The following is a 72,089-nucleotide window of genomic DNA, read 5'->3' as shown; positions in this document are numbered from 1 at the left end:
GAGAAGACTTTTATGTGCAGCACAGGCCACTCCGGCCTTAGTCTGATAATAAATAAAATAAATAAATAAATGGTCCTGTAACGTAGTTAAGTTATATTCTTTAAATTTCCAACGAAGTTTATTAGTCATGACGCAAGAAATCTTCGTTTGGTTGAATATATATCTTCAATTAACACATACTTTGGGACTTGGCCCAGTTTATCCAGAACTTTGGTTACCAGGTAATCCGAATCGGTTCTCAGTAACATGTATCGAATAGCGGGTAAGTTCCTGCATCCGTAGCAATCAAAATCATCAGAATCGGTGGAAAACTGACAATGTTATGATCATTTTAAGTCCGTGGGTACCCGGGTACCCTGTCGGTAACGTAAGGGTGTTTTTTTGTCGGTAACAAAAGGGTTATAGTTTTAATTGATGTTTCAAAGTCAATAAAGGTCAACTTTTTTAAAGCCCCAAATTTAAAAAAAGTCGATGGTCCTAGACCAAAATGTACAAAGGGTGTAACAAAATTTCATTCCAGTTCTTTGTCTATGTAACTGGAAAAAATAAACTTTAGTTGTTAAGCCCTACTCAAACATTTTGGCATCTGCAAAGCTTTCATGTTTCAGAGAAGAGGCCAATGCCATCCTAAAGGCTGATTTACAGCTCGGAAAACGTGTCCTGGGGTTTGGTCTCCCATGTAATTTAAATGGGAGCGGGATTTGCGTTTGTGTTTGTATAAAGAAATCCGAACCAAAACCCAGAAGTGTAAACTCAAACACGGGCGCGGATACGCAAATTCTCGAACCCGAAGTAAAATCCTGAAGTGTAAACGCAATCACGGAAAATGTGATGAAATTGTTCAGGACAAAGACCGGAGCAAAATCCCATAACAAATCCCGCGAACACGACCTTAAGACTGTACATTAGAGGGTCTTGTTCGGGAAATCCCGGGAACAGGATGTTCGTTCAGGATGTTCTGAAAACTAGTGAACTGTGAAATCGCTCCATAAGAATAAAAGTACGTACATAATCAAAAATTATCTGGATCTGGTTCAATCGATATTCGACGCTCCCCAGCCTGTTGGGGTGATATCGGAGGCGCTGAAGGGTCGTGCCGTAATGTTGTTGACTAGACTTTTTGCTATCTGAACTGACTAGACAGCAAAACCCTTTCACTTCGAATTTGCACGATGCAATTCTAAAACGAGTAGATGAGCGTCGAGACATCAAGAGATGAGATGGCTTCAAAGTAAAGAAAGGTAATTTTCGAATTCTGCTGAGCTTTCGATCGCTTCCCGTCACCAGCTGATTAAGTTTGTTTAAGTTCCGATCCACACATCATTTTCTGAATCTGACGGGAACAAGGCTTCATCTCCATAGAAGAGTTGTAAGCTATGGACCAAAAATAGAGAAATGCGTCGTAGCTTGAATAATTTCATCAATAAGGAGCATGCTCTGTTTGAAGTAACTGATGAACTAGTATCGAGTCTGGAGAAGGTTTTCATGGCATTCAAGTCCATTAAAACCACTTCGATTGATATACCCAACCAGCGACTGTTAGATTTTCATACACTTCTGTATAGAACTTACCAAAACCTGTATAAGAACTGGGAATATGCAACATTGTTAAATTCTTATACAATATAAGATTACAAACAAAAATTGTAAGAAAAGCTTGCGAAATTGTAAGGTTCATATAATATTTATAAAAGAATCTAGCGTTTTCGCATATGCCCAGTTCTTATACAGGTTTTGGTAGGATCTTATACAGAATTGTTTGAAAATCTACCAATCACCGGTTGAGCGAGCGGGTGTTCTCTGATTTTAATTCTGAAATAATCAATAAGAATTATTTATTGTCGGATTCAAGCATCAACGTCTTAACATTTATTAAAACGTATTACAAGCAGCCCGGTGGCATCCCGATCTCACACAGTAGGTTTGTTTTACAGCCAACATTGCGCGACCGTATCCCACCGACAGTTTTGTATCCTAAAGAGAATCATATGTGATGTTAGTAAACAAAACACATACTATCATGAATTTTACACTGAGATGTTGCAAATACATATGCAAAAACAAAAAAAAACATGGCTGCAAAAACATGGCGTCATGCCGGATTGCAAGCGAGTAGACATGGGGCGTGTCGTTAGTAAATTGACCTGCTACATATTTTACCATTCTTAAAAATGTAATCTTATATATAAAAATGAAATGGTCTGTGTTCGTATCCGCATAACTCGAAAACGGTTGGATGGATTTTATTCATTTCCTCAGCAGTTATGTTCATTATAGTTTCCGACGGGTTTATATGATATTTCCTCATTGGGAAATCATTAGTGAAGTTGATTAAATCGTGAAAAGCCAAAATGAAGATTTGTATGAGAATTTAGCTGGGAAGTTTACAACGCGCATTTTCGCCTACTATGCAGGACAACGTCTGCCGGGTCGACTAGTAAATATATGAAATTGAAATTTGCATGTATATAACGAAAAATTTAATCCCGGATCCCAGGATTTTTTATAGTCCGGGAAACAAGACCCTCTACTGTACATCTATTCAATAAAGATAATAATAATAAACTTTAAGTTCTTCATTGCTTGTTACCTATCTCTATTAGTTTCCTCAATCTATTTTCAGTTCTTGAGATTAATTTTATCTTGGCCAGTGAATTATTATTGATTTGATTAATTGCTATTGCTACACATCCTGATTTTATTATGGCATCATATTTTATTATTTATGCCAGTCTTTCCTTTATTCTTATGTAGGTTTACGACCAAGCACTCATTAATCTAAGCACTTCTCCTGAACAGCATTACCATGTGATAAAATCAAGAAGTTAACAAGAGACGGGGGATCGCTCTTCCCTCATCGACCGGTTCACAAGGTCACGTGGGTCTCCCGTGACGGCTTTACAGAAAATCAAATCGACCACATCTGCATCAGCCGAAAATGGAAACGGAGCCTTCTTGATGTACGGAATAAACGTAGTGCCGATATCGCGTCTGATCATCACCTCCTCATCGGCGAAATACGCCTGCGCATTGCGCGGATTCGTCGGCAGGAGGAAAGAGTTGGACGACGATTCAACATACGCCGACTGGAAGATGCCACGGTGAAACGGTCCTTCGTTGAAGAACTGGAGACGCGTGCTGCAGATATTCCGGAAGGTGGCAGCGTGGAAGACCAATGGACCGCCATCAAGAATGCCTTCATCGCCACCAGCGAGAACAATCTGGGCGAACTACGCACCCAGAGAAAACAATGGATCACCGATGAGACCTGGAGGAAGATAGAGGAGCGAAGAGAAGCCAAAGCCGCGATAGAGCGATCAAAAACCAGAGGAGCCAAAGTTCTAGCCCGCCAACGATACGCGGCTCTTGAGAAGGAAGTAGAACGCTCATGTCGACGGGACAAGCGAGCGTGGGCAGACTCTCTGGCCGACGAAGGAGAGAGAGCCGCCGCAACCGGGGACATTCGCCTCCTCTACGATATCTCACGACGCTTAAGCGGGGCGAAGATGAATGCAACGATCCCTGTGAAAGACGCGAATGATCAGTTATTGACCGACCCAACTGACCAGCTGAAACGCTGGTCCGAGCACTTCGAACAACTTTTTCAAGTGCCAACCAGGCCATCACCACCTCGGCATGATCTGCCTAGGATCCGACGTATAACACGCATCAATACCGAAGCTCCATCACTGCTAGAGATTCAAACAGCCATCCAAAGCATGAAATCGAATAAAGCCCCAGGGGTCGACCGCATATCAGCCGAGATGCTCAAAGCTGACCCCATGACATCCGCTCAACTACTGCATCGTTTATTTCATAATATCTGGGACACCGCAACTTTCCCGGTCGACTGGATGCAAGGTATCTTAGTAAAGGTGCCCAAAAGGGTGACCTGACTGTATGCGATAACTGGCGAGGCATTATGTTGCTGTGTACCGTTCTCAAAGTTCTGTGCAAAATTATCCTAGCCCGGATTCAGGAGAAGATCGATGCGACTCTCCGGCGGCAGCAAGCCGGATTCCGTGCCGGAAGATCCTGTGTGGACCATATTGTCACGCTCCGCATCATTCTGGAGCAGGTCAACGAATTCCAAGAGTCCCTTTACTTGGTATTCATTGACTACGAAAAAGCTTTCGACCGTCTCAATCACGAGAATATGTGGGCGCCCTGAGACGCAAGGGGGTTCCTGAGAAAATCATCGGCCTCATCGAAGCACAGTACGAGGCCTTTTCGTGTAGAGTGCTGCACAATGGGGTCCTGTCCGACCCTATCCGGGTCGTAGCTGGCGTGAGGCAAGGATGTATCCTATCACCGTTACTGTTCCTCATCGTAATCGATGAGATTCTGGTAGGTGCGATTGACCGTGAACCAAACCGCGGGCTGTTATGGCAGCCTATAACCATGGAGCATCTAAACGACTTCGAATTGGCTGATGACGTTGCACTCCTCGCGCAACGGCGCTCTGATATGCAGAGTAAGCTCAACGACCTTGCCGAGCGCTCCTCTTCGGCAGGTTTAGTCATCAACGTCAACAAAACCAAATCGTTGGATGTAAACACGGCGACCCCTTCCAGTTTCACAGTAGCCGGGCAACCAGTGGAGAATGTTGAAAGCTTCCAATATCTTGGTAGCCAAATGGCGTCGGACGGCGGTACCAAGATCGACATAGGCGCACGGATCAAGAAAGCAAGGGCTGCCTTTGCGAGTTTAAGAAATATTTGGAAAAACCGGCAGATAAGTGAACGCACCAAAATTCGAATTTTCAACTCTAACGTGAAATCTGTGCTGTTATACGCTAGCGAAACATGGTGTGTATCAGTGGTGAACACTCAACGGCTGCAGGTGTTCATTAACAGATGCCTGCGGTATATAATTCACAACTGGATCTCAAACAATGAGCTCCATCGTCGTTGTCACCAGAGGCCGATAGCAACAGAAATTCGGGATCGGAAGTGGGGCTGGGTCGGCCACACTCTACGTAGGGGCGGAAACGAAATCTGTAAACAAGCATTAGACTGGAACCCAGCGGGACATCGCAGCAGAGGCAGACCCAGAGGCTCATGGCGGCGAAGCCTCAATAAAGAAATAAAAGAAGTCGACCGAAATCTAACCTGGCAACAGGTTAAAGCGATAGCCGGGCAACGCTCAGGATGGAGATCTTTCAAGTCGGCCCTTTGCACCACCGGAGTTGTACAGGATCCGTAAGTAAGTAACAAGAGATTGTTGAGATGCCTGCAATTGAACATAATTGGATACACTCGACTACGGTCGACATGTCTCCAGACAAAACTCGAGACGATTTCAAGAGAATATCGATCAAGCACCTTCTTCAGAAATCCACAAGCTGCAACTAAGTGCTAATTAGCTAATTACTCGGACTCTCGGAGATTTTCTTGGTCTTAGAAACCTTCCGCAGCCTAGGTGGTATGTTGCTTTCCATCATCACTACCGAGAACAGCTCTAGACTCGATTTACAAGAATTCTGGTTTCAATATCATTTTCATTATACTTTTGACAGTTCCTCAAATAGTTTTTCAAACGTTTCGTGAAAAAGCCTATGCATTTAAAATAGTAGATGATGTTTTTTTTTTCATATTTTACACTAGAATAATTATCAATTAGTGAAATGAATACTTGGTGACTTTTTTTCCCGATTTTTTGCATTTCCCGCATGGACTTTCGATTCTGGTATATAATAATGCTTTATCGGAACATCCTCGATTAACATTTGTTTCTTGAAACAGGAATATTTTTCCTGGAATAACATTTACAAAACCCTTTAGTTGTAAGTCCTACCAGCAACCAATTATTTCAGATGACGGTTTTGCTAAAAAGTAATAAAACGAACTTCAATCGAACACGAGTTTACAGAAACCGATCAAATGATTCAATTCGCCGGAACAGAACCATTTCCGGACAATAGAGAGGCTCGAATTAAATGGCGCAAAACGTTTATACTATTAAAATGAAAACTGCACTTCCGGTGCTTTGCAGTGCGCCCAACGGAAACAGCAATTTCCAATAGATTCAATTGATCGCCATAACAAGCTTATAAGTAAATTACATTCGCAAAACGTCCGTTTGGTGCACCTAATTCCGTGAAAACTTCTACATTATTCAGTGTGTGCAGTAAACGGCAATCAAACAGATAACAACATCGACAACAAATCAAAACATCCATTTCGCATTAAATCTAATAAAGGCAGGCATAGGAAACAGGAAAAAAAAGAAATCATAGGAAATGTGATACCAATCGTTCGCTTAGCATCATACAGCATGGAATCGGTGCCTAAACTGCGGCGCAAAAGGTGATTTCCGGTGAAAACGACAACAATCGACCGGCATCAATTCTGTATACCGTGTGCAGCAGAGAACCTCTAGTCGGTGGATAGATAATAGTTTTTGCAATTTTCCCATCGCAGTGCAGAAAACACAACAAGCCGACGACAGGGATTCGCTTTTTACTGTTTCCTATCAATGCATAAAACATAACCTCAACCGTTCGTTTGATCCTACTGGGTGACCTGGCTACAAAGTGCATCCATTTACCGCATCACGGTCGTGATTGAACCAAACGGCAGTTCCGGTTAAATTTTTTCCACCATTTTTTCCGGTGAAGTTAATTTAGTAGTCCTTGTTTGGGTTCTAACACAGTGGGCTTTTGTTTCCGATTGGCTTTGAGCTTTGTCAGACAATTCTTTTTGTGTGGATGGGGTTTTTTTCTGGTGTCTCGCAAATCATGGACTCCACATTGAATCAGGCAGGTTATCAAGGGCCTAATTCAAAACTTTTATCGTATTTGTTGAAATTTGGCGTGAGGTATGTGCACACTTAAGACGGATCATTGAGAGTACAGTACGTATTTGTGTTTTTTTTTTGTTTTGAACATCACATTTAGATTTCATCTTATCCAGTTTGCTTATCCTCTAATTATCTAGCTTATAATCTGGATGATTTGAGCAACAGTTATTTTATAACCTATTCTACCATTTGATGCTTATTTCAATTACCTATTACCTATATAGTGCAAGATTTTTACTAAAAAATTTGGCTATAGTTGTATTTGAGTCAATTTCTCTTAATTGTGAAACAGATAGTCAAAGATTATACAACTGCAGTGAATATCAATACATTGTTCTAATATTTTCTCTCTTATCTCCCTGTCTTCATCATCACATTTCCTATCATATATGGTACATCATTCCGTCTTTTCAGCCCTTTTCTCGTTGTCATGGTTTCTGCTACACAGTTGTACAAATCTATTTGTGATTTTTCCTTCAATTTAGTAGATTTTCAATAGTATCTACTTTTTCTAAATTGTTATACATGCCAAGGGTCGAAACTGACAGAAGTTCAATAACTGGTGTTGTTTTTTTAATGTCAAAGATATGATATCAAAGAAAACCTAACATACTAGGCTTTCCATTTTTGAGTTTTGACAATTCTTAGTTGATTCCCAAATAAATATGATCATAATAAAAATAATGTCATTATATATACAATAATTATAAAATAAATGTCATTTTTACTGAGATCTTGCTAACACATCGTCAATAAAACTAGACGGTATTCACCTCGGGAAAAGAAACAGTACACGATATGTGCCGACCAATCCATAATGGATAGCATGTAGGTCCAAACTATAACATCTAATGGATTCAGATCAAGAGAAATCAGAAACATTATGCTCTGTGTGGGCTTGAGTGCCGTCTTGCTGGAATGCACAATGAATGACGTAGATTTGAGCAACAGTTTCCACCATATCTTCCTTTATCGATTGACAGTTTTCTTCGCTCGCAAAATGCGCTAATAACAAAACTGAAGATGCACGCGCCCAAAAAAAAGTGTGTCCGAATATATTAATTCTTTGAAACGACCTCTCAACCATCAACATCGTTCAAACAAGCTTCAACATCTCGGTATGGTCTGCTTCAACAGTTTAGCGAGCTCCGAACATCGACCAAACAAATCCGATTCACTTCGGCTGACATAACAAGTGATAACATCACGAGCCTCCGCATTAATGAAATGGAGGAGAGGTTCTTTTGATCCAATTGTACCATAAATAGTTTTAAAAAAAGAAGTCCATGCCACCATAAGTGGCCTCCTACAATATCACTTACTATGATAGCAGGAGAAATGCAATACTTAGGGTTAATCTTCGTGGAAATATGTCACCATTCAGTATCTGAATCGATTCGACACATGATTCAGCACAAACACTTTTCAATAAGCTTGATGTTCAGTAAAGAGTTATGTATCTCACAGTAACCGTTCTACTCATAGACTTTGAACAAAGAACTTAGCGGGGAGCTTTGGAAGCTTCTCAGAAGCTTTGGGAGCTTTTAACAAACTTTGGATGCTTTGATAGCTTACCAGAAGGTTTGACAGCTTTTCAGAAACTTTAATAGTTCTTTGAGAGTTTCTCAGAAGCTTTGAGAGCTTTTCAGAAGATTGAGCTTCTCAGAAGCTTTGAGAGCTTTTCAGAAGCTTTGAGAGCTTCTCAAAAGCTTTGAGAGCTTCTCAGAAGCTTTGAGAGCTTCTCAGAAGCTTTGAGAGCTTCTCAGAAGCTATGAGAGCTTCTCAGAAGCTTTGAGAACTTTGAGAGCTTCTCAGAAGCTTTGAGAGTTTCTCAGAAGCTTTGAGAGCTTCTCAGAAGCTTTGAGGGCTTCTCAGAAGCTTTGAGAGCTTCTCAGAAGCTTTGAGAGCTTCTCAGAAGCTTTGAGAGCTTCTCAGAAGCTTTGAGAGCTTCTCAGAAGCTTTGAGAGCTTCTCAGAAGCTTTGAGAGCTTCTCAGAAGCTTTGAGAGCTTCTCAGAAGCTTTTGAGAGCTTCTCAGAAGCTTTGAGAGCTTCTCAGAAGCTTTGAGAGCTTCTCAGAAGCTTTGAGAGCTTCTCAGAAGCTTTGAGAGCTTCTCAGAAGCTTTGAGAGCTTCTCAGAAGCTTTGAGAGCTTCTCAGAAGCTTTGAGAGCTTCTCAGAAGCTTTGAGAGCTTCTCAGAAGCTTTGAGAGCTTCTCAGAAGCTTTGAGAGCTTCTCAGAAGCTTTTAGAGATTCTCAGAAGTTTTGAGTTCTCTGATATTTATGAAGATTCTTTCAGAAGCTTTCTGAAGCTACTCTCATAAGCTTTCTTAGAGGATTTTTGAAGCCTCCCTCAGCGCCTCTCCGAAGCTTCAGAAGTTTTCTAAAGCTTCTCTCTGAAGCTTTCTGAACCTTAATCCTCTTTCAAAAGCTTTCTGCATCATATCTCAGATGCTTTTCCCAGAAGTAATGTTCTCGCTTAACTTTTCAAAAGGACCTAAGTAACATTTTTTTCATGAATAAATTTGAGTACTGCAATCAAAAGCTTTCTTTATTGTTCTGTTGGTTGCGCTATTCAAATTAATTCATGAAAAAAATATTACTTAGGTCCTTTTGAAAAGTTAAGCGAGTTTTATGCTGTCAGTACCTTGCTGAAGCTACTATCAAAAGCTTGTTGATGTTTTCTGACGCTTCTTTCAAAAGCTATCTGAACTTTTGTTCAGAAGCTTTCTGTAGTATCAATCAGAAGCCTTCTAAAGCTTGTTTTTCAATCTATCTGAAGTCACACTCACAAGCTTTCTGAAACCTCTCGCGGAAGTTTTCTGAAGCTACTCAGAAGTTAATTGAAACTAAGGCAGAAATATTTCTGGAGCTTCTCGCAGAATGTTTCTGAAGCTACTCTCAAAGCCTTTCTGAAGCTTTCTCAAAAACTTGCTGAAACTTCCATAAGAAGCTTCCTGAAGCTTCTTTGATATATTTAATCTTAGTGTATCTGATTGTGGAAGCGATACATGTCCTAACTGTTTTCATTTGGTACACGCGAATAAGCTCCGATGGATCATCTTTCCATAAAGTTTGTTGATACCTACTTCACGGTTGTTCCGGATCTTCCGGAGAACCTTGGATAGCCACTTTGGTATATGCGAACGAATCACGACATCCATAGCTTGTTCTGAGTACAATTTATAAAAGATTGAAAAAAAATGCTCTTTCCTGAAATGAGTTTCATGAACTGATCACTTTTACGGATGTTCCGGATTTTTCGGAGTACGATAAAATAAAAGCTTTCGCGACGAAAGCCAGACTGGCGAATAACCATAAAATGTGATGAACATTTGGCATAATTTTGACCTGCAACAAAACAGTGGGTCATTTGGCATAATTTGGAACTGTGGAAGAGAAAGGGTTACCTATTTGATGTATTTTTTCACAAAGATAAAGCAAATCGATGATGTGTTCTTATAAATTTAGACTGATGGTTGTAAGTTGTATACCAGCCTTATTGCATCAGTTTCCTTGCCCCGCTCTATACAACACAAAGTCAATCGCATTCTCCTGACATCACTGTGTGACAAGAGTCGACCATCAGCATGATGATGCTGTCGACGTTGCCGGCCGGCGTTTTCCCGATCATCATTGTGTTGTGAAGTTCAGTGCAAACCAGACGTGTCCTTTGGCCAGCAGATGCATCGCATGTGTTTTACGGATTGAAATATTTGAGTATTCACAATGGTAGACATTTTACGAAAGGACAAACGTCTACTTAGAAACAAAGCAATCAATTATATCGTTGCTTGATGCGGGACAAACACCACGTTTCAAAGAAGGGAGTCACATTCATCATTGCCTTATTCCGAATCATCGCCTTCTCTAAAAGAGGGGATCAACTGCACCATTGCCTTATTCCGGGAAAACGCCGGATCACATCCACCATTTCCTAACTAAAGCAAATTTGACAGCTGATCAAATATGGGCGAAATGTCGCTTCTCCTTGCGGAATAATGGGACGGACTATTTTTCCTCAAGGAAAAGTGAGAGCTTCATTTACTTTACATAGCAGGAGTTCTTAGCGTACGCTTCCGTACTGCTCAAGGAATTTCAGTAGCGAAATCATTCCTTGACCATTCCGTGTCCTATCTCTTTGCACAATACTTATCAACAGCGTACTAGCCTTAAATAAGGCATCCATTGCATTTTTTCCGAGCAAACGCCTTTCTTTCAAAGAAGGGATCACATCCACTATTGCTTTAATCCTAGCAAGCGTCTACTTGGAAAGAAGGGATAACATCCACCATTGCCTTAACCCGGACAAACGCATCTCGATAGAGAGCATCATTTTTGAAGAAGAAAAAAACACATTTATTACTGAGAAAAATTATTGTCAGATTTTCTGGATATGATACACTGCGCGGCGTTTGTAATGTTCCCAAATGGGTACTTGCACAAAACTTCACGCGGCGAATGACTGTCGAAAGGTACGGCCGCGCCAAACGATACACCGCAATGCTATTCACCCATAAGAATCAAGTAAACGGGGTGCAGAAAGCGCGGCGGTACCTTTCATGAAGGGTTCGCCGCGTGCAATTTTGAGAAAATCAGGCAATATTTAAGCTATTTTAGTCGAATGTCTTCAACTGTCATAAGACTAGTTTAGTACTTTCCATTTAATTTCACCACGTTTTGTAATCTTTACAGAAACATATTTTGAACTCAACCGTGATGCTTATCTTGTTTTTCTCGGGGCAAACCGTGAATCCAATGGAGGGAAACGAAAGGATTTTGTCCTTTTAATGTTAACCGACCATTTCGGGGTTTTTCCAGCATCGATTAGTCAAGTAATTAATTTAGTGAAGAGTCACCGAAGACAAAAAAAATCAATTCAATTCAGTTCATTTTCCATAATTTAACAATTCCAGGGTAATAGTGTTCGCTAATTCAGTTATGAGATACCTTTCAACAATTTTGTTTTTCAGTTAGGTCAGTTGACTGATAGCACATGATAGGATCTACCTAATTAGGTAAGTATTTGATGGAAAATACATGAAAAAACCTTCGAGAATTACAAGATAATATGGGGGGCAGTATAAGGAAAGGTATAATTAATTATCATGTGATAGTGATACAACCAGTCCAAAATTTTGGAAGTATTCGATCGAACCAACCGTCGATGCACTCAACGTTCGCAATCCTGTGAACATCCTCGGTTGGGTGGAATGGTTCAAGATTCAGCGTCACCTTCAGTATTCTGTTCTGTTTGACATGTATTTTCTTCCTGTGAGCAGCACCACAGTCATACCGAGCAGGAAAAGCGTGGACCACATTGCTGGTTTATAAATCGTATAGTATAGTAGCAGCTTTGATTTTTTATCGAGATACGACCTTCGATTGACGAGTGAGTGTGTTTTGGTGTGGGTGACGAATCTTAGTTTTTGATCTAACGTCGAATCGAGGTACAGTACATCGGTGACCATGGAACTTGTTGTCCACACCCGTTGATTTGTCTGCGAGGAAGGGCTTTGTTTTATTGTGAAAAAGATTGATTGTGACTTTCCACCATTGCCCTTATATATTTTCCACTTTTTCTGATAGTCTTCAACTACAGTGTGGGGCCCAGAACAGCTTCTTGTGGGACTCTAAAAGGAACAGTTCCCTCGAAGCATTTTGTGAAAAATTGCCTCCTGTCAGACAGAGTAATAGGCAGGGTTTGCAGAAATCGCTCTCAATAGATAACGAACAACGATAAAAGAGAGACAAAAATTGTTCCGAATCATAACAAGCCATGATAACAAATTTATCAAACTTGTATACAAGTGCGGAAAAACAGAATCGGATAGGCAGCCCCCACAGAAAAATGGATTCTCGCTTTGTTTTCGCTACTTTCGTGTTGGTTACTGCACAGCTGTGTAGAACAAGTTGAAATGCATCATCAGAGCCAGTGCTCCCTGTATTTAGAGCTTTCTAAAAGAAATTTATCATGGGGTATACTGCCGTTCTACGCATAACTGTCCCATGTACATAGGAAATCCCAGCAAACATGGGACAAATATGCGTATGGCGGCAGTATAGCCTCCCGAATCAGTTCTCTATCAAGACAGCTTGCGAAAAAAGTTTCTCGCGGTATGCTATATATCGTATATGTATACAAAGATGATAAGTGAGAGACTTGTTCTTTCTCTTTAGCATTCAAGCCCTGGTCATAGGCTTTCTCCTCATTCAGAAGAACCATGCCCGAAGATTGCCCTAATGTAAAATTTGTTCGAACTTGTTTTACCAACCGGACCAATTGATGGGTTGACCCCTCTTGAACCTAAATTGTTCATCTAGAATAATTCCAGATGCTGATCGATACGGTTTAAGATAATGCGCCCAAGAAGTTTGCATATTCGGCAGCGCTATCAGTCTTCTATAGTGTGATCTGGAATTGTTACAGTCTGGTAATTGCGTTTGTGGACTTCGGGAATCGAGGCGGCTTCAGCGTCTACGAGACCAGTCGTCAGGAATTCTGTAAAAATCTCAAGAGGAACCCCGTGGTGGAATTCTGATTTGGCTATGCTCAGGAAGCAATTCTGAAGAAGTTGGAACAGACGCTATTCTGCAGGGACGGATTCTTTGTTGGCTCGGAAAGCTTACAAGAAGGATCTACGATCTGCTGAGCGATCCGGCTGGAAAAACCTTTGTACAAATGTTTCCTATTTGAGAGTAGCCAATAGATTGAATAGGCTGCGAAATGGTGAGTTGACATCCGGGAAGGGGCGCCTAACATAGCTCAGGTCCTCACAAGTTCCAATACTCACGCTTCCACGGGTCTTCCGATGACAATTGACCGCCAGCTAAGGGTTGCGTACTTAGCTGGTAGTGCAGCCTGGGCACTGTTGTCCTTCTGACATCAGCTAGAGTGAGAGGGTGCGTCCTGTGGGGTCTGCCTAGGATGTGGTGGGGTTTGACAGTGGGCTCTGTTGAACTCCTTTTAAAAGCTACATGTGTCCCCAAGCAGGCCCTATCAAAGCGACCGTGTCCCGCTCAAAGCGCACTAGCCTAGTCCTGGTGTTGGGTGGGACTTTAAACAAATTTGACCCGACTGACCGAGCGTCTGTTCACCAAGGAGGTGCGGCTCCAACAGCGTCTGTTCTGGCATCCAGCGGCTGAGTATGAAATGCTATTCCCCGGAAGCTATACCTAAGATGGCAGCCCCATCCCGGTGGATAGGGAACCTTGGGCCAACAACCTACTGTTCCCGAAACATCAATTTGTTCGAGAATCCGATAATGAAAGAAGACGGACTGATTTTACGGCGACGACTCTTAGCGCGAAACAACGGACACGAATAGGAACATGGAACGTTTTAGCCCTAGCCCAGCAGGGTAAATTGGCACAACTTGCCAATGAGGCACGCCGCATGAAGCTTGAGATCCTGGGACTAAGTGAAGTCCGTTGGCCAAACTTTGGAGAACACAGAACGCCGTCGGGACAAGTTCTGCTATACTCTGGTTTACGAGGTGAACACGCTCCCCGGCATCACGGAGTTGGCTTCCTACTAAGCACTCAGGCACACTCTGCGCTTATGAAGTGGGAACCTATAAGTGAAAGGACAATCGTTGCCAGATTTAGAACACGGGTCCGAAACCTTACTATAATCCAATGTTATGCGCCAACCGATGCTGCCGATCTGCAAGACAAAGAGAACTTCTACAGTCAACTCAATGCCGTCGTAGATAGAATTTCGAAGGGTGATATCAAGATCTGTTTGGGCGACTTCAATGCGAAGATCGGATCCGACAACTCGAACCATGAGCGCATTATGGGACGCCATGGTCTCGGAGAAATTAGCGAAAACGGAGAGCTGTTCGCAGAATTTTGTGGTAATAACGACATGGTGATCGGGGGATCGCTCTTCCCTCATCAACCGGTTCACAAGGTCACGTGGGTCTCCCGTGACGGCTTTACAGAAAATCAAATCGACCACATCTGCATCAGCCGAAAATGGAAACGGAGCCTTCTTGATGTACGGAATAAACGTAGTGCCGATATCGCGTCTGATCATCAACTCCTCATCGGCGAAATACGCCTGCGCATTGCGCGGATTCGTCGGCAGGAGGAAAAAATTGGACGACGATTCAACACACGCCGACTGGAAGATGTCACGGTGAAACGGTCCTTCGTTGAAGAACTGGAGACGCGTGCTGCAGATATTCCGGAAGGTGGCAGCGTGGAAGACCAATGGACCGCCATCAAGAATGCCTTCATCACCACCAGCGAGAACAATCTGGGCGAACTACGCACCCAGAGAAAACAATGGATCACCGATGGGACCTGGAGAAAGATAGAAGAGCGAAGAGAAGCCAAAGCCGCGATAGAACGATCGAAAACCAGAGGAGCCAAAGTCTTAGCCCGTCAACGATACTCGGCTCTTGAGAAGGAAGTAAAACGCTCATGTCGACGGAACAAGCGAGCGTGGGCAGACTCTCTGGCCGACGAAGGAGAGAGAGCCGCCGTAACCGGGGACATTCGCCTCCTCTACGACATCTCACGACGCTTAAGCGGGGCGAAGATGAATGCAACGATGCCTGTGAAAGACGCGAATGATCAGTTATTGACCGACCCAACTGACCAGCTGGAACGCTGGTTCGAGCACTTCGAACAACTTTTTCAAGTGCCAGCCAGGCCATCACCACCTCGGCATGATCTGCCTAGGATCCGACGTATAACACGCGTCAATACCGAAGCTCCATCACTGCTAGAGATTCAAACAGCCATCCAAAGCATGAAATCGAATAAAGCCCCAGGGGTCGACCGCATATCAGCCGAGATGCTCAAAGCTGACCCCATGACATCCGCTCAACTACTGCATCGTTTATTTCGTAATATCTGGGACACCGCGACTTTCCCGGTCGACTGGATGCAAGGTATCTTAGTGAAGGTGCCCAAAAAGGGTGACCTGACTGTATGCGATAACTGGCGAGGCATTATGTTGCTGTGTACCGTTCTCAAAGTTCTGTGCAAAATTATCCTAGCCCGGATTCAGGAGAAGATCGATGCGACTCTCCGGCGGCAGCAAGCCGGATTCCGTGCCGGAAGATCCTGTGTGGACCATATTGTCACGCTCCGCATCATTCTGGAGCAGGTCAACGAATTCCAAGAGTCCCTTTACTTGGTTTTCATTGACTACGAAAAAGCTTTCGACCGTCTCAATCACGAGAATATGTGGGGCGCCCTGAGACGCAAGGGAGTTCCTGAGAAAATCATCGGCCTCATCGAGGCACAGTACGAGGCCTTCTCGTGTAGAGTGCTGCACAATGGGGTCTTGTCCGACCCTAACCGGGTCGTAGCTGGTGTGAGGCAAGGATGTATTCTATCACCGTTAAGCCCCAAACGCAATACAACGGAACGGCGACGGAAGCGGAAAATCTGACAGAAAATATATGGGCTAACTGTCAAATTTGCCGTTTCCGTCGCCGTTCCGTTGTATTGCGTTTGGGGCTTTACTGTTCCTCATCGTAATCGACGAGATTCTGGTAGATGCGATTGACCGTGAACCAAACCGCGGGCTGTTATGGCAGCCTATAACCATGGGGCACCTAAATGACTTCGATTTGGCTGATGACGTTGCACTCCTCGCCCAACGGCGCTCTGATATGCAGAGTAAGCTCAACGATCTTGCCGAGCGCTTCTCTTCGGCAGGTTTAGTCATCAACGTCAACAAAACCAAATCGTTGGATGTAAACACGGTGACTCCTTTCAGTTTCACAGTAGCCGGGCAACCAGTGGAGAATGTTGAAAGCTTCCAATATCTTGGTAGCCAAATGGCGTCAGATGGCGGTACCAAGATCGACATAGGCGCACGGATAAAGAAAGCAAGGGCTGCCTTTGCGAGTTTAAGAAATATCTGGAAAAACAGGCAGATAAGTGCACGCACCAAAATACGAATTTTCAACTCTAACGTGAAATCTGTGCTGTTATACGCTAGCGAAACATGGTGTGTATCAGCGGAGAACACTCAACGGCTGCAGGTGTTCATTAACAGATGCCTGCGGTATATAATTCGGGCCTGGTGGCCTCACAACTGGATCTCAAACAACGAGCTCCATCGTCGTTGTCACCAGAGGCCGAAAGCAACAGAAATTCAGGATCGGAAGTGAAGCTGGGTCGGCCACACTCTACGTACACTGAGGAAAATGGACGTACGATTTTCAATAAAAACGCCTTATGGAAATTTGCCACAAGGAATCGGTAAGGTACAGTGGGGTACACGCAGAAAAAACTACGTTAAAAACAAACATATTCTAGGTAAATCCAAACATAAATTCAGTTTGTTCTGGCATCAAACATAAATATGTTTGGATCAAACATATTGTTGCATTTGAAGCGAACGAAAACTTTTTTTTGAATCAAATGTGCGTTTCAAGTTGTTTCAACCAGCTATATGTTTGAAGCAAACATGGATATTATTGTTTTGGTTCGACCACTCATAATATTTTCTTATCAATTCTACCAATTTTCATATTCTGGTAGCATTTGACTACCAGATTCCACAATTCCAAACATTCATATTTCATTTACTTACCTTTCTGTACCTGAAAAACATCCTTATCATCAATTTAGAAGCAAGAAAACATATGATTCACTCTTGCTCCTGCTCCTCTGTTGACTTCCGATCGGATCCGATCCGAACTCGAGTTTTTGTTTACTTTTGCATGAGCGAGCGAGGGGCTGCTCACTAGTGTATGTATAAAACAAACAGAGATTTAATTTGGTTTTTAAAATAAATATGTTTGATTCAAACATATTACCATTTGGAAATAAACATGTATATTTTTGAAGCAAATGGATGAAATTTGTATCCGTGTAAGTGGGTAAATGGGGTAAGTGAAAAAATTGCAAGCATTTCACTGATGAAGCACAGAATTATCCAATTTCACTTCACAATCATACAAGGTCATTGAAATCAATGCGTTGAATAAGTGAAACATGAAATAATGAACCATTTCAACATGCGAGAGTAAAAGTTTATTAACCTTTCATATTTATCTTTTGCACAAGTTGTTTTGCGTGTCAATAAATACAAATATTTTTTTATGTTGGTTTCCATAACACATTCAATTAGTGCATTGATAAGTTGGTTTTCTTTGTAGTTTTGAATTCCAGCCACAAAAATATTGATATGAACATCAAAAATTTTGAAAAAAATATTTTATTGCTTTGCCTGTTTTTTACCATGGGTGGGGCAAGTGAAAATTTTCCGATACTGAATACATTTATCTTTTTTTCCAAACACAAATAATTTCTATTAAGCGTATATAAACAAATGATACCAATTCGAACTTATTCGAAGTCTTTTGGTTATTACAGTGATACGTGGTAATACTAAATCAGGAACCCAAAGTGCCAAGCGTGTCAGTCATTGGCGTAACTACCTCCGATGCCTAGGGGGGGCTATAGCCCCTTTATATTTCTTCTCGAAGTTGACCCTCTTTTTGAAAATTCTCGAACATTTTAACATCTCATCAAGTTATCAGCGGTAATGTGACAAATGCAGTCCAACCACCTAAGGCAATTGCGGATCCATCATGTGTCATTCACAACTCACAGTCTATGTTTAATTGCGCTCGACTAGCGTCAGGCAGTGGATATATTTGCATACTTCATAAATATTCTATCTATCTCAAATGAAAAAAGTAGTGCAACTTTCCATGGATTCCGCCGAGAATCTTCCAAGAATTCTGATGAGAATCCTTTAGTGATCCTGACTGGAATGTTCCAGGGACTCCGAAAAGAATCTCTAGATATTTATTTCGACATGAATCCTTCAAAAACACCGATGGGAGCCTCCAGGGATCATGAAGGGAATCCACCAGAGATTTCGGAGGGAATGTTTCAGGAATTCCAACGGAAAAATTTCAAGGATTCCGACGAGAATGTACCAGGGATCCTTCACCCTCCAGGAATTTCGACGGGAATATTTATATTTCCGGAATTTGAAGGGGAATATTCCAGGATTTCGTCGAAAACCTTCCAGGAATTCCAATATGATGGCTCCAGGTATTTCATGAGCAATGTTCCAGGGATGAAGACGCATACCGTCGAAGGATTCCGAAGCAATCCGTCGAAGGACTTCGAAGCAAATCGTTGAGCGACTCCGAATCCTTCAGTTATTTCGAAAAGAATCCTCCAGCAATCCCGAAGGGAATCCTCCAAGGATGTTGAAGCAAATCGTTGAGGGATTCCGATGTAAATCATCAAAAGATTTTGAAGCAAATCGTCGAATGGTTCCAAAACAAATTCGTTAAGGGATTCTAAACAAAATCTATGAGAAATTCTGAAGCAAACCGTCGATGTATTCCGCAACAAAACGTCGAATGATTCTGAAGCAATTCTTCGCGGGATTCCGAAGCTAATCGTCAGCCGGATTCCTTATCGTCTAGAGATCCCAACGCAGATCAATTGCAAAACGTCGAGAGATTCCGAATTAAATCTTCAAAGGATTACGAAGCAAATCGCCGAAGGATTCTGATTTGTCAAGCAATTCCTAAACCAATCTTAAAACGAATCTGGAGATATTCCGGAGCAAATCAACGAGAGATTCTAAAGCAAATCCTCCATGGATTTTAAAGGGTAGTTGTCACAGACTCCCAAGGGTATTGCTTAACAATACTGGAAAGAATCCAGTAGGAGTTCTTCTGGATTACGATTGGAATACTTCGATGAATCCGAAAAGAATTCTTTAGAGATTGATGTGAGAATTCTTCTCGGATTCTGATGAGAATCCATCTCGGATGCTGATGGGAATCTTTCTCAGAATTCAGAAACAAGTTAATTTTTCTTCCACTCATTTCATTAAGTATGATAGAGTGAATATGAGAGATAACTCTTCAGTCTTCAAACTTTTTCGATATTTCATTATGAAACTGATATCACTGCTAACTAACTTATCAAATCCTAGGGGGGGCTAATTTTTTTCTAGGGAGGGCTAAGCCCCCCCCTAGCCCCCCCTTATTTACGCCAATGGTGTCAGTGTTTTAAATATTCCATGTATGATTAATAATTCGTGAAAAAATGTTATTCATATAGCTTAAATACAAGAATCACTACTATTGCAAATATATCAACAATTATGATTTATTTAGTTAAAATTTATAAAATTTATTTATTTGTTAATGTAGACTCTTCTACTGAAATCATAAGTGGATTGTTAATGAAACACAATATGATTCCAGGTTTGATGAATATTTCAAAGATAATTTCTCTGCATTATCGCCAAGATTCATTATCTTACTATAAACCTGAAATAGAAAGTAGTGTTAGACACAAATGGAGATGAGATATTAGATCTCAAAAAATTCAAGAAAAGAAAACATAAAAACATAAAAATCATAATTAATTATAATTAATTATAATAATTAATTATTTTAGAGCGTCTTAGGGGAAATGCTACAAGGTTTAAAATACTATTATTCTTCCATTTACTTCCACTATTAACTTTTTTATGTATCAACAAGCAGATACGTATTTCGTTTCCTACTTGGAAACTTCTTCAGTGTTTGTTATCGACTGAAGAAAAACATTGCTCATTAACTAGTTAATGAGCAATGTTTTTCTTCAGTCGATAACAAACACTGAAGAAGTTTCCAAGTAGGAAACGAAATACGTATCTGCTTGTTGATACATAAAAAAGTTAATAGTGGAAGTAAATGGAAGAATAATAGTATTTTAAACCTCATAAAAATCATTTAATGAAGGCACTCTAGTGCCCTTTGACTTTCATGAAGTGTCAAAAAGCATCACAATAGATCGCAGTTATGCTCTATTCAGTATAATTATCATTCGCATGAAATATGTGAACAGAAAATGTGTTCTTATATTAACAAATCCTCTTTTAAAATCATTTTTTCACTTACCCCACATGTGGGGCAAGTGAAAAATTGAAACCGATTTTTTTGTTTTCCAAATATTTTGTATCCTAAAAGTATTTTTCAAAGATCTTGTTCGCAGGCATATAAAGATTGGATAGATGATTCGTTATGCCATAAATATGATCTATTTCAATACTATATTCAACTTTTATGACTTGATGAACATGACATATACGATTTCCTTTACCCACTTGCCCCACTGTACCTTATGAATTTCAATATGTTGCCTTATGAATGATGATTTTCATTTAAAAAAAAGTGAAGTGCGGCAGACTGGGTTCGAACCATGGACGTCGGGATCGGGAGGCCGGTATGTATACCACACGCCCATCGACGCTTGGGTATTCGAGGAGGTAACTGCGTATAAGAAGCACTGTTGATGGAATAATCGGTCGAATATTCATAAGGCGCCAATTGTGTCTGGAAGTGAGCTGACAAGTGAAGAGAGGTGGACGTCACCAAATATTTTCGATTATTTTGCACTCTGGATATGGTACGGCACGAAACTCTTTGCATGCAGCAAACGTGTTTAGATCACGAGCAATTTTATATACTATGAGAAATATCAAATATTTCCAAGAGAATAGTTTGTTTTGTTTTCTTTTAATGCATTTTAATCACACTTCAATTCATTAAATATGTGAATTGCTGTTCAAGATTAATTTATTTCGAAAACATTTGAAAATATTCCAACGGAACTGCGTCTTCTAAGTAATAAAAATAAATCAACATTCATCCTAAACACAATTATGCTACACTCCAAATAATCTAAACGTTGTTTCCACCTGAATTTTCAGGTACATTTTACGTGCACATGTAGCTGCAAATGCTTCGGAAAATTCAGGTGAAACTTACGTGTCCGGTGAATTCTATCCAAAACTCAGGTATAACTTACCTGATTTTCACGTAGAATGAAATTTCTATCGGAAAATCAGGTAAAAGTTACGTGAATTTCAGGTGGAAAAAATCTACGTATTTTTTCAGGTGGAAAGAACGTGCAGATTTTTTTGGGTGTAAATTTCCTTTTCCCTCACTTTTAACACTGTCTCTAATTATGCCAAATGACCTTTATGGCATATGACCGCATGCCAAATGGTTCGTTCCCAATATCAAGCATTATTTCCTGAGGACCACGCACTACGTCAAGATTTCACCCGCCGATTTTTTTTTCATGCGGAACGTATCCTTCGTGTATAAAAAAAATTGAGTGTAGTTTAGAAGCATTTCGAGCATGGGCGAGATTGCTGCAACACCGCACGAGGGCGAACGAGGCACGATATAAACAGGCGCGGAACAGACAAAACTCGATTTTCCGGAGGAAAAAGCGCCAGCAGGAAGATCGAGACCGTGAAGAAACGGAGCAACTGTACCGCGCTAATAACACACGAAAGTTCTATGAGAAGTTAAACCGTTCACGTAAGGGCCACGTGCCACAGCCTGATATGTGTAAGGACATAAACGGGAACCTTCTTACGAACGAGCGTGAGGTGATCCAAAGGTGGCGGCAGCACTACGAAGAACACCTGAATGGCGATGTGGCAGACGAAGATGGCGGTATGGTGATGGACCTGGGAGAACGCGCGCAGGACAATTCTACCGGCTCCGGATCTCCAGGAAATCCAGGAAAATTGGCCGGCTGAAGAACAACAAAGCCCCAGGGGTTGACCAACTACTAGGAGAGCTATTTAAACACGGTGGTGAGGCATGGGCTAGAGCGCTGCACTGGGTGATTACCAAGATTTGGGAGGAGGAGGTTTTGCCGCAGGAGTGGATGGTCTCATCTACAAAAAGGGCGATAAGCTGGATTGTAGCAACTACCGCGCAATCACATTGCTGAACGCCGCCTACAAGGTACTCTCCCAAATTTTATGCCGTCGACTAGCACCAACTGCAAGGGAGTTCGTGGGGCAGTACCAGGCGGGTTTTATGGGCGAACGCTCCACCACGGACCAGGTGTTCGCCATTCGCCAAGTACTGCAGAAATGCCGCGAATACAACGTGCCCACACATCATCTATTCATCGACTTCAAAGCCGCATATGATACAATCGTTCGGGACCAGCTATGGCAGCTAATGCACGAACACGGTTTTCCGGATAAACTGACACGGTTGATCAAAGCGACGATGGATCGAGTGATGTGCGTAGTTCGAGTTTCAGGGGCATTCTCGAGTCCCTTCGAAACTCGCAGAGGGTTACGGCAAGGTGATGGTCTTTCGTGTTTGCTATTCAACATCGCTTTGGAAGGGGTAATACGAAGAGCAGGTATTAACACGAGTGGTACAATTTTCAATAAGTCCGTCCAGCTATTTGGTTTCGCCGACGACATAGATATTATGGCACGTAACTTTGAGGAGATGGAGGAAGCCTACATCAGACTGAAGAGGGAAGCTAAGCGGATCGGACTAGTCATCAACACGTCGAAGACGAAGTACATGATAGGAAGAGGTTCAAGAGAAGACAATGTGAGCCACCCACCGCGAGTTTGCATCGGTGGTGACGAAATCGAGGTGGTAGAAGAATTTGTGTACTTGGGCTCACTGGTGACTGCCGAAAATGACACCAGCAGAGAAATTCGGAGACGCATAGTGGCTGGAAATCGTACGTACTTTGGACTCCGCAAGACGCTCCGATCGAATAGAGTTCGCCGCCGTACCAAACTGACAATCTACAAAACGCTAATTAGACCGGTAGTCCTCTACGGACACGAGACCTGGACGATGCTCGTGGAGGACCAACGCGCACTTGGAGTTTTCGAAAGGAAAGTGCTGCGTACCATCTATGGTGGGGTGCAGATGGCGGACGGTACGTGGAGGAGACGAATGAACCACGAATTGCATCAGCTGTTGGGAGAACCATCCATCGTTCACACCGCGAAAATCGGACGACTGCGGTGGGCCGGGCACGTAGCCAGAATGTCGGACAGTAGCCCGGTGAAAATGGTTCTCGACAACGATCCGACGGGCACAAGAAGGCGAGGTGCGCAACAGGCAAGGTGGATCGATCAGGTGGAAGATGACTTGCGGACCCTCCGTAGACTGCGTGGTTGGCGACGTGTAGCCATGGACCGAGCCGAATGGAGAAGACTCTTATATACCGCACAGGTCACTTCGGCCTTAGTCTGATTAAATAATAAATAAATTAGAAGCATTTCGCTATTTTTCTAAATGTCGTTTTTGTCAAATTTTGTTTTGAGTCGTGCACACATTGATTATCTAGCTTTTATGTAAACTAACTGCACTGGCCGACCAGCTTAAGTAGAGGATTCACTTTTTGAATTTCATCATTATTGGAAATTCAAAAACTTTTCTATGACTTTGAAAAATGAAACAGAATTTGAATTGTTTTTCACTGGAATTTATAATCATATTGCAACAAAAAACTGTAATTTTTAATTCTTATGTCTTTCCTCCAAAATAACCCCGCTCAAGGATAATCGAAAAGAAGTAATGTTCATTTCACAGCGCATTTTAAAAATATCTTGTATAATTGTAAGAAAACTAAATTTCTATGATGTTTATTTCGTTATCAATACTAATTTAACTTACCATAAGCACGCTTTTATAATCATTCCGTATCAGCAGATTATTATGAATGTATTACTAAACTAAGCGTAGCTAAATTTGATAACAAATTGGAAAAGATTGAAAAATGCAACAGTAAAAAAACGACACTAATTGTCAAAAACTTTTATAATCTTTATTAAACTGTAAGTAGGTATGAATCTGAGCAAAAAGGCATGAGCGGTAACTCGAATTTATGTCAAAAAGTAGAGTGATGAAAATTGAATCAATAAAGAGTTATGATGAACTGGATGCAATCGAACTAATCTAACGCTACCGTTACTAGGTTGCATCCGCAGCTTTCGCGTCTGCTTCAGAGAAAGTACGATGCAACGTCCTCGCGAGGATGTGGTAAACCGTTGTGTCGGACCTGTGATCTATCACAATGCTGCCAATAAATTAACGTTCCAAATGTCTGCTCACTTGCGTCCTCAATTTCCATTCGCCGTAGCCCCGCCTCCGGCACTTGGGCTACCAGTGTTGTACTGCTGCGGCGAAACGTAAAAGCTATTGTTGTTCAGCTGATCCATGGACACATCGTCCAGCACCTGACCGTGATAGTCGGAGAGCAAATTCTCCACCAAACCCTGAATGATTTGCTCGTTGGCGGAGGTGCGCAGGGTTAACGATCCGGTGGCCCCGGTTGAGTAGCTCGTCCGGTAAGGTTCCGCTTACGTTGGTCACGTCGGCCGCGGAATTATGGCTGACCGCGCTGTTGAACTGTTCGACACAGGCCGGCAGGGCTTGCGGCGGCGGGCTGCCAACGCTGGCGGGGTTGGAGAAATCATGCGTCGGAGGCGGCCCCATTGGCGAGGTTTCCGAGCCGGCCGGCGAGCTTATGTCGCTACCGGCGTAGCTGGACGCGTATCTGTTAATACCGTAGCGTGCTCCCGGGAAGTGGGTGGGTCGCGCCGAATCGCTCCGGAACGTGACATCGGTGATCCTTTGGAAAATAGCATTGAATATCAGTCATCGTGGGTGCCACGAGCGTTTAAACCGATTGCAAGCACGAGAATGGGGACACCTGCACAATGCGTTATGGATGAGGGGCAGTGAGCGCGCGGGGTTTTCCGTTTGGCGCTTAATAGCCGGCGTCTTATCGCATGTATGGAGGAGGTATGGATTTTTTAATGAATGAACGCAGGCTGCGACAAGATAGGACACTCACAAACGAAATCGATGAGTATTAATATGCTCACGCTAACTCCAAAAACCCTTTAGGAAGGCGTTCAGACAAACACAAACGGCAGCAGATGGAAATGGCGGTAATGGTGGGCGGACTTTCGACTGGTTGAAATGCCAATTTGATTCAAATGTAGTTATTTTGGTTTATCACTCTCTGCTCTCTCTCTCTTTTTGGGTATTCATTGGCATCATATTGTGTTATTAGGTTAGACTGTAAGCGCACTTGGATACGTAGTTTCTCTAGTAATTAATATTGTTCACATATTTTGATAAAATTTAAGTATAGAAGTTTCTCTACTTGATTGCTCTATTGGTATTGTATAGACCAACATGACTAGCTTGTGTACCATAAAAATGTCAATTGACAAGATTCAGTTCGACATGATTTACCATTTGATAACATACGCAGATCTAGCAATCGGCAATGCTTGAAGGCATCCAATACTATCTTGACGCAAATGAGATTGGTTCCACCGCATCATCAGATTCCGATTCGTAGTTTTCCAGTTGCAATCAGCCCGAAATTCCGTTGAAAAAATGGTCAGAAAACGTGCCGAACTTCATCGACGATGCCATTAAAAACGAATACGTATCAACAGAAATTCGAGAACGCAAATGAAGGTGGTGGGTCGTCAGGGCGGGGACGATATATGGAAATCGGACAGCAGCGGCAGACCTATTGGCTCGTAACGACGAAGCGTCTACAAGTAAATAGAGGAACTTGTCCTTCTAGAGGTGCTCAGAAGCATTGGGTAGAACCTGAATTACCTTCATGAGCATATCCGGTTTTGCTTAGGGTTGTGCTCTCAAGATCTGGGATTGAATCAAATATTTCATATTTAAATTCCCAATTCATAAGCTTGTAATCAATTATCCCAACATCATTCCATTATTTAAAACAAAACTTCCTTTTGACCTTCTGTCAATTTCAAACCGCTTGAACAAGAATATAACAAAAAAAAAACCAAACTAAAAAACAAATTCGACAACGATATTTTTTCTAACAATTTTCCTAATAGTTTCTACCGAACCTTGCGTAAGTGTAGTAGCAGTTTTCCTTTAGTACCCTATGAAACTTATAAAATGTAGATCTTTTAGCAGTTATCGTCTAGCTCGACCAGAAAAGCACATTCACATTACACTTGTTGCTTGCACTGTAACAATTTTGCTCGACAGCATCCAAATAGTTGTTTTTTTTCTCAAAATTTTGTAAACATTGTTTCAATTTCATCATCTATCAATGTGTGTGTATTACTCTCCGTCGTGTGCCTTACCTCCACTCAGTGTAATTTGACTAGAATTAAATTCGAAGCTATGCTTTTCGTTCAGTGTTTTTTTTCATCAATTATTCCCTGTAATTTTCTACTAATGTCACTCGATTTTAACTCCACTCTGACAATCCAATTGGGTTTGCGAAGACGCGTGTTCTTTTCTTTTCGGTTGTTGCATAATTGTTGTCGCTGAGTTGTGTGTTAGTACGTTTTCAACTATGGCTCGCAAAGGCCTAGCGCTAGATATTCAACAAACAGCGGTCTCGCAGCGGAGTTAGTAGTAGAGATTTAGTGACTAGAGATGCATTATAGTGCTATTCTGATAGCTGCAATTGCATAGGTGTGAGAGAGAAAAAAAAGTAGCGATATGTTATTTTCATATGGTGTAGTGGGAAAACAGGAAGTGGTGGTATGTTTTTTTAGTTTTGTACACATTTACAACCTACTGAACTGAAGACAGCTACTTTCGAGGGGTTGGAGTATCCAGAAGTGAATTGTAAGAGTATTATACAAGAAAATAAAATGAAGAAAACAGCAAATAGGATAATAATCTGGAGAGAACAGAGGGTGGATATCCTTTTCGCTTCACTTTTAAAGTTATATTAGTTATGAATTATGAACACAATGTGATTGGAGGTACGTATATTACATACTAAAAAACTGTCATAACACCTATAGAGACAAATTCGATCGCAGTAGAGTCGCATGTATTTTGTAAGCACATGGGATGGTCATTTGAGAGATTGAATATCGTCCATTTTTAATATTTTTGTCCCCAGTGAAGATTGAAATAATGTTTTTATTTACTCTTTAAAATGTTAATATTGAGGGTGATACCAGAGTTCTCACCCGAATCCTGCTCAGAACTTCATCCAAATCCTGCTCGGGGTCCAATTCGGCATCAACATCATCATCATGCCATTCAAATCTTGTTCAGCGTTTCATCCGAATCCTGCTCAGGACACCATTCGAATTCTGTTCGGGAATCCGGATTAAATCCGAATGCTGCTGAGAATTCTATCCGAATCCAGTTCAAGATTCCATCCGAATCCACCCAAATTTCGTCCAGAACTCCATTCAAATCTTGCTACGGATTCCATCCGAATTTCGCTCAGGATTTCATCCAAATGTTGCGCAGGATTCCACTCGAATGCGGATGGAATCCTGAACAATATTCGGATAGAATCCTGAACAGAATTCGGATGGAATCCTGAACAGGATTCGGATGGAATCCTGAACAGGATTCGGATGAAATCCTGAACACGGATGGAACAGGATTCGGATGGAATGCTGAAAAGGATTCGAATGGAATCCTGAAAAGGATTCGAATATAATCCTAAACAGGATTCGAATGGAATCCTAAACAGGATTCGAATGGAATCCTAAACAGGATTCGAATGGAATCCTAAACAGGATTCGAATAAAATTCCTAAACAGGATTCGAATAGAATCATAAACAGGATTCGGATGGAATCCTGAGCAGGATTCGGATGGAATGCTGAGCAGGATTCGGATGGAATGCTGAGCAGGATTCGGATGGAATCCTGAACAGGATTCGGATGGAATCCTTAACAGGATTCGGATGGAATCCTGAACAGGATTCGGATGGAATCCTGAACAGGATTCGGATGGAATCCTGAACAGGATTCGGATGGAATCCTGAACAGGATTCGGATGGAATCCTGAACAGGATTCGGATGGAATGCTGAACAGGATTCGGATGGAATCCTGAACAGGATTCGGATGGAATCCTGAACAGGATTCGGATGGAATCCTGAACAGGATTCGGATGGAATCCTGAACAGGATTCGGATGGAATCCTGAACAGGATTCGGATGGAATCCTGAACAGGATTCGGATGGAATCCTGAACAGGATTCGGATGGAATCCTGAACAGGATTCGGATGGAATCCTGAACAGGATTCGGATGGAACTCTGAACTGGATTCGGATGGAATCCTGAACAGGATTCGGATGGAATCCTGAACAGGATTCGGATGGAATCCTGAACAGGATTCGGATGGAAACCTGAACAGGATTGGATGGAATCCCGAACAGGATTCGGATGGAATCCTGAACAGGATTCGGATGGAATCCTGAACAGGATTCGGATGGAATCCTGAACAGGATTCGGATGGAATCCTGAACAGGATTCGGATGGAATCCTGAACAGGATTCGGATGGAATCCTGAACAGGATTCGGATGGAATCCTGAACAGGATTCGGATGGAATCCTGAACAGGATTCGGATGGAATCCTGAACAGGATTCGGATGGAATCCTGAACAGGATTCGGATGGAATCCTGAACAGGATTCGTGAACAGGGATCAGATGGAATCCTGAACAGGATTCGGATGGAATCCTGAACATAATTCGGATGAAATCTTGAACAGGATTCGGATGGAATCATGAACAGGTTCGGATGAATCCTGAACATCTGGATGGAATCCTGAACAGGATTCGGATGGAACCTGAACAGGATTCGGATGGAATCCTGAACAGGACTCGGATGTAATCCTGCACAGGATTCGAATGGAATCCTAAACAGGAATCGGATGGAATTCTGAACAGGATTCGGATGGAATCCTGAACAGGATTCGGATGGAATCCTGACCAGGATTCGGATGGAATCCTGACCAGGATTCGGATGGAATCCTAAACAGAATTCGGATGGAATCCTGACCAGGATTCGGATGGAATCCTGACCAGGATTCGGATGGAATCCTGACCAGGATTCGGATGGAATCCTGACCAGGATTCGGATGGAATCTTAAACAGAATTCGGATGGAATCCTTAAAAGGAATCGGATGGAATTCTGAACAGGATTCGGATGGAATCCTTAACAGGATTCGGATGGAATCCTGAACAGGATTCGGATGGAATCCTGAACAGGATTCGGATGGAATCCTGAACAGGATTCGGATGGAATCCTGAACAGGATTCGGATGGAATCCTGAACAGGATTCGGATGGAATCCTGAACAGGATTCGGATGGAATCCTGAACAGGATTCGGATGGAATCCTGAACAGGATTCGGATGGAATCCTGAACAGGATTCGGATGGAATCCTGAACAGGATTCGGATGGAATCCTGAAAAGGATTCGGATGGAATCCTGAAAAGGATTCGGATGGAAACCTGAACAGGATTCGGATGGAAACCTGAACAGGATCGGATGGAATCCTGAAAAGGATTCGGATGGAAACCTGAACAGGATTGGATGAAATCCTGAAAAGGATTCGGATGGAACCTTGAATAGAATTCGGATTCCATCCGAATCCACACAAATTTCGTTCGGGTTCTAACAGGACTCGGATGTAATCTTGCACAGGATTCGAATGGAATCCTAAACAGGATTCGGATGAAATTCTGAACAGGATTCGGATGGAATCCTGAACATGATTCGAATGAAATCCTGAACATGATTCGAATGGAATCCTGAACAGGATTCGGATGGAATCCTGAACAGGATTCGGATGGAAATCTAAACTGGTTTCGGATGGAATCCTGAACAGGATTCGAATGGAATCCTGAACAGAATTCGAATGGAATCCTGAGCAGGATTCGGATGGAATACTGAACAGGATTCGGATGGAATCCTGAACATGATTCGAATGAAATCCTGAACATGATTCGAATGAAATCCTGAACATGATTCGAATGGAATCCTGAACAGGATTCGGATGGAATCCTGAACAAGATTCGGATGGAATTCTAAACTGGTTTCGGATGGAATCCTAAACTGGTTTCGGATGGAATCCTGAACAGGATTCGGATGGAATCCTGAACAGGATTCGGATGGAATCCTGAACAGGATTCGGATGGAATCCTGAACAGGATTCGGATGGAATCCTGAACAGGATTCGGATGGAATCCTGAACAGGATTCGGATGGAATCCTGAAAAGGATTCGGATGGAATCCTGAACAGGATTCGGATGGAATCCTGAACAGGATTCGGATGGAATCCTGAACAGGATTCGGATGGAATCCTGAACAGGATTCGGATGGAATCCTGAACAGGATTCGGATGGAATCCTGAACAGGATTCGGATGGAATCCTAAACAGGATACGGATGGAATCCTGAACAGGATTCGGATGGAATCCTAAACAGGATACGGATGGAATCCTGAACGAGTTCGGATGGAATTGGATTCTGATGGAACTGAACAGGATTCGGATGGAATCCTGAACAGGATTCGGATGGAATCCTGAACAGGATTCGGATGGAATCCTGAACAGGATTCGGATGGAATCCTGAACCACACAGGATTCGGATGGAATCCTGAACAGGATTCGGATGGAATCCTGAACAGGATTCTGGATGGAATCCTGAACAGGATTCGATGGAATCCTGAACAGGATTCGGATGGAATCCGGATAGAATCCTGAACAGGATTCGATGGATGAATCCTGAACAGGATTCGGATGGGATCCTGAACAGGATTCGGATGGAATCCTGAAAAGGATTCGGATGGAATCCTAAAAAGGATTCGGATGGAATCCTGAAAAGGATTCGGATGGAAACCTGAACAGGATTGGACGAAATCCTGAAAAGGATTCGGATGGAACCTTGAATTGGATTCGGATTCCATCCACACAAATTTCGTTCGGGTTCTAACAGGACTCGGATGTAATCCTGCAAAGCATTCGAATGGAATCCTAGACAGGATTCGGATGTAATTCTAAACTGGTTTCGGATGGACTCCTGAACAGGATTCGAATGGAATCCTGAACAGAATTCGAATGGAATCCTGAACAGGATTCGGATGGAATCCTGAACAGGATTCGGATGGAACTTTGAACCTGAAACAGGATTCGGATGGAATCCTAACAGGATTCGGATGGAATCCTGAATGAGGATTCGGATGGAAGCCTGAACAGGATTCGGATGGAATTCTGAACAGGATTCGGATGGAATCCTGAACAGGATTCGGATGGAATCCTGAACATGATTCGGATGGAATCTGAACAGGATTCGGATGGAATCCTGAAACAGATCTGGATCAAGATGGAATCCTGAACAGGATTCGGATGGAATCCTGACCAGGATTCGGATGGAATCCTGAACAGGATTCGGATGGAATCCTGAACAAATTCGATGAATGGTTCGATGGTTGAACCTTGAACAGGATTCGGATGGAATCCTTAACAGGATTCGGATGGAATACTGAACATGATTCGGATGGAATACTGAACATGATTCGAATGAAATCCTGAACATGATTCGAATGGAATCCTGAACAGGATTCGAATGGAATCCTGAACAGGATTCGGATGGAATCCTGAACAGGATTCGGATAGAATCCTGAACAGGATTCGGATGGAATCCTGAAAAGGATTCGGATGGAATCCTGAAAAGGATTCGGATAGAATCCTGAAAAGGATTCGGATGGAATCCTGAAAAGGATTCGGATGGAAACCTGAACAGGATTCGGATGGAAACCTGAACAGGATTGGATGAAATCCTGAAAAGGATTCGGATGGAACCTTGAATAGGATTCGGATTCCATCCGAATCCACACAAATTTCGTTCGGGTTCTAACAGGACTCGGATGTAATCCTGCACAGCATTCGAATAGAATCCTAGACAGGATTCGGATGGAATCCTGAACAGGATTCGGATGGAATTCTAAACTGGTTTCGGATGGAATCCTGAACAGGATTCAAATGGAATCCTGAACAGGATTCGGATGGAATCCTGAACAGGATTCGGATGGAATCCTGAAAAGGATTCGGATGGAACCTTGAACCACACAAATTTCGTTCGGGTTCTAACAGGACTCGGATGTAATCCTGCAAAGGATTCGAATGGAATCCTAAACAGGATTCGGATGGAATCCTGAACAGAATTCGGATGGAATCCTGAAAAGGAATCGGATGGAATTCTGAACAGGATTCGGATGGAATCCTGAACATGATTCGAATGAAATCCTGAACAGGATTCGGATGGAATCCTGAACAGGATTCGGATGGAATCCTGAACAGGATTCGGATGGAATCCTGAACAGGATTCGGATGGAATCCTGAACAGGATTCGGATGGAATCCTGAACAGGATTCGGATGGAATCCTGAACAGGATTCGGATGGAATCCTGAACAGGATTCGGATGGAATCCTGAACAGGATTCGGATGGAATCCTGAACAGGATTCGGATGGAATCCTGAACAGGATTCGGATGGAATCCTGAAAAGGATTCGGATGGAACCTTGAATAGGATTCGGATTCCATCCGAATCCACACAAATTTCGTTCGGGTTCTAACAGGACTCGGATGTAATCCTGCACAGGATTCGAATGGAATCCTAAACAGGATTCGGATGGAATCCTGAACAGGATTCGGATGGAATCCTGAACAGGATTCGGATGGAATCCTGAACAGGATTCGGATGGAATTCTGAACAGGATTCGGATGGAATCCTGAACAGGATTCGGATGGAATCCTGAACAGGATTCGGATGGAATCCTGAACAGGATTCGGATGGAATCCTGAACAGGATTCGGATGGAATCCTGAACAGGATTCGGATGGAATCCTGAACAGGATTCGGATGGAATCCTGAACAGGATTCGGATGGAATCCTGAACAGGATTCGGATGGAATCCTGAACAGGATTCGGATGGAATCCTGACCAGGATTCGGATGGAATCCTGACCAGGATTCGGATGGAATCCTGAACAGGATTCGGATGGAATCCGAAACAGGATTTGGATGGAATCCGAAATAGGATGTCAACCGCATCCTGTTCAGGATTCCATCCGTATCCTGTTAAGGATTCCATCCGATTCCTGTTCAGGATTTCAACCGAATCCTGTTCAGGATTCCATTCGATTCATGTTCAGGATTCCATCCGATTCCTGTTCACGATTCCATCCGATTCCTGTTCAGGATTCCATCCAAATCCTGTTCAGGATTCCACTTGAATCCTGTTCAAGATTCCATTAGAATCCTGTTCAGGATTTCATCCGTATCCTGTTCAGAATTCCATTTAAATCCTGTTCAGGATACCATTCGATCCTGTTCAGGATTCCTTCCAAATCCTGTTCAGGATTCCATTCGAAACCTGAACAGGAATCGGAGGATTCCATTCGAATATTGTTCAGGATTCAATCCGAATCCTGTTCAGGAATCCATCCGAATTCCATCCGAATCCTTTTCAGGATTTCATCCGAATCCGGTTTAGGACTCGGTTGGATTCCTGAACAGTATTCGGATGGAATCCTGAACAGGATTCGGATGGAATCGTGAACAGGATTCGGATGGAATCTCCTGAACAGGGTTCGGATGGAATCGTTGATAGGATTTGATTGGAAGGATACGTTTGGAATCCTGAATAGAACGCGGATGGAATGCGTAACGAGATTTGCAAAGAGTCCTGAATAGTATTAGGAAGGAATCCTGAACAAGATTTAGTTGGAATCCTGAACAAGATTCGACTGGACTCCTGAATAGGAATCGTGCATTGGATTTAATTTTAAAAATGATTTCCGTTGAATTACAAAATGTATTCGTGCTGAATCGTGATTTGAAATAAGAATATCGTAGATAACAAATTCTGCTACAGTATCGAGATAAAATGTTCCTAAAGGGACTGTGAGTTGGGAATCGGGAAAGCCTGATTTAAAACTCTCAAATAACCATCACCCTAATACTTACTAAAAAAAAACTTATAATAGCAAAAGCGGTGAAAATAGCTAATAGTGATATGGGTCTTCGCCACTAAACAGTTGTGTAAAAAAGGCTTATTCTATCGAGAATGGGTTAAATATGTATAGGACATAATTAGCACAAACAGACTACAAATCATATAAAACCACATTTAGTTGAAAGTGAGGACAAGCGATTTCATCAATTGGTAATAAATTCGTATCGCACTCACCCGCTGGTGGGGGTATCCCTCGACGCATCCGGCGACTGCAGATGCCCGTACGAGTTGGGCGTGTTCGGATAGCTTGATGTGGGGTTGATGTTGCTCGGCATGAGGACGGCCCGCACCTCCGACGGGATGTAGTTCCGATTGCGGGGCTGTCCGGGCGGGGTCGTGTACCGATCGAACGCTTCGTTCTTCGGCTTGTTCGGGTACAGGTAGAACAGATCCTCGAAGTCGCGAATCCGATCCGAGAGCGAACGGGTGGCGAAGTCCTTCGCCGTGAACGGCTGGATGTGCAGGATCTGCGGCTGGCCTTCGTTGCTTTCGTTGACCCAGGCGATTGTGATGCCACCTGCGATGGGGATTGTCGCAAATTAAAAGTGAAATTGTTACCCGATCCGAGTACTCACCCAGTTCACTGTCGGAAAACCGCAGCAGGAACGTTCCTCGCGAGCATTTGAGCAGATAGTCTTCGGCTTTGGATTTGTGGATGAACCCGACAATGCTGCCGTCGTTCCACGGACCGCGCAGGTGCTCCCTCGTGACCTTCATCGCCGCGTAGAACCACTCCCAGAAGGTGAAGGTCCGGTCGGGCAGCGGTTCCTTGCAGAACTGCGACCACGCGATGGTCAGATCGTTCGAAACTGGGTACTGCAGGCTGGCGCGGAATGCCTTCTCACACAGGAAGTGCATGTTCTCCGGTGTCATTGAGCGGCCCGTCGAGGCGCGGAATTTGGTGTTGAGGGCTTCGGCCAGCAGGTTCCAGGAAACTTTATCTGGGACGTGGAACGGTACCCGGTTGATATCGGCGAACGCGTTGTCCCAGGTGATGGTGGCCCACGATTGGGGCTCCTGGTTGCCATGCACAATCACGACCACCGGAAGTGAGATCGTCCAAACCTGCCGAAGACACACATCATGACTAGATAAGAAGTATTCAAATAGAATTCTGAGCTGGATTCTACCAAAACCGTGAAAAAGTGTATTGTACTTGAATTGACTTGGGGAAGACAACTCGCAACTCATATTATTTATACTAAGGGGCAAGCCAGAGTAAATACGACGAGCAATGCGACGTGACTTACGTAAAAGAATAACAATCATTATCAACAGGCTGTCAAATTGCACTGTCGCGTCGCGTCGCACATCGCGTTCACTCTGGCTTGCCCCTTAGACTAGTTAGGTACATTATCGAACTTATCTCAAAAGTTCTAAATATTATTTTGTATTCAACACAATATAAAATACCATAAAACCACACCCACACAAAACCCAACTGAAGGAAAGTGATTATCTCCAATACATTTTTCGAATTAAATCCTTCAAATGCTATGCATAGGCACATTGTTGTCGAATGGTCAATGCCCGGAAAACAGGCAATTACCTTGATAGAACTAAACTGGTCTAAAAACAGAAATCATATCTGCTATTGCGATCATGCATTAGTAGAATTCATTTCCCATTAGAGTGGGGCATCATGGTATTTTTTTCAAATATTTTTTTTTTCTAACTAATTTTTATTTGCTAATTATCTAATACATGCATTCAGTTAGAATTTTTCCTCTGGTTGAATTGAACCATGTAGGAATTACAATGTTTTCAACTTAAACTAAACTTAACCTATTTTATACTAAGGGTACAAGGAGTTAATCGTTGCAATAGAAGATTGCAACGATTTTTGTCTAAAATTGGAAATTATTTTGTTGGACATTTGTTGCAATGTCTCAATATTAGAAATTCTATGAAGTTCATTGGTACTATACCACGGAGGCAACTTCAGAATCATTTTCAAAATTTTATTTTGAATCCTCTGGAGTGCCTTCTTTCTGGTATTGTAGCAACTAGTCCATATTGGCACAGCATACAACATGGCAGGTCTAAAAATTTATTTGTAGATCAAAAGTTTGTTCTTGACAAAGTTTTGATTTTCTGTTTATAAGGGGATTTAGACACTTAAGGGCTCAGACAAAGGGCTTCGCCCTTTGGCTGAGAGACCTGTGTCATCTGCAAACAAAGATTTTTGACACCCTGGTGGTAAATCAGGTAAGTCAGAAGTAAAAATGTTATACAATATGGGCCCCAGTATGCTGCCTTGGGGGACACCAGCCCTTACAGGTAATCTAACAGATTTAGAATTCTGATAGTTTACCTGCAGTGAGCGATCTGATAAATAATTTTGGATCAGTTTAATGATGTACAGAGGAAAATTAAAATTCATCAGTTTTACAATCAAACCTTCATGCCAAACACTGTCAAATGCTTTCTCTATATCAAGAAGAGCAACTCCAGTCGAATATCCTTCAGATTTGTTGAGCCGAATTAAATTCGTAACTCTTAATAACTGATGAGTGGTTGAATGCCCATGGCGAATACCAAATTGCTCATCAGCAAAAATAGAATTGTCATTAATATAAACCATCATTCCACTTAAAATAATCTTTTCAAACAGTTTGCTTATTGAAGCAAGCAAACTGATTGGGCGATAACTAGAAGCCTCAGCTGGATTTTTGTCCGACTTCAAAATTGGAACAACTTTGGCGTTTTTTCATTTATCTGGGAAGTATGCCAATTGAAAACATTTGTTAAATAAATTAACCAAAAAGGATAAAGAGCTCTCAGGAAGTTTTTTGATAAGTATGTAGAAAATACCATCATCACCCGGGGCTTTCATATTTTTAAATTTTCTAGTAATAGATCTCATTTCATCCAAATTAGTTCCCAACGAAGCGTCAAAAAACATTCTCTTGATTGAGAATGTCTTCGAAGCTCCATGTAACCTGATCCTCAATTGGACTAGTGAGACCTAGACTAAAATTATGGGCACTCTCGAACTGCTGAGCAAATTGTTGAACCTTTTCGCCATTTGTTAATAAAATTTGATTTCCCTTTTTAAGCGCTGGAATTGGCTTTCGAGGTTTTTAAGAATTTTGTTAATTTCCAAAGGGTTTTGAACTGGGATCCAACTTCGAGACATTATTCTCAAAGTTGGTATTTCTCAAGAATAGCGAAACGTTTTTTAATTTCATTTTGCAAATCTCATAAATAACTTTCAACGCGGGATCGCGAGTTCTTTGGTATTGCCTTCTTCTCACATTTTTAAGACGGATCAGTAGCTGAAGATCGTCGTCAATAATAATGGAGTTGAATTTAACTTCACATTTAGGAATTGCAATGCCTCTGGCTTCGACAATTAAATTTGTCAAAGATACGAGCGCATTGTCAATATCACTTTTGGTATCCAAAGGAATATTAACATCAAAATTCCTATCGATATATGTTTTATATAAATCCCAATCAGCTCTATGATAATTAAAAGTAGAGCTGATTGGATTATAAATGGCTTCTTGTGAGATTTCAAATGTCACAGGAAGGTGATCAGAGCCAAAGTCAGCATGAGGTACCAATTAGCCACACAGCTGACTTGAATCCGTTAAAACTAAATCAATTGTAGAAGGATTTCGACTGGAAGAAAAACAAGTAGGGCCATTGGGATATTGAATAGTATAATATCCCGCAGAACAATCTCAAAATAGAATTTTGCCGTTGGAATTGCTTTGAGCATTATTCCATGAACGGTGTTTGGCATTGAAGTCACCAATTACGAAGAATTTTGATTTGTTGCGAGTCAGAATTTGAAGATCAGCTTTCAACAAATTCTTTTGCTGCCCATTGCATTGAAAAGGCAAATAGGCTGCAACGAAGGAAAATTGACCAAAATTTGTTTCAACAGAAACTCCCAAGGTTTCAAAAACTTTGGTTTCAAACGAAGAAAATAATTTATGTTTAATACGTCTATTAATGACAATGGCGACCCCACCACAGGCGCTATCAAGACGATCATTTCTGTAGATAAAATAATTTGGATCTCTTTTAATGGAGAGTCCTGGTTTTAAATACGTTTCAGTTATAATGGCAATATGCACTTTATGAATAATTCATCTTCCTTACCCTTTAGAGAGCGGGCATTCCAATTTAGAACTTTCACACAATTATTTAGTTCCATTAAAACGGAGTCCGATAACAATTTTTTGTGTGTACTTTATACCAACCTGAACAGCTTCAGGAATGGTATTTGCTTTGAACATGGCATCAATCATGTGATGCAATTGTTCAGTTAAAAAATCAAATCGGAAGCAGTCATGCTACCTGAATCGGCAACATGACCGTTATTTTCCGTTGGGACATGGGTATAAACCTCATTTTGAGAAGAGAAATTTTGTCTACCAGCAGCGATGTTTGCATACGTAGGTACATTGGAAAAATTGGAATTTACTGAAGTGCTTGCTACCCGTTGACTAGCGGCAAAATTTGTTTGTGAATTGTGGTGGGTATGAATTGCTCGACCGGTAACTGGTTTCGAAATTTGAGCGTTTGGAAAATTTCTACCCGTCGAATCTGGGATCCGATTGGAATTTCCCGTCATCAATTTTGCACGGGAATTCAAAACTTTTTTGCGTGAAGGGCATTCCCAGAAATTGGATTTATGATTGCCCCCACAATTAGCACATTTAAATTTATTGGAATCTTCTCTCACAGGACATGCGTCCTTGGCGTGAGAGGTTCCACCACAAATCATGCATTTAGCATCCATGTGACAATGTTTGGTTCCATGATCCCACTTTTGGCACTTACGGCACTGGGTGGGGTTTTGGAAATTTCCCCCAGGCCTGCGGAAATGTTCCCAAGTATCACGGACATGGGACATAATACAGGCCTTTTCCAAACTTTGCATATTATTTAGTTCACTTTTGTTAAAATGAACTAAATAAAATTCTTGAGAAATGCCCCTCTGGGAAGTACCAGAATGGGATTTCTTTTTCATCTTAATTACTTGGACTGGTGAAAATCCAAGTAATTGAGAAATTTCAATTTTAATCTCATCCAGTGATTTATCATCACTGGGGAGACCTTTCAAGACGACTTTGAGCAATCGCTCAGTTTTGTCGTCGTATGTGAAGAATTTATGGCGCTTCTCAGTCTTGATCTCATGAAGGTTACTCAAGATTTCATTCCGAAAGCCAGAAAACTCGGCAACAGATATCACAATTGGCGGAATCCGTTGTTTCTTCACATGAATCGAATCACCTGGGCTAAAGGTAGATTCGATTTGCTCAATTTCATCATTAATCAAATCGAACTGATTGCTCAGTTCGATAGGAGAAGAAATAACGACAACGTTAGATTTAGAAGGAATATCTGAAGTCTCCAGCTTCCTTCTATTTTTTCCGCGCTTGGGCAGGACGATCTTGAAACCTTGTTTCTTTGAAGGAAGTGGAGAATTCAGAGACTTCCCCTTCCTCTTGTTTTTATTAATGCTCATTGCTGAGCGTGGAGACGTGGCCTTCTAAGAGGTTTTTTCCCAGAACGGTGTCCCTGCAGGATTACCACCGCTTGTCGGAATTTTACTTCCGCAAACGGGTCCAACGTAAAACGAAGACACGGGTCCTTGCAAAGATCGTAACGGGATCAGTGGGTACAAATAGGGGAAAGTGGGGTAAGATGGCCATATGGGGCAAGACAGCCAACGTTAATTATGCCTTAAGTGAGCATTATATTCACATTATTATTACAAGGGATGGTTTGCAATAATGTAAAAGGGCTATACAACTGAAAAATGCATTTTGACAACCTCACTTGTTCTTGTAATATTGATTTGAAGATGGTTTAGTTGAAATTCGAATTTTCTTATAATTTTCTAGTTACAAAATTTAACAATTGAAGCCTAAATTACTCATTTTTTCAGGACAAATTGATATTTATCGAAGCTTTTATATAACTATAGCCTATATACAATAATAATTTGAGGAGATTCACAGTAATTAGGTTCGATAGGATATAAATCTTTGGATATACGTCGGCCTGGGGCGGTATTGCCAACTGTATAGGAACAAGGTCATCTCCAGGATTAAGAGTCGCCTAACCCCTTAAATGCATTTAAAAAATGATCAAAATAGTTTCTGCGTGAATCAGAGATGATTTAAAACAAAGGATATGGTTTTAACAGTAAAAATTAATTTTAGGCAAATTCTGATATTGTCGTAGTGCTAGTTGTCAAGAAATCAACATGAAATACGACATTTTTAAACGAAGCATCATTTGAACATAATCCATAGAAGTGCAAGAAATGTGTCCCCTATTCTAAACAAGTTTAGCACACTTTTGATATAGTTTTTGGTCCATTCTCGTCTTGCCCCGAGGGGGTGGTCATATTGCCCCATATGGTAAATATAGGCATTATAAAAACACCTTTTTTAAAACCAGTTTATAAGATACTGAAACTTTATTAATCAGTGTTTATTGATACTTATGTCAAAGACGGGTCATCATAATGGTGTTTCATGGACAAATCAGCAGAATTTGAAGGAGTGTCACTATTTTACAAGGATTACCGCTTAGGATGGCCATCTTGCCCCACTTTCCCCTAGCGCTGAGAAGCACTGTTGAAATTAAAATAGCTTCGGGTAGTATTAAAAACTTCCTTCCGCAAAGAGAGAAAGAATCGCACAGCACGAAAGCACGATGTGGTCTGAGTTAGAATTTTTCTTTAAATGCAATGGATCATGGCAATTATGTAGAAGCACTGTATATGCATTTCAGTAAAGCTTTTGACCACGTAGATATCACTATTTTGCTCTTCAAGTTAGAGAAGATGGGTATAGATGAAAAGCTTCTTAACTGGATTAAATCGTATTTAACAAATCGCAAACAAATGGTTAGATTTCAAGGAAATACGTCCAAACCCATAAATGTCACTTCTGGTGTTCCACAAGGTTCACATCTGGGTCCTCTCCTTTTTATTTTGTTCGTGAATGACGTTTCTTATATTTTTAGGAACCTAACAATTCTTATTTACGCAGATGATATGAACATTTTTATGGAAATCAAAAACTCTGAAGACAAAAACATTTATATTAATGAAGTACAATTATTCCATGAATGGTGCAAAAAGAGCCTACAACAGCTGAATGTAAAACAAATGTAGGTCAATAGCTTTCAGCAGGAAACGAAACACACCTATAACTACAGTGATTTTAGGAGATACAATTGTTGAAAAATACGAAAGAGTTAGAGATTTAGGTATTATTCTTCATTCTAAATAGACTTTCTCTGATCATTATAATGCAATAATACATAAAGCAACGAACATGCTAGGATTTATTAAACGCTTTAGCATTAACTTCCATGACCTTTACACTATCAAAACATTGTATGTCTCGTATGTTAGATCCGTTTTAGAATATTGTAGCACTGTCTGGTCACCATTTATGAAATCACATGAAGATCGTATAGAATCTGTTCAGAAAAAAATCTTGCTGTTTGCCCTGCGTAAACTAGTATGGACTACGTTTCCATTGCCATCTTACGAAGCACGTTGTATGCTTATAGATATTCCAGCATTAAAGAAAAGGCGGAAATAAGTTATGGTTGCATTTGTGAATGATATTGTTTCGCAACGCACAGACTCTTCAGAGCTGTTATTCAGCCTAAATTTTTATATTCCAAGTCGGCAGCTGAGGAATCGTAATTTATTTGCCGTTAATCACCATCGAACCAATTATAGAAAATTTGGCCCATTAAATCGTATAATGGCTCTTTACAATAAGCATTGCGAAACAATTGACTTGACCATGTCTCGTGAGAAACTAAAACAAATACTCAAATCTGTACGATACCATAGATAAGAGATTAAAATGTACATATGTAGTCTACGAACGATTGACGAAATAAATGAATAAATAAATATCAGTTCGAAACTTGTGAGGAAATTGAGCGGTGCAACTGGCTAAACTGGAGCAGACTTCGTTGTTGTTATGAAGTTTGGCACGCTACTGACGTTTACGCCGGAATTAAGTTTTCTGCAAAAACCATGACGACTATCTCCATCTCCGCCGAGGCTGAGATTGCTCATCGACTTCGATGGTAGGATCCCGATCTCGAACAAAATGGTTTGCGCGCTCTGAAAACCAGTTATCTTGTATCCTATAAAGTAAGCCCATTAGCCCCGACCCTTTGTTAATCGTTATGGGTACAGCCGCCGTACGAGCCGCCGTAGGTTGCCAACGTCCTTGAGGAATATTTTGCATCGCACTTGTCGGTAAGTGGCTATTATTCCTTGATTTGGCCGTCTGGATCGACCAAACATTTCCCGACGAGTGGCGACTTAGTCACATCATTCATATCCCAAAGAACAGCATTCATATCCTGGGGTATACATCGTTCTATACACCGACGAAATCCTGTTGGTAGTCGTTAGAGATATACCTAGATGGACTCGCACAATACGCCAGCAAGTGAGAGGCACACCGAATGAACGGCCCTTGGGTGAACTCCCTATCCCCAAACGCAAAATCATTAAAGTGCTTGGTGAAAACCTGGATAAATTTGTTCTTATTCCTGTCCAAACCCCACCGCAATCATTTCTTTCACATTACAAAATCATAGGATTCCTCTCCTTATTGAAGGGAATTGGATCCGGCGCCCGATTGCCGTCGCCGGTTTCTCCCCAGTGGCTTTGGTCCATTGGCGTGAAGCGGGGAGCTGGAACTCCTCTTCAGTCACAATAACCAGTGAAGGAGACATTTTAGAGTCACTTAGAAGGTCGGTTGTAGAACTTGTGGCGGACGAATTTCGTGGATTAAATAATTAATCGAATATAGGTAACGAAACAAACTTTATTTTACTTCTTTTCTCTTCGCGGTTCAGATAGAAAAAAACTCGAGAATAAAATGGCTACCTTTCGTTCGTCCCTCTTCGTCTCGTTCACCTTCTCTCTATTCGTCAGGGATGTTTATCATTTCATCGGGTACACAGGGGTGTACACCCACAGCTTCCCCCCAGTTACACCAGAAAACGCACGCGATGTCCTGAGGGTGTGACTTTGACCTTCTTATCGTCAGTGATATAATCGCTGACTTCTGGACTGCACAAAAATGCTGGTTTAATCCGGTCAATTGAAATACGCTGTTGCTTTCCGGCAATTAGCACATCGAAAGTCTTATCTTGTCTTTCCAGTACCTCGTACGGACCTTCATACGGATGCTGCAATGGTTTCTTTACATGATCCACTCTGACAAAGACATGCGTACAAGACTTTAAATCACCACCAACGAATACATTACGCTTTGCATGGTTCGATGCAGTAGGAGGCTTCACATTCCCAAAAGCTCGTTGTAGCTGCTGAGCAAACTCCGTTCAATTTGCATCTGGTCGCACTTCGTCAAAAAAATCTCCAGGAATTCTAAGGCTTTGACCATACACTAGATCGGCTAAACTACATTTCAGATCTTCTCTATATGCTGCTCGTAATCCCACAAGAATTAAAGGAAGATTATCATGCCATTGCTTTGAGTTGGTGCTCATAATTGCTGCTTACAGATTACGGTGAAATCTCTCCACCGTCCCGTTTGCTTCCGGATGATACGCTGTGGAATATGTTTTGTTCCCAAAATCCGATTCAACTCGGAGAAAAGCTCCGACTCAAATTGCCTACCTTGGTCGCTTGTTATTGATTCAGGTGTTCAAAACCTTGAAATCCTTGACCATGAAAACCTTGAAATCCATATCGGCAACCTTTTGACGGCGCCAGTGGACCAACTAGATCGATATGAATACCTATGACGAAAACGCGACCTTGGCATCTCGAAATTACCAACTGGTGAAACTGTATGGCGAGTTACCTTTGAACGCTGTCAATCTAAGCAGGTCTTGACGAATTTTCCTATGTCTTTCTTCATCGACGGCCAGACGAATCGAACCGAAATCAGTTTCTTCGTTGATCGTACTCCAGGATGGGACAGACCGTGTAGTTTCTCCATAACTGCGTGGCGATGTTTCAAAGGAACATACGGACGAAGCTGGTTTTGCACTGAAGTATCGCAGTATACAGGTGTTGTACAGTGTTGCAGACACTTTTTTTTGAAGTCGCAAGGAACTGGATGGACATTTTAACAACTGCTGCAACTGAAAATCGCTACTCTGATCTCGTGCAAGCTCGTCGAAATCGATCAACGAATGAGTCACTGCATCAATTCGAGACAGGGTATCCGCTACAATATTGTCTTTCCCACTAATATGCTGTATAACTATAAACTCGGATATGTAACGCAAATAACGCTCTTCATGTGGAAGTCGAGAACTTGATGATGACGATAACGAATGCGTCAGCGGGCGGTGGTCCGTGAAGATTGTAAACGTTCGTCCCTCGAGGAAATGTCGGAAATAGTGTACGGCCATTTTCATTGCTGTCGACTCCCTACCGAACGTTGAGTACTTTTTCTGAGCGTCGTTAAATTTTTCGGAATAGAAACCTAGCGGCATCCACGATGTTCCATCTAGCTGCTGTAATACGGCCCCTGCAGCCATGTTCGACGCATCTTCTTTGTTGAATCCGGATAACACAAAAGAGCTCCGTCCGAGATTGAGCGCTTACAGTCGTTGAAACATTTAGTAGCACTTTCGGTCCATTGTATTTTCCGTGTATCGTTTTTCCTGTTGCCCGGAACTAATGCCCATAGATTCGCTTGGATGGCTGAAGCATGCGGGATGAATCGCTTGTACACGTTAACCAAGGCGAGAAACCTACGAAGCTCGCGCACCGTTGATGGGAAATTAAATTCCTGGATCACCTTGACACGTTCCGGTAATGGACGGATTCCTTCCTTGCTGACCGTATAGCCTAAAAATTCAACTTCTTCTCAGGCAAATTTACTTTTTGACACATTCAGTACCAGACCGTTTGCTTTTAATCGCTCTAATACTGTTTTACATGTCGATGATGCTCTTCGACTGATGTTGACGCAATGCAAATGTCGTCAATGAACACAACCACAAAGTCGAGATCTGCAAATAATCGATCCATAAATCGCTGGAATGTTTGACTAGCATTGGTCAAACCAAACTGCATGCGTGTAAATTCGAATAACCCGAATGGGGTTATAACAGCAGTTTTCGGGATGTCCGATTCCTCAACGGGAATCTGATGGTATGCTCTTTCTAAATCTAATGTGGTGAATATCGACTTACCATGCAATGAATGTAGCAGATCATGAATATGCGGCACTGGGTAACGGTCTGGAGCTGTGACTTTGTTTTTTCCGTCCCCAACGTCTGTTTTTAAGGGCTTTCAAAAATCCAAACTGCTGTAAAAACCGCATTTCTTGACCGATTCTTTCGCAACAAGTTGCATTCTATCCGGAAGGATCCCAATTTTTGATTTATTCCAGTTTCGAGGCTATCCACAGAACGGTTCCAGAATTATTCCAGATTCCGTTGGGGTCAGTTGTCCCCGGAATAAGTGGCCATTTACGGTCTGTAGTCTCCAACGAAGCGAAACTGTCCGTTCTTCTTCGACACACAATGCAATGGTCTTGCCCACGAGCTACTCGATTGCCTACAGATTCCCAAGTCGAACATTATTTGAAATTCTTCTTTTGCAGCCTTGACTTTATCCGGATGCATTCTTCTGGCTTTATTGGCGACTGGTGGACCTTTTGTCACGATGTGATGAGTAACGTCGTATGTAATCCGGCACTGTTGAAAGGATGTAGATACGGTGGATTCTCGAAACTCGTGAAGGAGATCACGAAATGGATGATGCTCTTCAATGGATGTAATACCGTGTACCTCAGCCGTTAGAATACTACCACTGGAACGCAGTTTGGTAACGTTGTCTCTCAAACATTTATTTTGCAAGTCAATGGTGTGCCAAAAAATCTGCACCGATGATTGCTATGTTTACATCTGCTACCAAGAAGTTCCAGGTGTACTTCCGGCGGAGACCCAGGTCGATTGAGTAGAATTTATTGCCGTACGTTCTTATGGTGGAGCCATTCGCTGCGTGTAGTACCAACGGAATTTCTCCGGACAATCGATCAGCTTTGCTTGCAGGGATTATTGACACATCCGACCCAGAATCGATCAGGAATCGTTTTTGAGATGATTTATCGGAAATGACTAGGCGACGGCTTGCTGGCAGGCCACCCACCTCTGCCGTATAAGATGGGTGTTGTGTTAGTTTTTTGGGGAAAACGAACATGGTTCTCGACACTGGTGGGCGTTGCTCCCATATTGACGATGGTACCAACAAACTCCTCCGCTCGGAGTTTTCGACAAAGAACGTGACGTGGATCGACTTCGTTGACGGCTCGGCCGCACTTTCATTCGCTTGATCTCAGCTGTAAGAGCCGCAATTTGATTTTTTAACTCCTCCATACTGTCCACGGGTTGAACTACACTGGCGACGTTAGCAGGATTGTGGTCAACCATCTTGTCGGCCATTTCCGCAAGCTTCGTGACAGTGCCATCACTAATTGACAGAATGCCTCTGATGTGCGGTGGCAACCGTTGTAGAAAGAACATCTTTAGCAAGCTTGCATCAACTGCCAGACCGGCAGATAATTCTTGCATTTTAGCAAGCAAATGTGTAGGTCTGAGGTCTCCCAAATCGTGTGATCCTAGCAGTCTCTCTAACTTCGCCTGTGGGGAACGTGAGAATCGAGCGATTAACCTTTCTTTTACTGCTTCATACTTGTTGGCTGAAGGCGGATGGGCCACTAAATCCGCAATGTGACAGATCACGGTTTGATCGACTTTAGCGATAATGTGGTAGAACCGTGTCTCGTCTTTTGTCACATTCGCCAACGCGAATTGCGCCTCGGCTTGCGCGAACCACATATCTGGATCGTTTTTCCAGAAGTCTGGAAGTTTCACTGCCACAGTAGCCGTCATCAGGCCAGCCGGCTGATTTTCAGAAACGGCGTCATGGAAATCGTCTGGCATTTTTCCGAAACGTAAATGTCGCGCGAGTTAACCGAATAAACTGAACCGAAGATTTACTCGACGGGGTCACCAAATGTGACAAACGAATTTCGTGGATTAAATAATTAATCGAATATAGGTAACGAAACAAACTTTATTTTACTTCTTTTCTCTTCGCGGTTCAGATAGAAAAAACTCGAGAACAAAATGGCTACCTTTCGTTCGTCCCTCTTCGTCTCGTTCACCTTCTCTCTATTCGTCAGGGATGTTTATCATTTCATCGTGTACACAGGGGTGTACACCCACAAACTCTTGTATGGCGAATATTACAGAAACCATGAACACAAGTTTACGGGTGAGTCGGTTTTAAGCCTTCTCAGCATTGTAATATCTGCTCCGCCGAAGCTGCCGCGACTTTCATTGCAACCAAGTACCCATCGAGGAAGCCGCTTTTGGTTCTGGCCGACTCAGCCATTGTCATCTCCGTGCTATACAGTGCCTAAGCACCCCTAGATTTAGAGCATTGTCCCTAACCAGTGCCAGCACACGACGATTTCCTGAATCCCAGGGAACTGCGGAGTCTCTGGTAAAACCACTACCGAGCTCCTTGCTGGTGTTGGCGAAGTCTGTCTCCCTGGTGGACATACAGACATGGATTACAAAAGTTGTCTGGGAAGATTCCATATGCAACTGAAGGCCCTCCACTACGCCGTCTCTACGCAGAATTAAAAGTTCCACCGAGGCTTGGACCAACAGGTTATCTCCCGTTTGCGACTGGGCAAACTCGGTTGTCCCATAATTTTAAGAAAGAAATTTCCGCATAATTTGCAATATCTGTGGGATCCTCAACATCTCCAAACAATTCCTGTGCCACTGCCCCCAAGAATCAGGCCCCCAGGAAAGCTTACGAGATACCAACCAGCATCCAGGATGCCCTCGCGGATAATCCGGGCATATTTGCAGCCCTCATCTTTTTTCTCAAGGATGGAGACTTCTATTGCCTCATTTAATCGTTGCCGCGATAACTTGGGCTGTAAGTCCATCAACAGGAGGTACGCAGGCCGTACCGATTTATTAAGGATACAGCCCCTAAACTTTTTATTAATTATTTTAAGAGAGATTGAAAGAGTGTATTGTAAAATGTAAAATACTATATAAACATTTTTTCCTTAGTAAGCGCCCAAAACAGATTTCGCCAAGGGCGCCGGAAGTCCACGCTACGGCTCTGTCTACAAGCAAATTATAGTCATTCCATACTCTTCGGACAATCACTCATATCATAAGTATTAACCAGGATAGTGCGAACTAGAGTACAGTATGGTACATCTTATACTCCATAAAAAAAACCGTAGGTAAAGATGTTCAGCAATGAAGAACACTTCACTATTTTGCATGTCCATCTTGCGCAGGGCCATGCCAATCTTCCGTGTATCCAATTTAGTACATATAAGTAAGCCCGGAGCAGAGAAGGGCGTAATTGGCTCCTTCGACAAATAAGAGTCGATACGGAAGCGTGGAAAAACTGTCATAATTGAAGAGACGAAAATTCCACAACTAATTTGGAAGATCATTTACAAATCAACAATAAAGTGCAACACGACTTCTGTGGGCGTTCCAAACGGAAATATCTTAGAACTTCCTACTTCTTCTAGAAGCATTAGAATCACGCGCATTTTCCAATACTAATTTTTTAATAAATAAATGGCTAAGATGATAAGTAGATAAGATGATCATATTTTTTAAGATTTCCGAGTTATAAAAAAATATCCATGAGATTAGGAAGTGTGACATGCACCTTTATGTAAACATCGCATGACGCCCATCAGAGAAATAGGAAAAATCTAGCACTGACTGATCAGAGCACAGCAAGCACTTACCGAAAAGACTAAATCGCCATGCCCAACGGCAAAACTGGACTGGAACAGCAGGGCAAACTTCTCATCCATTACGCTCTCCGTGCCCTTCTTTTCCGCTCGCTTGATTTTTTTAAGTTGCATATTCCTACAATGAACCAGACGAAACAGCAAATTAGCATTCGTTCGGCACCCAATCGGACATTGACAACAACCCAACTCACCTAAAACCAACCGATAACTGCTTAGTGGTTTCGTTGTACTCTCAGATTTCCTGTATTATTCATGATTTCGCCACACGACTGCTCCGACGCTTTGTTGGACTGCTGCGTGGCCTGTGCTTGTGCTTCTGTTCATAAGGGAAAACAAAATCAGTGAAATGTTAGTTCTGTATGACGGACCAATAGACCGGAAAAGCGATTCTGTACCGCTGCCTCGCACTTACCTGAAATAATCGAAACCCGAACCAACGGGTTGCTCATGCGGATATTGAGCGTGTTGCCAATGAGCAGCCGGACGGTCGCCGCAAACCTGGTATTAGTCTTCATTACCTGCGGCGGTTGCTTCTCGATGATGAAGGTTGTCGTGATGAGGGCTTTTAGCAGGTTGGTCACATCAGGTGGGCCTGCGGCAGCAAGTTCAGCAAGTTGGGTTCCCTATGTTGAGCTTGGATTTGTTTTTGATCGCCAATCGGATCTGGTCCTTTGTGTTCCAGATGATTTCGGCCAAATTTTCGCACCACGCCTGGATGGTGTCCAGATTGCTAGCGCTCATTCCGGATGCGCCGTTACCGGCGAAACCCTGGTTGATCTTCCACTGTGACAGGTACTTGTGGAGAACTTTCTCTTGCACCTGTGACGTCAGCTGGATGGTTTTGCGGAAGTTGTCGACCAGGCCAGGCGCTTGCCGGTGATGTGGGTTACCGTTTCGTTCACGTTACGTTCCTGCTGGGCCAGAGCGGCCCGGCGTGCTCTCGCACCTGGAGGTTTTCCGGTGGTTTCCAGCTGTGCTTTGTTCTTGGTAATTTCGTGCACTTCCGAGCAGTAGGTGCTCGTAGTCTTTGACCAGATTTCGGTTGTCAGTCTTGTTGGCCCGCACCAACATCTGCAGCTGCTGCAGTCCGTTTATGACTTCTGCTACTTCCGGATCCTGCACGTTGCCGCATTCTTCGGGATAAATTACACACTGCCGTTCCCGCTGGAGGCAGTTGATTAGATGTGAATACAACTGGACGGGGTTGTGTGAGAACAGTTGCCGAAAGTTGCGGGCCGACTCGTTCAGGCGGATCCGAACGGTTACGTTGTCTTCCGGCAGGTTGATGGCCGTCCGGTCAAGTTCGTTGATTAGCTGGTTGAGGAAGGTGGCCGCCTCCTGCTCGTAGGCGCTGTCTTGTTCGTGTTGGAAGACCGGGGCGTTGCTGGTGGGAGGGGGCAAAAAAAACAATTTGGTTGATTTTTTTTAGGCTCATGAGGTCGGTATAAGTATTTTCTTATGTCAAGTCCAAATCTGCTCCAAAACAACTAAATAATTTAGAAACAATTTGGTTCACAGAATCTCAAAATTATTCATTTCAGTGTCAGCAAAGTATGCAAATAATATTTCTAAGCAACTTACAGCAATCGTTCCTCGAGCCATTCTGCCAGGTAGTGCCGCACCTCAATTGGAAAACTGTTGCCGTAGATGTACTGGATCTGATCGAGAAGGTGTTTCGGCAGTTGGTTGACGCTCCTCCACAGCGACATCGTTGCAAAATTTTGCGTGATTCAATGAATTACCGGTGGCTTTCTCAACCACCTACTGTCGAATTTGTTACAAATGAATTCTTCTCGTCCTGCCACTGTAACGGGTGGGACGCCGTGTTACTCGATCAATCTGGAAAAGTGAGCGAAACAGAACAAAAAAACATAAATTAGTATTAAAAACTTCTCTAAGTAGACTGAAACAGAATTATTATTACTGAAGCTTTTTGTTCGGTCGTTTTTACTTTGAGACAGGATAATCTTCCCCAAGTTGTAATCTCGATCCATCTAGTTAGTAATTCCATTCACCGCTTGCTAATTCTACCAATACGAATTAATCCCATTTCGAATTCTGAATAAAGGAAAAACTGTCGAAAAAACGACAGTCTGAAGTCAGGCGGTAGAAAAAGCACAACTCTCAATCCTCGTGTATAATTAATTTCGGGAAAGTGGGCGTCTCTGTTAAGCTTGAAAGCCGGCGGCAGTAACTCATTCTCTCCACATACATTAATGATTCTACTGACGTAGCAAGCAACCGGGCGAGCGCTCGGAAACAAATTTCACTCAGCTGCTCAGAGGGCCGAGGAAACTTTTCTAATGAAATTATTATTATTTGTTGCCTCCTCGAGCAGCCGCCGCCGCCGTGTCCCAGCCCCAATTCAGCCCAGGTGGTCCATCTGGACCACTCGAGCGACTCTCCTGACTGGTTGTTGGATGGGACATCTGAATCAGATAGACATTTGCTCCGTTTCACAGCTTGCCACACTTCGTTCCTGTTATCACACGAACAACTGCAACAATCAGGACCTTTCACCGTCATCAGGCGGTCGTCTTTAATGCTCATTTTTCGCCTTTCAAAAAGTCACAAATTATTAATGAGCCGAGCGATAAGGGGACCACCGCCTGCCAGCTCCAGCCTTGTCAACGCCGTCATCGTCCGGAAGTCCTTCGGCGAGGAACATGTTGTTTATTGTGTTGAATCATTGAATGGTCGAACAGGAAAATATGTTTTTACTGGCGAGCTTAAAGAGTAGTTTATTATTTATTGGTTATAGTTCGCCTTGCAAAATTAATACATAGATGAGAAAATAAAGGAGGAGAAATGCAGCAATTGAGGGAAACTAAAAACCCACATCAATCCACCTAGCATTGGTGGTGCCTTCCTCGCGCCTTAAAAAAATAAGAAAAACACATAAGAGATATCGGAATTGCATTTTATGGGGATACATTTTACTTTTTACATCAATTCATATCTATTTGCGATCATTTGAATGCGTTGTAGCTATATTGGAAAATAGCTAAATTTTCTTTGTTTTTGATTTTTTTTTCAAGCGAGACCCTTGGCAAATTCTGTGGTTCTGTCTTCTACCAAAAATACTAAGAATAGATCGAACAGGATTAGAGTTTATGTCTATTATTGGCAGGGGGTTTTGTCGACAAAGTTTATGAAATTTGGCCACAATGTTCTTTGATATGCAAAGAACGTTTAGGCCAAATTTGAGCATAGTCAAACATAAAATCCCCTGCCAATAATAGAACAAAACCTGCCAAAGCCGTCATTCCCCCTACAAGAAAAAAGAGGCAGAATAATAAAAAAAAACCTTTGTAACCATTTCAGCTATACAATTCTTAGTAACATTACACGGGAAATTATTTTGAAGTTCTATGGCAAAAATCACTTGCATTTCAATTAGAAACGCTTTGAATTTCCTCGGGAAATTCTCTTTAATTACCAAGATTTTTTCTTTTGAATTTTCACGGGAAATTCTTCTTAATTGCCGCGTTTTTTCCTAGGAAAATTCTTCTATATTTCATCGAGAAAAGCTCTAAATTTCATAGGAAAATAATTCCGAATTGGAACCAGCGACCTATGGATCACAGCCACCATATTGAAAAGAAAGAACTGAGAAGTGAAAAGTGAGAAGTTAGAAGTGAGAAATTTGAAAAGTGAGAACTGTGAAGTGAGAAGTGAAAAGTGAAAAATGAAAAGTGAAAAATAAGAAGAGAGAAGTAAGAAGTGAGAGTGACAAATTTAAAGTGAGAAGTGTGACGTGAGAAGTGAGAAAAGAGAGGTAAAAAGTAAATTGTGAAAAGTGAGAAGTAAGAATTGAGAAGTGAGAAGGTAGAAGTAAAAAATCTGAGGGGTGAGAACTGTGGAATGTGAAGTGAAAAATGAGAAGTGAAAAGTGGAAAGTGAAAGTGAAAAAGAAGTAGAAAGTAAGAAGTTTGCGAAGTAAGAAGTGAGAAATGACAAATTCGAAGTGAGAATTGTGAAGTGAGATGTGAGAAAAGAAAAACAAAAAGTGAAAAGTAAATTATGAAAAGTGAGAAGTGAGATGTGAAGTGAGAAGTAAGAATTGAGAAGTGAGAAGAAATGAATGTGAAGTGAGAAGTAAGAAGTGAGAAATAAGAGGTGAAAAGTGAAAGATCAGTAGTTAGAAGTGCAAAGTTTAAGAAGTGAGAAGTGAAAGGTAAAAAATGAGAATAGAAAATTAAGAAGTAAGCAGCAAGAAGAGAAATGCGAGAAGTGAGAAATGCGAAGTGAGAAGTGAAAAGTGGAAGGAGAACGAGAAGTGTGAAGGATTGATGAGAAGTGAGAAATGAAAAGGAAAAGAATGAAGTGAGAACTGAGAAGTTAGAGGCCCAAGTCGTGAGAAGTGAAAAGTGAGGTGAAAATTTATTATTTATTCCTCCTCATCATTCCTCTTTCTTCCTTCCTGCTTCCCTTGAGAAGTTAGAAATAAAAAAAATGTGGAGTAAGAACCAGGCTTCCAGAGCGCACATCGCGCATGGTGAGCCACATCAAAATTTGTCGCACGATCACAGTTAGTTCGTGTAGGTGAGATGAGACTTTTGCGGTCTCTATAATTCTCTCCGTCGCATCTTCACGTACATGATAATCTGATGCTATAAGAATTATTTACATGCATCGCATTCTACGAAGAGTGTGTATCATGCTACCGTTTCACATGCGTATATTATGAGACACAGCTCATGAGGCGGTCATATGTGCTGCCTTGAGCCGTACGCTGTACCAGCTGTATTTGCCTACTCTACCAATTCGCGTTGAAGTAAACGGAAGAGTGCTGAACGCGAGAGTTGTACCATGGGTGGAATAGGGTGAGTGTAGGCTATCCAACCGGGCCTTTTGAACCAAAATGAAAGCATTTGGCTTGTCGTTGATTATAATTATTGTAAAATATGCATAGAAACATGTTATTGCAGCGAACTTTCTTCTTCTTCTTCTTCATTGGCATTACATCCTACTATTAGGCGAAATCAGAGCCGCCTCACAGCTTAGTGTTCATTGAGTAACACTTCGTTATTAACTGCGAGGTTTCTAAGCCAGGTTACCATTTTTGCATTCGTATATCATGCATGAGGCTAGCACGATGATACTTTTATGCCCAGGGAAGTCGAGACAATTTCCAATCCGAAAATTGCCTAGACCGGCACCGGGAATCGAACCCAGCCACCCTCAGCATGGTTCATGCTTTGTAGCCGCGCGTCTTACCGCACGGCTAAGGAGGGCCCCAGCGAACTTTACTTTACATGAAAGGTTAGTTCATAATCTTTCTTCTTTTTACTCTTTTATGATTAACTTTTGAAAACCTAATCAATATAACTAAGTTCATGTATGGAATACTGTAAAATCCATAAAGACGCAAATTTGGTTGTTGTTCATCATCTTGGCATTGGATTAGTAACTCGAAACGTGTGAAAATCGCCCTAATTATCGATTTTTTGTTATATCCAAAATGTTAATAAATTAATTCCCCCAAGCGCTTGCAATGCGGACTTGGCTTTAATAAAAAGTTCAAACCACGGTATATTTTAGTTCAACTCAAGATCACTTTTCTCCTTGCATAAATGTTACAATTTTACTCTTTTATCAATTATTTATCGATTCTACGATGATGTCAATCGATTCTAGATAAAAATGGTTTTCTTCTGATACATTGAACTGAGTCCTGTGTTATGATTTCAACCATTACCAGCCTTTTAAAATTGTGCCATTGGTGGAGGGGAACTGGTGTAAAATTCAGTACGTGATTCATTCGCTTAACTTTACTATTTAAGCTATATAGTTTAAAGTGACTGGGAGGCACTACACACAATGCTATTTTTCCTATTTTTCGTCTTATTTTACATTTCCCTTCGTAATTCTGGAGCAGAAAATTTCAGTTTTATGTTGTGTGATGTAACTTTTGGTACGCGTGGTACTTTTTCAAAGTCATATCTGATATAGGAATTAAGATTTACATCTATGATCGAAATGTTTAAATGAACCTTATCGCTTCCTGTATTCCCAAATTTGCTATTCATACTGTTTTTTTAATTCAAAGTATTGAAAATTTAGCCACATGAACATATATAAACAACTGAGAATACAAACAAATAAGCATTTGATTGTCAGTTGGATGAAATTGAATTTTAAAGAATAGCAAAGTTTATGCTAATTTAGATTTAAAATATTATGAAGATCAATTTAATTTTACGTTTATTATCATATTCAGTGGCGCCGGGAGTGGGTGGGACAAGTAGGACATATCCTACGCATGAAAATACCTGGGTAGAACAGTCGAAGTACTGTCCTACCCATGATTATGGCCTTCCTATGATAAGAAAATACCAAATTTAATCAGATATTTGATAGTTTATCAGAGGCTAAACTGACAATCATGGAGGTTTCGGGGATTGTTAAGGAGAGCTCTTTTCCAAAAAGCACATCAGAGTCTGTGAAGAATTCCTTCTATTCCAAAAAAAGTAACAATTATCTTTTGAGATTTTCGAAGAAGTCTTGAAGTTTCTAATAGTTTCTGCTCTTTCATAAAATTGTGGATTTTTTTTCTGGAAGTACGTTATTATTTCTGTTAGTTCCAGGAAGCTCAGAGAATTTCTGAAATTTCATAATAGTTAACAGACCGACAGGTGAAATAAACAAAAGTTGAATATCTAAACGAGGATATAGCCAAATAGCTTAGTTTAGACTGACTATACTTGTCAATGGTATTTTCTCCGTGACTTATCAGAACGCTACGATCCAAGTGAAAAAAAGGTTGAGATTGACCAGCTATTCTGTATATACACGTTTCAGAGCGCTAAAATATAGGTGAATAATGGCGCCAGTCAGTTGGAAAAAGAGAGAAATGTTAGTGTGTAGTTTTTATGCTACTAGAGACCGAGAATACCTCAGAAGTATAGATCAAGTATTCACTTAGAAAAGTTATGCAGTCTAGGCTACATCATGTGATGTATTCTCCAGCAGACCTCCTGTCTATAAGGCAGACGCGGTAGTCTTTAGACAGCCGAGCTAATATCCGGAAGTTAAACTAAACAAGAGATTATGCAAATATGAACTAGTTTATAATGATTGTAGCACATTTGGATGCTTGACGACTTGAAAAATACTAAGAAATGTTACGCAGATAAAAGACCTTACAATTCTTCCATTTGCCTCCACTATTATCACTTTGTTTGTATCAACAGTTACGTATTTCGTTATCTACTTGAACATTTATTGTGTTTTGTTATCGACTCTATTCCGAAATTTGCTTCCAATGTTATCGCTTGGAATCAAAATTTTATCCTCAAGCATAATCAGCTTACGAGGATACAAAAGTTGTCGTCCTTATATACTTAAACCGAAATATAAAGAAAACACACCTCTCTTTATTCTTTCGTTCTGGAAATTAGTTCAGGGAAGCCTGATTTTGCTTAGAGTTGCAAAAAATGTAGCTTGCATGTTAAAGAACAATTCCTCAGAACATTGTATGTACGTTAATTAAATGACCATTTTTTAAATTTTCAGCTGATTTATTAGAAGTTGAGCTGTAAACCTTGGAATTCGGTGATTGCCATGAAAAAACATGCGCATGATATCAAAGGTATTATGATATGTGATCTGGCCGGGGCTCTGCTAAATCGCACCAAGCACCAATGACAAATTTCCCATTTTTTGATGTAGTCCAAAAGGTGCTAGATATGGTTTTGCAAAACCCCGTCCCCCGACGTGGTCACATATATAAGAAAACGCGCGCGAAATCAAATCATTGAAATCCAAAGTACACAACCCAGCCCCAAATAAATCTCAATGTACTTCGTTCAGTTACGTGACCTTACAGAGTATGTTTGACTTGATTTTATAATCTTGAATTGTTTGTGCCACGATACACCTACATAATAACATTATTATACTGTAAACAAACCAAGGAGGTGCATTACAGTCTCCATTAGTTCATTCGATTTGAATCAATACAGAAAATAGAAAATGCACAATGAAACCCCATACATACTTTAACGATATTTCAAGTTGGAGATTACGAGAAGCTAGCAGCAACGACCAGAAGACAGAAATTAGCGAGAAGCATTCTGATTTACCGAGGTACGATTATTTGAACCGATTTCATGTGTGCAATAATGAAGAAAATTATAATTGGAAAATTCTCACGCCGTCTCAAACTTACGATATGAATGTAATAAATGTGCGTTGTGCCTACGCTGTGCATCCAATGGAACGGAGCCGTAGTACCACGCTATCCGTAGAATGCTGGACGGTTCAAAAGGTTTGAGGGAGTTACGATACCGGAATGACAATATTGAAACTAAAATGACACTTGATCTGTTTCACAGGGTTCTAATCTAATCATCCCCCTTTCAGGAAAGCATGCAGTCAATACTATAAATGAAAAATTTAAGAAAATTAGATTTAAGATTTTGTTCAGATAAGATAAGAAAAAAAATGTCGAAATTCAATGCATTTTTTTCGTCAAAATCTAATGTTATCAGATTAGCTTGAAAAAACGACATTGGTTTCATGATCCCCCATTATTTCCTGTGAAAATTACTTCGCCAACGTCGGACTATGAGGCAGTTGTGGCAAGCAATGAATAGTTATAAATCCCTTTTCTGACTATCTCCATTCGATGCCTCGAAACAAATTGCGTTCTCAACGAAATTTTAAAATAGGAACAGTCAGTTCAAAACAAGGACTTATTTATCTATCAGTGATGTTTTGAACTTCTTTCTTGTGTCTTTCCTCTTTACAAAGCACGAATCGCTTCCATCACCACTATGTGAACTTTACACTAGCCGAGACCTACAAATATATTCATATAGCTTCATATTTTGGGAAAAATAACTACCCGACAAGAGGATAACGGTGGCAACCTAAAGAAAAATGAAAAGTAATGAACAAATACAAAGATTAGTAATGAATTTAATATGATATATGTATTAAGAGGCATCTTTGATCCTCAAGCTTTGACTATTAGATATTAGCATATGTTTCGAAGGTTCGTCTTGCTGATATGACAACTTCGCTTACCGGATCTGCCATTTTAGTTTCAATTGCTGCTTCTGATCACAACATAGGGAATATATGTTTTTGGAATAATCACCTTTATTGAAAATGGTATGACAGTTTTTTCAAACATTTCAAATGAACATGTTCGACCGTACTGCATCTGCTTTCCATGGTCCTTATTTGATTGAAAAATTTGCAATGCGCGACAGTACTTCCTGTTTTAACGACGGCATGATGTAAGCGATGTTGGAGTGGTTGTAAGGCGACAATTCTGAAGATTCAATCTAGGATTCGATCACATAAAGTCATATTTCTTTGAAACACTATTATTTTAGTTGCCACTCGTTACATTTAAAACCTTTAATATCAATATCAACTGCAATGATCTATGGTTGGGAGAGCTTTGCATATAACGGAAATAACCAAACGTAACTCAACCATGTTCCACGAATATCAAATGCTATATGCTGTTAATTCAATTATTATAATACGGATGAATGCCTTTTCTACGATAATTGTAAATGTGATGCGACGCGACTCACATAAAGAATAACAAGCATCATCAAGAGCTGTCAAATTGCACTGTCGCGTCACATCGCTCGTCGCGTTACTCTGGGCCCCATAAACAAAATCAAAATACGATCCCTAATCCATATTTGTTCCTATGATTCAAAACTACATTAACATATTCTAAAGAAGTCAGTCCACATTAACATCCTGAAAATCTCTATAATCCTCTTGAAAATCGACTTTCCATTATTTCGATTTCAGATCGTTCATATTCATAATCAATTACAGAGCGACCATATATCTGAGAATTCCTTGCAGATTGGACATAGACCCGCATAGGACTAGTGCTATTCCTGAAGAAGGCATAAACAATATTCAAAGCTTCGTCTCAATAATAAAACATCAGTTGAATAAATGCATTTCCATACCTTAGAATTCGAATATCTCGCTATCTTTCTGGATAGTTCATCTGAGGTAAAACATAAGAAACATTTATCATCAATGGTTTCATTTTTATAAAAGTGAATATTTTTACGAAAAGTTATGCTAATTTGAAATTTTCTTCTATCTCAACCTTCATGTCAACCTGCCTAAAATCTTAAAATCTAATTTTCTTAAGTTTTCGCCGATAGAATATTTTGATCAATGACTTTCTGAAATGAGATGATTAGTACTAGAACCTGATGAGAAACAGATCGGAGGTTCATCTTGATTTCATTATATTGTCGATTCCTGGTATGCGTGCGATGATGATGTGTGATCAGACGTATTCATCAAGATCTTCTTAAATAGTTAGTTAACGGTTCAATTATTTGGTTGAGTGCTTTCCACAATCTCCAATCGATTTGTTTCAATGATACACAATTTGTACCCTACTTTTTTATTCTTCTCAATCACCGTATTTTACTTTTCTTATTATAACACATATATAAATCCTGAACCGATAGAGACCCAATCTTTTGGAACACTTGGGAAACAATAATGAAACCACCTCCAGACCGAACAAAGTTTTTGAAAAGAGCATTCATGCCAGTTTAGAATCACACGAAAACACCTTTCGCGATGCATGCCTCAGCATAGAAACAACTCCGCCACAAAAACATACTCAAATTTCTTCTGATTATGTAGTTATTGAAGCCAAGAAACGGAAAAAATCGCACTTGAAAATTTTTGACGTCCATCCGTCTTCGCGGCACCTTCGATCCTGTAAAAGCTTTAGGGAAATGTTTCTTCAAAACCCCAATTCCGGAATTTCTAAGAGGTATCGTTTCGACATTCGTTTAAATTTCCTTCGAATTTCCTCCACGTTCCTTCGAAAAATATTGATTCCAGATATCTTCGAATGTGAAAATACGTTGATACCTCCCAGATATTTTTCGAAAGTTTCGCTAAGTCCCAAGAGAATTACTTCAGACATTCTTCAGTTAATTTCTTTTGTATTTCACGGAAATTCATTAAATTCTAACGAATTCTTCAAATTTTCATTACCGATTTCTTTGAAAATTTCCCACAATTTCATTCAGATTTCTTTAAGGAATGCATACGAAAATAGTTGTGGGTTCTACAAAATTCCGTTGGCAATTCCTCGGAGACTCCTTAAGAAAGTTAGGAGTTTCTCCAAAAATTAGACAAATCCTTCATTTTAAAGCAATACTTTTGGAAATTTCTTTGAGAACTCACTGGAAATTTCTCCTTTGGAATTTCTTGGCAATTATTTAAGAATATCAAATAAATTCTTCACGATATAACATACGAATTCCTTCAAAATGCCCTGACCTCTAAAGTCCTTCAAAAATACCTTCAAAATTCTTTCCGAAAATCTTTCAGTGATACATTCAGTTTTTCCAATTATTTTAGTAATCCATTCTTTTTTTATTTCAGTAATTCTTTCAAAAATCTAATAGTAACGTAAAAAAAATTAGTAACTAAATCTGGAGAAGTTCTACAAATAGTTTTTGGAGGAGTTTTGAAGAAATTCATAAAGGTTTTGTGCAGGAATTTAAATTAATTTTGAAGCATTTTGAAGATTTTGAAAATATACAGAAAGAACTGCTAAATGAATTTTGTAGGTAATTCTAAAGACCTCCAAAACATAAAAAAACACTTAAATGGCAAACTTAACTGTGTGTATAAAAATGTACATTTTTTCGAAAACAAAAAATCTGGCTTCCCTCAGTCATTAGTCAGAAAAATCTCAAAGGCATTTACGAAGAATTCTAATACATTTTCAGGAAATCCCGACTATTATTTCTGAAGTAATTTCTAGAGTTTTCAGAATTCCTTCGGTTTGTTTTCAATCTGTTGGCATATACTCCTAAATTCCTTAGGATTTTCGTATGGTAATTCCTCGAAATTGCTTCAGGGAGTTCTAAACTCCCGGAATCGAATTCGAAATGCTTCAGAAATTCTTTCGGAATTTCATCCAGGATTTAGTTCGAGTTTCCTCCATATTCCTTCAAAAATTGAGAAGACCCTGGGAAATTCGTTCAGGTATTTAAAAAATACCATCATAAATTCTTACAACTCTTTGAAATTCCTTGCAAAGTTCTAGGACGAAATTCTAGAAACTCCTTAAGAGTTCCTGAACAAGTTTCTGAAAAATTTCCGATTTTTAAAGCAACTCCTGAAAGAGCTTCGACAATCTTAGATATCTTCGAGAAATTCCGTTGAACATTCCGTAAAGACTTCGTTCAAGAAATTCCTTAGGATTCTTCGGAAAATCTGCCGATTTTTTGGGTTTAAATTTAAATTAAATAATTTTGAAATTCTTCAAGATATTCCTCCAAAAATTCAAAAGGGCTTCTAAGAAATTTCGGACTTCCTCAGGAATCCTTCAAGAACTTCCTCAGGATTTCTTCTTGGAAATTCAGCAAATTCCATCTAGAATTGCTTCGCTACAATCCTCTAGAAATTCTTCCGAATACCTTCAGTATACCTTCCAAAAATCGATCACAAATTTTTAAATATCTACAGCAAATGTTTTGGAAGTTCCTTAGAAAACTGTTTTAGAATTTCTCCAAAAAAATTCTAAAATCTTTAAAGAATTCATTACGGATTCTGGAAATTCCTTTAGGCTTTGAAAATTTGTTTTGAATTTTTTTCGGAAATTAATTTAGAATTAGGATTTTTATAAATTACTTCGGAAATTTCTTAAAATCTAAGCTTCTTGACAATTTTCCTGAAATTTCATAAAAAATTTTTCGGGTCCTCAAGAATTCATTAAAACTCCTTTAGATTATTTTTCGAAAATTTCTTCAAAAATACCTTCGAAAATTTTCGGATGCATTCGGAAATTCTTGAAGTTTTTTAATGTCTGTAAGTTTTCCAGAATTTCTTTAAAACTTCCTTCTGATTTCTTTAGGAATTCTTTTGGTTCCCTAAGTTCTTCGGATAATTACTTAAAAATTTGCCGGAAAAAGCCTTCAAAAACTCTTTCGAACATTACTTCAAAAATTCTCTCGGAAAGTCCTATAGAAATCCTTTTGAAAATTATTCAAGAATTTCTTCGGAAATTTTTAGAATATCGAAAGCTATTCCATTCCTCTAAATTTTCAGATGAATTCCAGCAGAAATATTTATGATTTTACTAAATGAATTTCCGAAGAGAGAACTAAAATTGATTTTACCTAGAATACCTATGATTTTCAGAAATTTCAAGGGTTTTACCAAGACAGGCTCGGTCCCGTGGCATGAGTAGAGTTCTCCCATCTTTCTTAAGTAGGTGTCCAACAAATCCTTTTCCTCAGCATTCGCAAGACGTGCCAGGGCAGATGTCACCTGTTGAAGATGTCTCCTTCCATCTAAGAGATAGTAATTAGTCTCTTACAAAGGCGTTATCTGAATTATACGCTAATGCATCTCAAGAAGACATTTTCTAAGTAGGGAATTGCTCGTTTTCCATCTCATTTAACATATATTCATTCAACTGAAACAAAGAAATATGGCATCAATTTGGCGCTTCAATCTATGTGATAAACATAACAAAATAATAAATAAATCAAATACATTTTCATTGCTTTGTTTTTGCGGTATGAATATCAGACTATGAGATGATCCTGGACTCCTGGACAGCAACCTAATTAGGAATTTAAGAAAAATCTCGTTTCCTCAGAATTCTTTCAGGACTCTAAATTAGTCTAGTCCCGGAAAATATTCAAAGTTGGTTATCGTATACAGTAGTCTTACTCAGCCAGTGCTCATTTTCAGTTTATTGATTTGACGCCCGCCGCCGGAGACAAAGTGACCACCACGCGCTGCCGACTATATGAACGCACGGGTCTTTCGCGTCGTTTCGCAGGTTCCGAAACATCTTTCACGATGAAATACATAAATTCATCGGAAAGAACTCGTCTCTCAGGCGTTCTTTCCAGCCAAGCAGGCGGCTGGGTTGCACTTTTGTGGAGGTCAACGAACTCGAACTCGTGAGACCATCGTTCTCAAACACGAGTTTGTGTTTGATGGAAAAGCATACAAGCTGCGTGTAATGATGGAGGATGGAGCTGTAGGGTGCGTCTTCGACCTATCCAACGAAGTCACTATTGTCCAGTTCGAATTTCTCCCGAGTACGGCGACGTTCTCAACGTTCGGACAGGACCGATTTAGCGGAAGGGGGCCCAGGGCCGACGGTATGTGGGGCCCAAAATTTACAAAAATGTTGGTTTTGGTACTAAGATTTGGGGGCCAGGGCCACGCCCCCGCCCATAAATCCGAGCCTGCGGACCACTGGTGACGAGGGAGAGTTTTCGGATTTGATCTAAACCGGGAACATCAACACGATCCAAACGCAACAAAATAAATGCTCTACATGCTCATCCGCACAGTCGATCTGGATACAGTTTTCATGCAGCAGGTAGAGAGATGAACAGCTATACCCGGCTCAACGTAGTCTGAATTCGATCATGCAAGGAGAGAACAGCAATCGCTCTAAGGAGCACATAAAATTCTCAAATGTTAAAAAGTCTGGACGAAGGTTGATTGCTTTGTGGAACGTACAAACGGTCAAAAGAAGTTTGACAAACATTGACTCCACCTCTCGTTCATTCAAACATCAAGTTTTACCAAAAGCGAAACGAATAATCAATTTATTCGACCAACAATATCACACGAACGACGAAGCGCTAACTTGAGCACAACCATCAAAAATATATGGTTTGTGCCATTTCACTAAATGCTCAAAGATGTTCGCAAAGCTTGGCTCCAGCCCGACAACTTAAACCAAAAATCAAACCGTTTTAATTTTTCCCAACCGAGCCGCCAACTGTCAAATGGTTGTTGAACAACTTCACACACGTTCAAACAAATCAGCAAACCGAAGCGTTTTCGTGGGGCGGAGCCAATGTTTCAAACTTGACTGGTGTTACGTTAATACGGGTTCACAACACGACGCTGTGCAATGTTTCCATTCTGTGCAATGCAATGTTTGCTCCATCGGATCGGCTTCTGCGAGCCGAGCGTGAACGATTTTCAACAGCACTGTCGCCTACTACCTTCGACACGCTTCGACACACCATCCTTGGTAGCGACTTTAACTGTGCGATTCGGCAATGCGACGCGACCGATCAAACCCGAGCCCTCACTGCAAACCACCGTACAGCAACTTCCGCTCTACGAGTCTGGCAGCGCTTCGTTCCGACCCGGGATACTGGTCTCTCGTCCCCATCTCCTGACAGCGAAAACTCAAAATTTCAGACACGATGGCAATACTTAACACGCCAGCAAAAAACTTTCGCTCTTGGATGGAATGGTGGTTAATGTGCGCAAAACCGAAAATCAAGTCTTTCTATCGCTGAAATTAAAATCGCTTTCGAACTATTTCATTTCGAACAGCAACGCTTCTGTTGCGGCGAGCGTATGATAGATATCAATGATCGTTCCATGCTTAACAGAATGAATCAAATAAAGCCCAGATGCTATCCACCAGCGACGTTTCACTGCAATGTTCGTACACATCAACGAAAGGTACGTTGCGGGGAACCTCTGTCTGTCTATCAGCCAGGAGAACGAACACGACGAAAAACTACCATCGAAATAATACGGAACAAAAGATGCGATTGCTTGACAACGCCGACAGGTACGAAATCACATGGTTCAATATTTCACCCACCTGTACGCACGAGGAGATGTCGATAAGTGAAGGCACCGGTTTTCAATGCGAGAGCATCCTCGATCAAGATCCTGTTAATGAAACCTGTATGAGCGAGAGATCACAACAACGGACATTCTTTTTGCTATCCGAACAAGTGCATCCAGAAAATCACCGGGTCCCGAGGGTCTGCCAAAGAGTTCTACCTTATCCAACATTGCCGCACTTCACTCATCTCGCTCCTCATGAACAGGCACTCTGCATCCCCAATTCAGCGGTCGGTACGACAGGGAGACCTCCTTTCGATGTTGGTCAAACCGATTCCCCGCTCACTGTACTGACTGCGTACAGAAAACAGTTTAAAGATACTTGGCAGGACGTTGTATGGGTTGACAGAGAGGGCGACATCGGTCCTCGACTCGAGACCAACTGCCACAGCAGTTGCTGGGTAGATCGCAGTGGTTCAGGTTCACTGTGTCATGGGTTCCGCCCATAGATTCCGGGTCTGCTTCTTACTATGCGCAGATGGGGCACCTAGGTGCCTTATCGCATTCCTGCGCCTTGTGTCCCTCCTCGCCACAGCAACGGGACATCTTGCTTCGGTCTGGGCCCTTGCAGTCCATAAGACTTGTGTCCGGACTCAAGGCACCATTGCCCTGTCCACAGAGGTGACTGGAGCACGCTTACTGGGCATACTGGCCAGATCTTCAGCTTCCCTTCTCAGTGACCTTTTGGCATCAGCCACCGGTAGTCTAGAGAGGCTACCTGCTACCAAAAATCCCTCTTAGACGTACAGGACCGCTCAACCTCTGTGCCACACTGCTCTTTGGCAGCAGAGACGTCTTCCGCGGTCGTGACCTCGTCCAGTTGCATACACTGGAGGTCACTTGCGCAACGAACCTGACCTGAGCGCCGTCCAAGACCTCCTGGGCAAGCTTTTAAACTACACTGCTGGATTGCGCACCATGCTTCAGTACCAAGATCATTTCACGTTATTGGTACGTCTGACGCTCCTATCGGCCGCTCACGGATTGAGGGACATCGGCGTACTTGTCCTTGTCGGTTTTCACCGGCAAGGCCTTGCCTCTTTCTCTCATCTTCTTCGCAGGTCGAGGGTGCAGACTTGCACCCTACTGACCAGCTGCAGGATTTACATCCTCGGCGGATACCAATGGCTGGCAGGGCCGGCTTGTGGCTCAGCAACTTGTGCTTCTAGTGCCTTTCACCTTCTTGGGCACACGCCCCCAGGCTCCGGTGCACCATCAGGCGACGTTTTGCCTTAATGGTAGCGCGTTTGGCTCGCTTCGAGTTTGGCGTTTTCTTACCCTCGCGTGGCCGCAAGGCGGTCGCCTCTTTCGTCGCAGTAACACCGCTAGGGGAGAGGGCCTTAGTCTGGATACCTTTGGCTACCTTCTCTGCTGCCCTACCGCCTGATAAAGCGTCCTAATCTTGTCTTGCGACTCGAACAGCTTGCCGAAGCACCAACAGGCTCTGTTTGAGCTCCTTGTTTTCTGCTTACCGCTTATGAACTCGATAATCTCATCAGGTTTCTCGACCACACCCGTATCCTGGTAGTGGCTCATCAGGCGTGCAAGCAGGGCTCTCCCCACCACCACTGGAGACTCTTCGGTCACTGCCAGTTGCAGCAACAGTCCTCCGCTCTCCACCTCTCTAATAGGGACTCTAGACCCCTTTTGGCAAATGGGGTCCACCCTCCATCTCAAAGATTTTTGTCTTTCTGACTATCTACAAACGCTCATTATACCAGTAGTCCTCTAACGACAGGCAAGCTGTGTGGTGGATACGAGCCTTCTGAAAGAGCGCATTACAATCAATAACATAAACATTATGATCAGCATAACCGCGATCATGCCACTCGGGCGACGACCGTATTTATGCTGACCATTGCAGAAAGGTCATATCCACCCGCATACCATGTAGAGTAGGGACGTGGCATTAGCATATGGAAAATAAAATCGAGTTGATTCTACCATCAACGGAGTGCGTCGTCTCTTGATATCTAATTAATGATCACGTCCCAAGGCAAGTGTTTGTCTTATAACTGTGAAGTCAGTTATTACAGCTGGACGATGCTCATGGAGGACCAACGCGTGTGAAGTTTCGAAAGGAAAGTGCTGCATACCATCTATAGTGGGGTGCAGATGACGTACGTTCGTGGATGAGGCAAATGAACTACGAGTTGCATCAGATGTTGGGAGAACCATCCATCGTTCCATCCCGTAAATCGGACAGCTACGGTGGCGGTGGGTCGGGCACGTTGCCAGAATGATTCTCGACAACGATCAGATGGATACAAGAAGCGAGGTGCGCACCGAGGAGGTGGATCGATCAGGTGGAGACGCCTCCATAAACTGGTTGTAGTAACGTGCAGCCGTGGACGAGCTGAATGGAGAAGATTTTATACTGCACAGGCCACTCCGGCCTTGCTGACAAATAAATAAGGTCCTTCAAGCACTCCATAATGATCCGAATGTGACGATAAGGTCTTGTCCTTTATAGAATCAGAAGAATAATTCTCGAGGCGCACTCTGTGTGTGACAGGAAGCGACCATTGTTCCGCACTTTATAGACTTATCAGTAAATGATTTGTGTATAACCATGAATAACGAGCTGTTCCAGGCCACGTTTTGCTCTAAATATCTGGTTCTACACGTTCCCCGGGTACTAAGTGATATTCCGACAGTGCCCAATGATGTCAATTGTCATTTATAAGATCATCAAATGATATTTCTTGAGTAACCATGATGATAGAGAAGTCGCGTGACATGTTTTAGTGCAAAATGAAAATGTCCATTCCTGCAGGTTCCGCTGATGCCCTCCGTGATGTTCTGGGAGTAGCCAACGAGTTGTTTACACTTTACAGACTTACCAGACGTAAATTTGTGGAAACCCATGAGTTGTCGCATGAGACATTTTGCTCTTAAATCGGAAATGTCCCCATTCAAAGGTTCCCGGTACCCGTGACGATCCGGAAGTTGCCGATGAGGTCAATTGTGATCTTCAGATGATTATTCGTGAGAAACCAGAAAGAGTGTGCATAACATGTTTTAGTGCAAAATTGAAAATGTCCACTTGGCCCTCCGTGATGTTCCGGAGTGGCCAATGGGTTTTTACACTTTACAGCCTTACAGAACTTTATTTGTGAAAACTTGCCTCTTGAGAGACTTGGCCTTCTGTGTTAAAATCCATTGCCACCGTTTTCAGTTTTGAATTTTTTTCAAGGGGATCCTTGGGAAAAACAATGATTTTCAATAATTCAAATGCAATGTCCGATCGAGACAATTTTCAATAGCAAACAATGAGGGACATTCCCGTCAGATGCAACTTGCGAATAAATTGGATAACGCAAGTTTCAAACAGTGTGTCTACAAAATGTGTACACATACACACACTCATCATACACACATACAGATTCAGGCAGCAGGACTTTGTCCAAGGCTGACGACCCCTCCCCATGCCACTGCGAGTTAGACAGGACCATCGTCCCTGCCCCTAGTCGCAAGGCTCAAGCACCTGCCGAGGGGATGCATGGCCAGGGGGTGAAATAATGAGCTAGGCTTTAACGGGACCTGTGGTCCTGGCACCCTCCACAGTTGTCCCTTACCGCGTCATGCTGGGCTCTGGCGTGGTGGACCTCTTTTCGAGCAGCTCGTGAGACCAAAATGGAAAACCAAGTCAATTCTTCAATTAGTGGTAGTATTGTGGGCACAACCCCTTCGCAAGAGGTGGGTTGTTCAGGTCTCCCTAGGAGGCCAGAGGCAATAGTCGGCAGCTCAGTGCGCAGCGCCGAGCGTGGGTCACTCAACTTTCCTCTCGCTAAAAAAACGCCGGTAGGGGTTATTGACGGCCCATGCTTTGGAGGCGATGAACCGCAAACGCGATGGGCTTTCGACTCGGTGGCGACGGAACAGCTGGACGCCATAATGGACTTTGCGTCATCGAAGCATAATATCAGCAAGGACCTCAAGAGAAGCTTGCAGAAACTGAAAGTCGATGCTGGACGCCAAGCTGGAGAGGGCGGTCGGACGCCAAGTGTAAACCCGTGAAATCGGTGGAGTCGAGGTCTCAGACTGAGGCCCAAGTTCGCGGACTCGTGCAAGTCAGATCGACCGAGGGCGTGCCAGCGAAGACGGTGGTACCAAAGTCTGCCCAGACTGAGGCTCAAGTATTTGCGGTACGTCGGGGTGACTGCTCCAACGGAGACGTGTTCCAGGAATAAGCTCCCTGGGGGCGCTCCAAAACGCGGAGTTACTACCCCAAACAAGGGTAGTGGGGCGGGAAGCGAACCCGGCCAGATACCTCAAAACCGGGAGGAAGGACCTGGAAAGGTCCGTCCACTCAGGAAAGACGGTGGTAGGGTTCGGCAGGCTGAAAGTTCTCAGCCGCACCAGACCAGGTAAATAGGGGGATGACGCCTCCTGGACCCTGGTCAAGAACAAGAGGAAACCGAAGACGTCAATGCCGAAAAGAAGGCCCAGGCGAATGAGGGTAGCAAGAAGTCTAGGGTAGGCGCCAATCGCTCCAGGGGCGATGCCCTAGTCATCACGGCGGACGAGGCTAGTACTCTTGAGACGTCTTGAGGAGTGACGTCAGCTCAGTGAACTCGGCGCGACGTACGTCGAATAAGACGTACCCGGATGGGCGAGATGATCCTCGAGCTGAAGGGGCGTCTCGCAAGGAGGCGCCGCCTACAAGAAGCTGGCGGAGGAAGCCCTGGCGAGACGGTCAAGGTGATAACTCGACGGAGGTGAATCTAGGGTTAAAGACCTGCAGAGATCACCGAAGTCGAAGAGCTCGTCGCGTCACTGCGGCGACAGTGTGAGGGAGACGCCCACCACCTGTTGGGCTACAGATGGGTCCGTAGGGACGCAGGTAGCATTGTTCGGCTATCTACAGCGGACGCCTCCAAGGTGTGAAGTTAGGGAGCGTCAAGGTGGGTCAGTAAGCCCTGACGAAGCAATCTCTGCCGACGCTGCGATTGGAGGGACATAGGCACAATGCTGCAGAACCCTCCCAATTGTTTGATTTGTTCCAGCAAAGCTGAATAGCAAGCACCCATGGAGGTTCGTGCGCGTTTAAGCGTGCTGCAAACTCACAGTGCAGGTAACACAGCTGGCTTGCTCGGCCTCGCGAGTGTTTGGTGTGCGCAGTTTAGAGAGAGCGGAACACGTTTGTTCTTGCCCACGTTTTCGCGAATGCGTGACCACATGCTTGCAACATGTGGTCTGGACACTACCCGACAACCTAGTTCGGAGGATGTGTAAAGATGAAGTTGGCTGGAACGCCGTTTTATCCGCTATCGTCCAAATCTCTCGGAGCTACACAGAGTTGGCGCGTGGACTCAGGATGGCTAGTTCAGGCGCAAATAAGATGGTCAAGGGATCGGAGTCGCTTCATGGGTCATACCGGTGGTCATGCTTTGTGATCGAACTCGATCCTTTTATCGAACAAGTGGCCGCGCGAAGAACAACGGGGATCATCGCTTTCGCGGCGTCGGTCAACCGGGCGGTTCCGAGCCCGAGACGGAAAGGGTCCTCGTCAAGGCTGGAGCAGGCGAGCACCGCGTCAGCAAGTCCCTCTGTGTGTGGCGAATAGACCCTGTCGCAGAGGGAAGCAGCGCGAAGTCGACCCTTCCCACCTTCGAGGACATAGGGCGTGTAAGGCCACCTGGAAAGCCGGCAATGCGCTGGCACGATACCATGGTGTTCTTCTAAAAGCAAGTCACGAGGTCGATGCGCATGGACGCAGCTAACCTCGAGGTGCGTTAATGCACCCCCCTTTGAAGCATTACTTTCTGGTTGTACCGAAGGGACGATGGAAGCGGCAGCGTGAAACGGTTTAGCGGGTCGGGATGCAGTCCTGCCTCCCTCTTTACTGTTGGAGGTGGCCCTAACCCCGCACTTCCTGAACAACCCAGGATGTCTGGAGCAGATTCCACTTCCATTCTTAGGAAGAAAAAAACATACAGACATCACCTCAGTTCGTCGAGTTAGTCCATCGGTGTCTTAAATCAAAGTTCGTTTTAGAGCAATCATAGCCTTTCGATACAACTTTGTTGTCGAGGCAAGAAAAACAATTGAATTTTCGAGAGAGTTTACATAAAACCGCGACTTTGGCGACAACATGTAAAGGAACCGCGATTATTGCGACTGGAAGAGCAAATCTTCGACAAATCCGCAAAATTCGCGAAAAATGCGAAATCTACGACTGTTGTAACAGCCCTATCGTATCCATCCTATCCCACATTTTAGTGTAACAAGTACCCTCAAACGCATTACGTAATTTGTGAACAGACCCCAATCTTTACGGGTTCTTATTTCTATCTCAACTGTAAGACCGTCTTCAGTTTCTCGTACTTGTCGGAAGTCGAGGTCAAGTACGAGACACTGAAGATAGTCTTAACTAGGTCGAAATACGATTCTATTAAGATTACAACGTAGTGGAATTAAATGGAATAGTAGATATGTAGTAGGTACATAGCTATAAACCACTTGAGCAACTTGATCATTCGAACTTGTATTATTTTACTATAATCATCACTATCTGCACAGGTTCTTCGTTTATCAAACTTTTGAAACTCCGATTTCCGTAAATCACCCTTCAATGTTGACACTACCTGATAACTGGGTCAATCTAAACTAAACATTTAAACTTTACCCAATCAGCGACTCGATTGACACCTCAGTTCAACAGACAACTCTTGCACTTGTTATCTTGTATTTCAACCCACAACTTACCTTATATTCCTCGGCACTCCTTTGTTATTACTTCCCTCCTTCTCCCAGTATCTCGTAGTCTAAACCCTCGTACAGCAGGGCCAGCAGAAAGAATCCGAACCATGCCCCACGAACTGGCCGGTCTCGGTGGTAGCCCACGACGGAAACAGGATGATCTCAAAGTACCTCCGTGGAACTAAACAAAACAATAATTAAAACACTAATGACATTAGGGTTTGAACAATCAACTTATGACCTACCGACATCTGCATCGGACCAACATCTCCATGTCGTCCGCTCCGCCGTGATTGTGGTCGTGAGACATCTTGATGAGGTGATTCAAAGCGTTTGCAGATCGATTCGTAACTGAACAAGCTAACCAGCACTGGAGTACGCCCTCGACCTCGCATGGTTTATACGACTGAGTCTGTATCGGAATTAGTACGAAGGCAATCGTCGTCAAAGATAATTGACGATAAGCCCATATTCAAGACGGAGGACCGGTTCAAAACTTTCT

At 42.1% G+C, this 72,089-nt stretch overlaps 1 pseudogene; it reads right to left on the bottom strand.

The window, feature by feature from the left end:
- Positions 1-24,184: 24,184 nt before the first annotated feature.
- Positions 24,185-51,071, bottom strand: LOC134207690 (signal transducer and transcription activator-like; annotated as a pseudogene).
- Positions 51,072-72,089: the final 21,018 nt, after the last annotated feature.

This window comes from Armigeres subalbatus, chromosome 1 (assembly GCF_024139115.2).
Source record: "Armigeres subalbatus isolate Guangzhou_Male chromosome 1, GZ_Asu_2, whole genome shotgun sequence".
Lineage (NCBI taxonomy): Eukaryota > Metazoa > Arthropoda > Insecta > Diptera > Culicidae > Armigeres > Armigeres subalbatus.
This window is presented reverse-complemented; position numbering and strand designations above follow the sequence as displayed.